This window comes from Pantherophis guttatus, chromosome 2 (genome assembly GCF_059756535.1).
Source record: "Pantherophis guttatus breed Tessera chromosome 2, ASM5975653v1, whole genome shotgun sequence".
Classification (NCBI taxonomy): domain Eukaryota; kingdom Metazoa; phylum Chordata; class Lepidosauria; order Squamata; family Colubridae; genus Pantherophis; species Pantherophis guttatus.
Window position 1 is genome coordinate 134,571,130 of NC_142064.1, and position 72,089 is coordinate 134,643,218.

General features: G+C 44.2%; 1 protein-coding gene across 1 annotated transcript; it reads left to right on the forward strand.

Moving 5' to 3' along the window:
* The first annotated feature begins 4,780 nt into the window (after positions 1-4,780).
* Positions 4,781-55,949, forward strand: MARCHF9 (membrane associated ring-CH-type finger 9). Its single transcript, XM_034412202.3, has 4 exons — positions 4,781-6,659; positions 41,752-41,907; positions 44,051-44,243; positions 54,952-55,949. The coding sequence occupies exons 1-4, from the start codon at positions 6,270-6,272 to the stop codon at positions 55,278-55,280; spliced, it is 1,068 nt and encodes a 355-aa protein (XP_034268093.1). The 5' UTR covers positions 4,781-6,269; the 3' UTR covers positions 55,281-55,949.
* The last annotated feature ends 16,140 nt before the right edge of the window (positions 55,950-72,089 follow it).

Consider the following 72,089-nt stretch of genomic DNA (forward strand, 5'->3'; position numbering starts at 1 on the left):
GGAGTCCCTATTGACTTTGCTTGTCAGGAGGTCGTGAAAGGGGATCACACGACCCCGGGACACTGTAACTGTCATAAATATGAGTCAGTTGCCAAGCATCTGAATTTTGATCACATGACCACAGGGAATGCTATAATGATTGTAAGTGTGAAAAACTACCATAAGTCACTTCGGTCACTAAACAAACTGTTGTAAGTCGAGGACAACCTGTACACTAAAAGCAACCCAAGGACCAGTTCATGAGTGCAGGCCCCAAAGCCCCAAACTGGTACACTGCAAGAAGAGGCACATAATTCAAGGGTTGCTCATCTGGACCCGGCTGAATTAGCCAACTATCGTCCAGTCTCCAACCTTCGTTTTGTGGCGAAGGTTGTTGAGAGCACGGTGGCACGACAACTTCCCCGGCACCTGGATGAAGCTATCTATCTGGACCCGTACCAGTCGGGCTTCAGGCAGGGGTACAGCACAGAAACGGCATTGGTCGCGTTGGTGGATGATCTCTGGAGGGCTCGGGACAGGGGTTGCTCCTCTGTCCTAGTCCTATTAGACTTCTCAGCGGCTTTTGATACCATCGACCATGGTATCATGCTGCAGCGGTTGAGGGGGTTAGGAATAGGGGACACCGTTCTGCGGTGGTTCTCCTCCTTCCTCTCCGACCGCTCGCAGTTTGTGTTGGCAGGGGGACAGAGGTCAACCTCGAGGCATCTCGCATGGGGAGTGCCGCAAGGGTCGGTCCTCTCGCCTCTCCTGTTCAACATTTATGTGAAGCCGCTGGGTGAGATCATCCGTGGTTTTGGGGTGAAGTGTCATCTGTACGCTGACGATACTCAGCTGTACATCTCCACCCCAGACCACCCCAACGATGCCCTTGATGTGATGTCCCGCTGCCTGGAGGCCGTGCGGGCCTGGATGGGGAGGAACAGGCTCAGACTCAACCCCTCCAAGACTGAGTGGCTGTGGCTTCCGGCGCCCCGATATAGTCAGCAGGTGCCATCGCTGACTATTGGGGGTGAATCCTTGCCCCCCACAGAGAGGGCTCGCAATCTGGGTGTCCTCCTGGACGCACGGCTGTCTTTAGAAGAGCACATGACAGCCGTGGCCAGGGGGGCCTTTTATCAGGTTCGCCTGATTCGCCAGTTGCAGCCCTTTCTGGATCGGGACGCCTTGCGCACGGTCACTCACGCCCTTGTCACCTCCCGGTTGGACTATTGCAATGCTCTCTACATGGGGCTCCCCTTGAAGAGCACTCGGAGGCTCCAACTGGTCCAGAATGCGGCCGCGCGGGTGGTTATGGGTGCAACTCGTTGCGCCCACGTGACACCCCTCCTGCGCGAGCTGCACTGGCTCCCAGTGGTCTTCCGGGTGCGATTCAAGGTGTTGGTTACCACCTTTAAAGCGCTCCATGGCATAGGACCCGGGTACCTTCGAGACCGACTTCTGCCACCAATAGCCTCCCACCGACCAGTTCGCTCCCACAGAGAGGGTCTCCTCAGGGTGCCGTCGGCCAAGTTATGTCGGCTGGCGACACCCAGGGGGAGGGCCTTCTCTGTGGGAGCCCCAGCCCTGTGGAATGAACTGCCCCCCGAAGTACGTAAGATCTCCGACCTCCGGGTGTTTCGCTGCGCTCTGAAGACCCTGTTGTTCCGCCAGGCAGGGCTATTAACATAACGTTTTAAATTGGGGTATTTTAAATTTCTGGGATTTTAATTGGAGCCTAATTATTTAATGATTTTAAATTTTAAATTGTTGTTTTGTTTCTGTGTTTTTAAATAGGCTGTACACCGCCCTGAGTCCTTCGGGAGAAGGGCGGTATAGAAATAAAATTATTTATTTATTTATTTATTATTTATCTCTCCCACCCCATGAGAGACATGGGGACCTGCTCTTAGGAGACATCTCACTCCAGCTCAATTTGGGTAGGGAAGAGTACTTATTATTTCTCATGTGCTGAGATTTAGACATGAACATAATACTGAAATATGGCTATTATTAAGTCAATGCAATTGTAAAGAGGGAACTCCAGAAGATCTTAGTTAAATTCCTTATTATCCAAAGGGCATAGTTGTTCTGACCCAGCCTTAGCAGAAGCAAGAAACAGACTCCTTGTCACGAAAAACCCCTCTTTATTTACCTCTTGTGAATTAATTGCATTCACCCACCGAAAAGTCCTTCAAGGAGTTAACTGCAGTAACAGACCTTATCAGTTCCTTGTGATAATTTCAAGGCCATGAGCTCCTAGCCAAAAGGCTTCAAATTAAGTTCTGGCAAGCAGTCTTTGTGGCACAATGAGCAAAATCTTCAGAAATACGAACTGTTGTCTCCTATGACAACCACTCCCCTTTTTTCCTATTTATTCCCCAGTCAGGGAGGCGCCATTCAGCATCCACGTATGCTTTGCTTCCCGAGTTGACTCTTTGTCCTCTGTTGTTCATCTCTCCTAACTGCTCTGCGCATACGTGCATCTGGAACAGGCCCCAGTTGTTCTTCCTCCTCACTCATATCAGCCTCCAAAGGCAGCTGCCTCTCCGATGGCTGGGAAATGTCAGATGGCCCTGGCTCTATCTCTGCGTCTGACGCAGAGCATCCATCAGAGCCTTCCCTAGACTCCAGAACTGGCCCAAGTTCCTCCCCAAGCTCATCATCATCAGAGTCTGCTGCTGGCTCCACTGGCAGGCCACAACAGTAGTATTATACAGTATAACAGTTGAATTTAGTTGCTGGTTTGGAAGAGGAAAGAGATTCCATCCTCATTCACATACCAAAGTTTATCGAGTGACTTTGGGACAACCTCTCTCTGGCGATTACTTCACGTGATTGTTGTTTTAAGAATAAGGTAAAGGTTCCCCTTGCACATATGTGCTTAGTCGTTCGTGACTCTAGGGGGCGGTGCTCATCTCCGTTTCAAAGCCGAAGAGCCAGCGCTGTCCGAAGACGTCTCCGTGGTCATGTGGCAGCATGACTAAACGCCAAAGGCACACGGAACGCTGTTACCTTCCCACTAAAGGTGGTCCCTATTTTTCTACTTGCATTTTTTATGTGCTTTCGAACTGCTAGGTTGGCAGAAGCTGGGACAAGTAACAGGAGCTCACCCCGTTATGTGGCACTAGGGATTCGAACTGCTGAACTGCCGACCTTTCAGTTGACATTATTTAAGAATACAATAAGAGAAAATTGTGTGTGCCTTATGAATTGCTTACAATTTACCAGTAATTTCCCATTCCCTTTACTTTTGGAGAAAATTATCCTTATTTTTACATTCTTCCTAGTGGTTACAAGCTTCTGGTATTTTTTAATGACCTCATCTTATGTCAACTCTATAACCATTGTCCATAGTCAAACTATCTGGCTTCCTTTCCATCTTTCCTATTTGCCACTGTGTTTAGGCCTCCTTCCCAGAACATATGGTGCAACCTTGTCATTTTCCTTCAAACTTTTTCAAAACTCAGCTTTACCAAAAAGATTTTTAGGTATGGGGTCTCCTGCATGAGCAGGGGGTTGGACTAGGCCCCTTCCAGCTCTATTCTGATTGATTGGTTTTATTCCTTATAATCCTCATTTCCAGACCTAAGTATATTCAACAGTATGTGTTCATGTTCATTTTTCTGCCTGCAGCCTTTCTTTTGTCAAAATTTTGGTCGTAAGATTCTTCAGGGAAGGGAAATTATTTTTACTCCATTCTTCTCTTGCTTTCTGCTTACCTATTAACATTAATAGCACTTTGGCGCTAGGAATAAAGCAATGCTTCGCTTTGTCTTTTGTTCACCCTTCTTGTTACTTAATTGTAGTGTGAAATAAGTTCATCTGCAATCAACCCCCTTTTTTTTCTCCTCATCCACCCCCACCTCTGTGCCTTCTGCCAGGTTGGTGACTATGTTAAAAACAGCCTCCCCCAAATTTCATTACCAGCCTACTTTATCCAACTGCTCTTTAAACCTCTCTTTTTACCCCAGACTTAGCGATAACCTGCCTCCTTTCAGATGTTGTGCTGCTGCAACTTCTATTAAAACAGTTGTGTTAAGGGATTATAGGAGATAAAGTCCAAAACATTGGGAGAGCACCAAATATATAATCTATTCCTTCCCTAATCCTTTCTCAAGTTTCTTCGCTGAACCGCTTTCCCTGTCCCTGTTTTATCCATTACGCATATCTTGCGGGTACTTGGGCAGGGATAATTTTTATTCCGAATAATGGAAAGTCGACTGGGCTTAAATCCTATTTAACTATTTAGACAAGATTGTTATCTGTCCATCCATCCATGTATCAAAGTAACATTTTTACTTCAAGGCTCAGAAGGCAAATTAACCATAAATACAACCTAGGGAAAAAACCATTGCTTTATCTGCCCATGTTCCTTTGTTCTTCAACATCCTACCTGACCCAGAGCCTCACATGTGAACAATAGCACTCGAGCAAGCTGAGGTCACCAAACTTCTGGGTCAGGACAGAGATGTTCTTCCTAAGGGAGAGACGGTTTTAGCCTGCTGAGTTAGGGAATGATTTTCGGAGAAGAGGCGACACTTTCACGGTCGTTTAGCGAGGACCACTGTCAAATTCTTGCAATGAAATGAACGTGCCTGGATAGGGCTGTGAGGCGATTGAAAAAATCGGGTTCTCCCCCCCCCCCCCCCCTCAGATCTGCTTTCTCAACCGTCTCCACCTAGGCATCTCTAGAAAGGGGAGACGGAGGATGTTTCTCAGGGCACTTTTCGCATTTCCCGGGGACTCTTCCCCTCTTCCACGTGGTTGAGGTCGGCCGACAGTCGAGTGGCGCAGCGGTTACGCATCAGCCCCCTCGGTTTTCGTCCGACGCCGGCGCGCCTCCGAGGCCCCACGCAAAAGCCCCGCATCCACCCGCTTCGCGCTCTCGCTCTCCTCCCGAAATGTTTTATTTAACATGCTGTACCGGAAGGAGAAGCCATCTTCCCTCTCCTCAGCCCTGAGCCGCCGCCACCGCTGCCATTCGGGCTGTCGTGCGCCCCAGCCCCCGGATCTCGGGGGCGGTGGGAGGAGAGGCGTGGGGAATCGGCTGGCAACCCCGGACGGCTGGGGGGCGCCCTGAGACAGAAGCCTAGTGCCCGCCGGGGCCGGCTACATAAAGAGCCGAGGGGAAGAGGGCTCTGTCTGCACCTCAGACGCTTGCCGGAGCCTCCCTTTCCCTGCGCACGCACGCACGGTCCCCGATCCCGGCAGGAGAGGGTGGAAGCGGCCGCCTGCCGGCGCAGGGAGAAGACCACCACCAGCCCGAGCGCGCAGGGATGCGGCTCCTCCAGCCCGGCGGCGCGGCTGCAGTTGAGGCTGCAGCAGGGAGCGGAGCTACCGGTAGCGCTGCAGACAAAAGAACGGCCTGCGCCTGCTGCTGCCCAGCCAGCTCCCGAGGGGAGGAGGAGGAGAAGAAGAGAGGGCCCTGTCGCTGGGGCTGCAGGTCCTGAAGCGGAGGAGCCGCCTCCCCGCCGCTCTGGCGGCCGGCACTAAAGGGAAGCTCGGGAAGAAGAGCCGCAGCCCGCCGTTGCAGCGCGTCTGCTGAATCCTCCTCTTCCCCCTCCTCCTCCCTTCCTCCCTCCCTCTCCGGATCCTCCGCGTAGCCGACTGCAGGCCCTGACCGCCGGAAAGCTCTCCCTTGGCTCGCCTCGCTTTACAATGGCCCGAGGAAATCCGGACGCCGGCCTCCCGCGGAGGGTCCTGGAGGGACTTTTGCAGCGCGCCGAATCCTAGCGGAGAGCAAACCCCCCTCCCCCCCCCACCCAGCTTCGGAAAGAGGGGGAGCGCGGCTTCTGTCCCAGTCTAGCAGTCCTCCCGCAACACCTGGACCTCGCGCCGGGACGACTGCCCAACTCCCCCCACCCCTCACCCCTTTCCCGCCCCGATCGCCCACCCCGGCGGGACCCGGAGTTGTAGAATTCCGACCTCTCGATTTAACCCTTCGCCGTCCGCGCCCAAAGCCCTTTCTCTCCGTCATAGCGGGCTGCAACCTCCCCCTCCCCATTTCCTCCTGCCCTTCATCCATCTCTGCCCCCCTCCCTCCCCGACACCTGTAAACGCGCAGCTTTTGCCTTTCCCATTCGCGACGAGATGTGGGCTGCGAGTCTCGCTCCTCCCGTCCCCCCGTCTTCCACCTGCCGGGCGCTTTCCCGATCTTCTCCGTCCCCCGATGCTAGGCAGGAGGGGCACAGCTAGACGGCGGCGTCCCGCACCCCACCTCTCCGTGGCTCTCTTCCCCCCTCCCCATCCCGAAAGGTACACGCTGCTGCCGCCGTCGAAAAAAAAGGTAAATGATGTTCAAGTACCGGATCCGCATGTTTTTCAACGAGCTGAAGCTGCTGGTGTTGATGCGGCGGGGCCGCCCGGAGCCCGAGCCTGGAGCTGGGGGAAGCCGGGGAGCGCTGGGCGGCAGTGGCTGCGGATGGCCGCCCTTCGCCGATTGCTCGGTCCAGCAGGACGATGAAGCGGAGTATTACGGCGGGGGAGGCGCCGAGACCCGGCCCCGGAGCCTGGCTTTGGAGGAGAAGGACCCTCGCCTTCAGCCTCCGGGGCACCAGCCGGGGCATCAACCCACCGCGGGTGGGGCCGGAGGAGCTTTGGACTCAGTATCGCTCAGCAGCAGCTTGGATAGTGGGATGAGGACCCCGCAGTGCCGGATTTGCTTCCAGGGACCAGAGCAGGTCAGTGGGATGAAAGAAATGTGGGGGGGGGGAGGGAGCTTGTCCTGGGTTTTGAGGTGTGGCTGAGCCCCAGAGAGGGGGAAAAAAAACCCCCTCGTGCCTGGGTCAAGTTGGAGCCTGATGGCAGGATGCCAGACTAGATGGATGTTAGGGGAGGATCTGCCGGGAGGATGGGCTGGACCATTGGACAACTTCCTCCCCAATTTTCCCTAGTGCCTGCATCCTGTCGGGGACTCCTGTGGGTTCATGGTTTCAAATGTCCTGGGGGGCCAGAGGGTAGAAACACCGAGGCCAAGATAGTGGCAGGATTGTATCAGACATCCAGTGCAGCAAGAGCCATAAAGTTATCAAGATGTCAATGAAGTTAGTCACTTTAAAATATATATATATATATATATATATATATATATATATATATATATATATATATATATATATATATATATATATATATACTGAGATCGAGTGGCTTGGATGCCTCTGTCTCCTGGTGTCAAGGTGGAGACCACATCATCTCCTGCAACCTGGTTTCCAGGATGCCAAAGATTTGAGATCCGTTTGGGGACACGAGCTGAGCGATAGCTTCCAAGGCTTGTTTCAAGATTTGTTTTATTTTTGTTTCTGGAGAAGCTCCCAGGGTGCCATGGGATGAAACTAATGGCAGTACATGCAAAAGTGATAACAGTTCTTAATCCCTGGGAAATTACAGTGGCTTCCCTCTGTTCCTGCCAGCTCTCCAATCCCACATGTGGGTTTGCTTGCCATTTATTTCCAAGGAACTCTAAAACCTTTTGGGGGAAGCTGTAGCTGTATTAGATGACCTCATTATGGATATGGGGACAGTCTGGGTATCGACCCAGGACACTTAATCTAGGTAGAGAATCACAGGAGAAGCATGCCATCTCTTGAGATGCTTTTCATTAGCGTTTCAGGACGTGGAAGCTGCTCTGAGACTGCAAAGAAGACCCTGGGTTTACCAAAGGTGTATTGTGCTATTTAAGATGCTTGGAAATCCAACATTCCTGAGCTGCCAGGATTGGAAAGCCATCCACTGGGACCTGAGAGCAACTGTGGTGCTCCCTGTGAATTCCTTTTCCTTGCCTGGTGTGGAGCCTTTTATGTTTGCACATGCTGACAGGGTGCCTTTAGGATTTCTCCTCCCCTAGCCAACTGCCTTTAAGAGTGCAGAGTGATGAGGTTTATGCACTACTAAGACAAAGAAGGAGACTTTTTCTTTGAAGAGTGCCTGTGCAGCAACATCAGTTGTAGTGGCTCCCTGCGGGGATGGGGAAGGCTATTCTAAAAAAGACTGGGCAGTAATTAGCTGCTGAAAGGAGGCTGGGTGGAGAATTTGGAGTGGGGGGTTCCAGTGGATAAAAAGCAGGAGGAGGCTTAAACGCTGAACCTGGCAAAAGGCCTCTGAGTTGTGTGTCAATGGGAAGAAGACCACACCTCCAGGAGTTGTCTGGTTGGCTCAGAGAAATGCCACCTATTGATCCCTGTCGCCACCTCTTGCAGCAAAGCTGTGTTTTCCTGCAAGAAGCAGGCTGTTCCAAGCATGCCAGTGATGGTCACCTAAGGCTTAAAGCTTTGAAATGCACAGAAAAGACAACAGTTTGCAAAAAAAAAAAAAGCTGGGTGCCTCCGGCTTCCTTGCCTCAGAGATACTTGTGGGAGAGACAATGGGAGGAAGATCATTCGAAAGCGTCTAAGTGTCCCACTTTAGAGAAGTGAGGATCTATGAAATCGATACTGATAGTACTGTGTAGGGAGAATAAACTGAAGATGGGCATTGCTTACCTTTACAATTCATATGTTGGGCTGCTTCAGCCTTCCCTTATATGGGGACTCATTTAAACATAGATTGTGGAGTAGATATTAACAGTGTACGTTGGAATTCATAATTAATCATTTTATTAGAGTTTAGGCAGCCACAATAGTTAATACTAGCTAATTCTCCATTGGTGTGGTCCTGGACAAAAGTATTCTAGTGAGAAAACATTGTTACTGTCCCATTTGGCATAGGGAGAACATTGGTCTATGGAGGGTGTTTTTTGGGGGAAAGGGGAAAGGGCAAGGAGAGTGGCTTTATTTCCTTTATTTAATAAATATGTCCCAGTCCCGATTCCCTCTGGATGCATTGGACTTCAGCTGTTCCCCTAATTCTTAAACAGTGTGGGTTTAAAGTCATGTTGGTTGGGAAGTATGAAAGTTGAAATCCAACGCATCAAAAAGGTTATTAGGCTGGCGAAAGTTGTCATACGGCAAGATGAGTGGGAAGGACACCATTTATGTGAAACAGCCCTGAGAAATGCAAAAGCAGTAGTAACCATGCAGGTTATACCCGGTTACGGAGTTAGATGGTACCTGCACTTTCTTTTCTTGATGAGTTAATCTGAAGTGATCGGATAGGTTAGTCTTGCTGAGCATTGCCTATTCTAGCTAGTATTTGCTCTCCAGGTTCTTCAGCAAGAAAGAGTTGCTCCTCTAGTCCTTTTAACTAGGGATGCCAGGAATTGATTCCTTCCTCCTGCAGAACATGTGCTTTTACTACTGGGAAAAGACCCCTTTCAGAAAGGTCAGCCAAAGTGTTAAAAGAGTTGGGTGTACCAGGGGAGAAAGTGCTGAAGTCAGGCAGGTGACCATTTGATCATCCGTTCTGCAGAGTGGCAGTTCAGCTGGTCTGATGGAGATGGATGGTTCCCCCCCCCCTTTTTTTTAGCGGAGACGAAGAGGTAGAGAGAAACCGGGTGTCAGTCAAGCATGCAAGGAAAAGCTCTTTTCAGATCATGCCCTGTGCATGCTGTCATTACGCCAGGATTCAGTCTGAGGAAGGAGAGGCTATTGTGTGGAAGGTAGCATTGATTGGAAGGCTGCTTGCATCCTTCCACGTATTGAATGAATGGAAAGCTATGAGATCTCTGTGAAAAAGCCAGGCGACTGAGCTGGCATGATTGTAGGGTGTGGCTGATTTATTTATTTTTTTTGTTATTGTTTGTTTGAGTGACTACACATGTCGGCGTGAAAAAAATAACCCCACTCTGATTATCTTTTCACAAATTGGATGGAGGGAAATAAACCAATGTGTGTCCATGCACTTTTGTGTGCCTGTTGCTCGAGATAAAAAGCTTTTGATGAGCCCATGCAAACCAGGACCACGTTTTGACGTGCTTCAAAGAATGTGGGTAAAACTGGGTTCGCACAATGAGGCATGCGTGTTCCTTGGCGTCTCCCTTCCTGTGTCTTTGGAATTGAGGAATATTTGAGCATTTGCACAACTGTCTTCGAGCTCACGTGGCTGCACGCTGTGCTTATATAGGGTGTACAAGGTTACAAGTACAGGGTATACAAGTATTGTACTGGTGTTTCCTCCACCTCAAGCTTCTTGGTGTGTTGTGTATTGCCTCAAACCAGCAAGTCTATGTGTCTATGTAGCCAGCTTCTCATTTCTAAGCAGTTATGTGTTTTCCTGAGACCCAACTTGGAGTAGGAGGAGAGGCATAGGAACCTTTTGCTTTCTGATGAGTATATGTGTATATTGTACCACATGCGCGTGTCCACCTGTGCATGTATGTGTTCTTATTTCTATATGGCCATTCATATGCATGTAAATGTAATCTTTGCAAGCTAGAGCACTCCAGATGTACTAACTATAACTCCCATCACATACCCAGCAGGACAAAGCCTGCGATGCCTAGGAGATAGTGAGTGCCTAGGCCAGGGATCTCCAACCTTGGTAACTTTAAGCCTGGCGGACTTCAACTCCCAGAATTCCCCAGCCAGCTTTGCAAATCTGGCTGGGGAATTCTGGGAGTTGAAGTCCGCCAGGCTTAAAGTTACCAAGGTTGGAGACCCCTGGCCAAGGAGATAGTGAGTGCCGCACTTCAACACAAGTGGATGTCCCCACCATGGAGGACCCTGGGATAGATGATGTAAGTGAGTTCTCTATCTCTTAGCCTGCCTTAATTAACTCTTTAATTTGAGTCAGAATTAGCCCCAGACTTTTTTTTTTTTTTAATTCTGCCAAGCTTCAACTGTGCAGCATGCAAAATAATGAGACAGGGCAAGCATATTAGACGCTGAAACATAATAGGCATCAAGTGCCACTTCTCTCTCTCCCCCTCACATCCCCTGCACCAAAAATGCTTGTTAATAAAGGGTTAGAGTCCAGCTGAAGTGGCTTCACATGGCGAAACAAGAGCATCCTTGCGTAGCTTCCCTTGATTCCAAGAGGGCTTGGGCAGAGCACCTCCCTGAGGGGTTATGCTGCATAGATCAAATCGATTCAGTTCCTTCACACATACACACACCCATTTACATGGCCTAAGTGCCTTGACTCTTGAAAACACTCCTGGATTCAATTGTGCTTCTGTCATACATGTATTTGGAGCACATAAAATGACTTCTGGTGCCTCGCAATAGGTTTATCTGCCTTGATTCCTTTATGATATGGTTGAAACTTATTCCCAAATATAAAATAGTGCAGGCGACAAATATTACATTCACCTGTTTATAAAATGTATACATTCATCTATGCACCTGGACAGGGAACCACGATTGGCTGCAAGCTCTCTCTGTGTTGGCGCGCGTTCGACGGCAGACCTGAGTTTGTTTCTGCATAATGTATGAAGTATCCCTCTGCTTAGCAAAAAAAAAAAAAAGATAAATTAAAGCTTGAAAGTCCTACTAGGAGCAATAGCTATGCCTGCCATTGATTCAGGAGTGTTGCCTAAAATTTTTTGGCTTCATGGGAGGTGGTCTGAAAGTGGAAGATATTCCTGGAATTATTAAAAAGTCATGTGGAAGTTGAGCACCGCTCCAAAAAAGAAAAGAAAAGAAAAAAAGGAGAGGAGAGGAGAGGAGAGGAGAGGAGAGGAGAGGAAAGGAAAGGAAAGGAAAGGAAAGGAAAGGAAAGGAAAGGAAAGAAGGAAAGAAGGAGAAAACAAAACAAAATACATCTTTTATTATTTATTTATTTATTAATTCAATTTGTATGCCGCCCCTCTCCTAAGACTCAGGGCAGCTCACAATGCATTTAGAATCATTATAAAAAACATTTAAAAATTAAAAACATTAAAAAACATTAAAACATTCACACCATTCATGGCCGGATCTCGCCGGATCGCAAGATCTTAAAGTTCTTGGGGCATTTTATTATTATTATCATTATCTAGTATTTGGAACAGTTTAGGGAAGAAACTATTGTAGTTCAGCTCGCGCCAATTTCCGCTCCTGGCATGTCTAATTAAAAGGATCAAGCAGCAGATGATGGGAAAAGCTGCCTTCCAGCTGAGATCCTGGAAAAGTTCATTCCCTCAAAGGGAGCAATACTGGATTAAGCAAACAGATTGTTTCACCATGTTGATAGCAGCTGTTTCGGTCCTGATCATCAGAAAATCCCTGCCACACCCACTTCCAACCACAAAATCTATTGTTCCTCTCTCTGCTATAAAATGACTCGATCTTTTCATTTTCATAATTTCTCCTCACCTAAATATAAGTTAGTGATAACAGAAATGCTGGATTTCGGCTCTTCTGTTCTCTGGCAGAGGCCGAAACTGTAATCCATTGTTTGTGGTAAACCTGATGCAATCCAGAGATTCACTCATACCTGAGTGAATATTAATATTGTAAAAGGAGCTAGGCTTACCCAAAGTCAGGGGTAGGGGGCTGTGCATGTTCCATAATACCCAAAGATCTGACAGGTCTATTTTTTTTTTTCAAATGCTTGATTTTTTTTTTCCCTGAAGAAAATACTCCCATTTCATAAGTTTAACAACAACAACTGTTACTACTATTACAGTGCTGAGCGAGATTAGTCATTTCTAAATCTAATTATGTTTTTGTCAAGTGATTAGCTTTCTTAAATATGTGAGATCAACATAAATGTCATCCGTCAGAAACTTTTCCAATGCAAATTGGATGTTTTCAGGTGTAAACTGCCTGGTGCAAACTAACCTAGCCACCATAGGAAAAAATTACGATTTGAAAATTTTCAGAAAATCCACATCACAATTACAAATGTATGGAATTTTTTCCCCCCATTCTACTTTTCATTGTTAGTCTGCTTTCAGCATTGTCACTCAGTGCACCCATGCATATAAACACATGTCAGTGTTCTGAATTATGGCTGTAGATTAAAAATACAAATTTGGGGCGCTGGTAATGAATTATAGGAATAGAGAATCTTACCACATTATTTATTTGTGCTGTTCCGTGCTTCTCCAAAAAGTAATTCATACACGATTCTAAATCTGCTTACCTTTTTATGTGCTTATTAGATGGCTCTTGGAAACAGGACATAAATGTATACATTTACGGGACTGAAATCCAATTATTTCTATTCTAGTGCTTTAACTGGGCCCTGCTGAGGCCACAAGGAGAAGATTCTCTACCCAAATGTGTAATCACCAACCAATACCCCCAAGGAAACATTGTTTCCAGGTCAGAAACTCAAGTACACATCTTGATTTGGCCATCATTAGATGACCTTAAGCCAGTGGCTATTAGTCAGCTGAATGCACCTCTAGTTGATTCAAGAGCTGCATCAACTTTACATAGCACACACTGTGGGATACACTCTGAAAAATATCCATTTTCATTGTTTTAAGGGTAACAGGGGCGTCCTAAGCCTTTGTAAAGCTTGTAAAGAGCATATTGCTTTTTAATGTACATCCCAGTGCCCCCCCCCTAAATGAAGGAAAAGACAAATGTTGGCTTGACTCATTTTGGAGAGCTCTGAGGCAGCTGAAGAGAGGTTAGTAGGTTATAACTGGCCAAATGTATAATAACCAACCAATACCTCCAGGGAAACATTGTTCCCCAGTCAGAAAACTCATGTGCAAATCTTGATTTGGCCATCAAGCTCATTAGAAGACCATAAGCCAGTGGCTATTTTTTAGTCAGGTGAGTGGACCTTCAGTCAGCTCAAGAGCTCGGACACTGTGGGACACAATCTGAAAATATCAGTTTTCAGGGGAACACAGTTACTCTAAGCCTCTGTAAAGCTTATGAAGTGTATACAGGTAGTCCTCGAGTTAAGAACAGTCCATTTAGTGACCGTTCAAAGTTACAAAGGCACTTTAAAAAGTGACTTATCACCATTTTTCACACTTACAACCTTTGTAGCATCCCCATGGTCGCAAGATGCTTGATCACTGACTCACATTTATGATGGTTGAAGTGTCCTGAAGTCATGTCGTCATCCCCTTTTTGTGATTTTCTGTCATGCAAAGTCAGTGGGGAAACCAGATTCACTTAACAATGGTGTTACTAATTTAACAGCTGCAGTGGTTCATTTAACAAATGTAGCAAGAAAAGTCATAAAGTGGGGCACAATTCACTTAATAAGTTTCTCACTCAACATAAATTTTGGGTTCAATTGTGGTCATAAGTTGAGGACCACCTGTATTGCCTTTTAATGTGTACACCCCAGTGCCCACCATTTTTTTTAAAAAAAGGAATTTTTTGCTTTACTCCCTTTGAAGAGCTATGGATCTGCTGAAAGGATGTTGGTAGGTTATACATGCAGGTCACGGTGTTTGACCTTTAGCTTAATATATTTTAGAGTTTGTTACTGAGGTAGAATGGATAGGAGTAGATCTGTATACACCAGACTGAGCTTCTTATTTATTTATTGCTTATTTAAAATGTTTTTATCTCTTTTTTGGCCATGAGCCCTCCCATCCCAACATTAGTGCATGATTAACAGAGATGACTATAAAACAGCAACTTGAAGGAGAGTACAATAGCCAACAGAATGAGATAAAACCAGCCAAATCTCAAATAATAAAAACAATAACACAGAATGTTAATCTATAAGTCATGATTTGCAAACCACAATAGTTAGAATTGTACAATAATACCAAGCCAAAATCAAACAAACCACATTATGGCTTAGGGCAATGTGTGAAGCCCATCTGTTTGAATCAAACATTCAAGCACATTCAGAACCATAAAGGCAACAAAGGATGATCAACAGAGCTTTCCTAGTGAGGGAGATTTGTAATCTAGGATGGCACTATTGAACTGGATTTCTGAAAGTCCATTCAGAAGAAGGTGAATGGACTTCAGGGATTGTAGATGTAAACCATCTGAAATCATGTAACAGAAATCAACCAACTTTGCACAACCTGGTGCCTTCCTAATGTGTGGTAACCAAGGAAGAGGACTATCCAATTTTACTTCCTGACTCATCAGACCTACATACACAAGCAACTCTAGCTGAGCAAGACAGCAGGATTTCCCATTAAAGGGCATCTTCAGGAGTTTCCTCTATAATGTAAACAGGCCAAATGTAGCTGTCGAATGAAAACGTAAACTGAGAGAAAGGGCTCCAAGAACAATACGTCATCTTCTTGGTTTTCAGAAATATATTTTCAGGACTTTGCAGGGTCATCCCTTTTGGATAGGTTGGGATGATGCAGAGAGGATCAACATTTCTAAGTGGACCAAATGACTGAGGTTTACAGTCAACAGATATGCCTAGTCGCATTGTCTGGGTGGTGAATTGTAGGAGTTACAGTCCTTCGCACTTTGAATTGGGAAAAGACTGCTTTGCTTGATGGCTTGATTTATAAAATGCCTAGCCTACTTTTTCATTGCTAAAATCAAACTCAAAGCCCATCCAGTGGTAATTAGAAAATGCAATCAACTTCCCTAAGATGCAGCAATGAGGTCAATTAACTTAGATGATCTTTTTGTTTGGCTTGGTAGGGATGAGGCACATTCCATACGCGTATGTTGCACCATGATTAATGACCCCATAATTAAACATACCTTGCTTATGCAGGAAGTTTGCATATATTACAGTTTGCAAAGGGCAGCCCTCTCTTGCAGAGTTTGGCTCAAATCTGATTTAAGAATAAGGACCATTACAACTTTATGGCACTTCATTTAGTGATGTCCAACATTATAATGGCACTGAAAAAAAGTGACTCATGACCGATTTCGCACTTATGACCATCACAGCATGCTCACAGTTACATGATCATGATCCAAGTGCTTGGCAGCCAGCTTGCATTTACAATGGTCTCCCGTGGTTACATGGTGTTGTGGCCCGTCAGCGGCCTGTGCGGATTGTAGCTGATTCTAACAGCGAGGAGGCTGGTGTGGTGCTGCGCCAGCAGCCTGTGCAGCTGGCACCCGAGTCAGACAATGAGGAGGCTGGAGAAGATGTGGTGCCAGAGGCAGGGATTCAGCCAGGGCCTTCAGAACCTCCAGAAGCTCCTTTAAATGAAGAGGACGAAGAGGAGGAGCCTCTTCTTAATGCACGGGCACGCAGAGCTGCCAAAAGGCAGGAGTGGCTCCTCAGGAGGAGGTCTCCTCAAGAGTAAGGCTTGGGGCTAATTGGCCACTCCCTTAGCCTATTTAAGGAAGGACGACAACTGAGGCAATTTGCAGGGAACAACTTTGTTCACTCTCCTTCGCGTCCGGATTTTAGTTCTCTTATCAGTGTCCTGCAAATTGCTTCTGGGCTTTCTGCCAATCATAGTAAGATTACGATTATTTATTTTTTGGATTCTTGTAGGCTGTTAAGAAAGTTAATTTTTTTTTTTTTTAATTTGATTTATATGCCGCCCTTCTCCGGAGACTCAGGGCGGCTTACAATGCGTTAAGCAATAGCCTTCATCCTTTTGTATATTTATACAAAGTCAGCTTATTGCCCCCACAAACTGGGTCCTCATTTTACCTACCTTAGAAAGGATGGAAGGCTGAGTCAACCTTGAGCCTGGTGAGATTCGAACTTACAGTAATTGCAGACAGCTGGTGTTAATCACAATGCTATCAGTCTGCTGAGCCACCAGGCCCGTGCCTTTTGTTTGAAAAAGACTGATTTAATTTAGTAAACTACAGTTTGTACAGACTTTGTGTGTGCTGCATTCTTTGGGGTCCGTAGCTGGGGCAGAACACATGGCCACCATTTGCAACCATCCCAGCTGCCTTCTGACTAGCAAAGTCAATGGGAAAGTCAGGAGGGTAGATTGCAAATTGCAATCGTGATGTCTCCTTTAACGAGTGTGGTGATTCGCTTAATGACTGTGGCAAAAAAAAGGTTGTGAAATTGGGTGGGGTCACGTGATGTAAAATGTTGTGGTCTCACTTATAGTTGTTATAAGTCAAGGACTACCTATAGAAGGGACTGTAGAGCAGCCTAATGTTGCCTTTCAACCTTCAGCACCTGGACAGCTCCTACACAGACTCCACTCTTGTATGCGGTTTTAATTTAAACCAGTTTCCCAATCATGACAACTTCTTCTTTTCTTTATTAAATGTACTGTATATCCTGCTTTTCATTCGGGAGCTCAGGTTGGTCCTCAAACTGAATCTCTGCACTCATAGTCCAACACCTTAGTCACCACAACACATTGGTTTTCTTCCAGATTTGTGGGCTTCCAATTCCAAAATTCCAGCAATCAGCAGGGCCATTGTTGAGACTTTTGAGAGTTGAAGCTCATGCATCTGAAAGTTATCAAGGTTGGGAAACATTTATTTAAGTCATACCTTCTAAATCGGCATTTGCAGATGCAAATTAATATAAAGGGGTCTACATGTAAACTTGTATCCTATTTCGTCTTTTTTGATGTTGCGCCTTTTAGCTTTCAGACAGAGGCATCGTATCTTTGTATACCAGAAACAGTGGAATTTTTGGAAAAATCCCCAGCTGGCTGCCATTAAGTGCAGAATAGTATATGATTGACCTGGCTCTGATTTAGGAAAGCAATTATTTAATTTTTAACTAAGGGGTTGTAAACCTTTTTCCAATCTGCTCTGGCCATTCTCCTAGTCCCCATGGCTGACCAAAAGCAGATCCCAAAAGGGGTCTTTTTTTAAAAAAGGTTGCTTGTTAGCAATAAGCCTATGGGTTTTGCACATGAAGCAGATGGATCACAGCTGATTTCCCTCTCCATAAAGGTTCTTGGGAGGAGTGAGTGGGAGTGTCTCCACTGGGACAAAACATATGGTTGAAATTTTTAATGAATTTCAGAAGAAACTGATCTTGGGCTTTGCTGTTTGATTAGCTAGTTAGTCTTTTCTCAGAATCACTTCAATACTTTCACCTGAAACATTTGAAATGGAAATGACTAGTAAAGGTAATAGTGCTTCACAGCCAGGTAGTTAAGCTCAGGTTTATTGGATACATAAATGTGAGGTTGTGTTATCATTTAAGAACATATAAAAATAACTTTCATGTGGTGCAACGTGCTTTCCCTCCACCTAATGGATGAATCTTCATTCCTGCTTCTGAATGGTGGTTGTTGCTGTGACAGGTAAATCCTTGATTTATGACCACAGTTTAGCCCCAAATTTCTGTTGCTAAGTGAGAGACATTTGTTAAGTGAGTTTTGACAACTTGGCTTGCCACAGTCACTAAGTGAATCCCTGTAGTTGATCAGTTAATAACTCGGTTGTTAAGTGAATCTGGCTTTCCCCATTGACTTTGCTTGTCCAGGTGGTCGCAAAAGGGGATCACATGACCGTGGGACACTGCAACCGCCATAAATATAAATCAGTGTCTAGCAGCTGAATTTTGATCATGTGACCATGGGAATAACACAACAATCGTAAGTGTGAGAAATAGTCATAAAGTCACTTTTTCAGTATCATTGTAACTTTGAACATTTGCTAAAAGAACTGTTGTAAGTGTAGGAAGTTAGCACCCACCCCTCTCCTAGAAGAATGAAATATTCTAGGAAATATTAAAAAGGCAGAATATTATACCTCCCTAGATGAGAAATGGAGAAACATGTTTTTTAGGTAGGAAGCAGACTCACTCTTAATAGCCCCCACACTCTCAATAGCCCACTAGCAGATGTCAATAGCCCAATAGCAGATGTCAGCACTTAAGGGATAAAGAGATAGCTAGGTCTATTCATAAGCAAATGCCCTCACCCGAGATCCAAACAAAGTGTGCTTTTTTGCCCAGGATCTCAAAACCATGTGGTCCTGTCCACCATTAAACCATCTTTTCAAGCACTTTCCATGTTTCCAATGTCTTTCTCCCCACTTGGAACTGAACCCAGATGGACATTTCTTCCAACATAAATCAAGGATTATCTGTATTTTAGTCTATGATGGCCTAGTTCCAACAAGGTACCTAAACTCTCCTTCGCCACCTCTGGAGCCTGTGATTTGAGCCTCTCCTGTTTCAGGTGGCATAGCCATGTGCCCAGTGAGAGGTCTTTCCTTGAGCGAATTTGCTGTTAGCGCCAGAGGCTTCCAAGAGAATGGAGTCTAGCGAAGGAATGAGTCATTTGGAGAGGCAGGGTGCACACTGAAATGTCACTTTAATTGTAGGGCTGACTTATCCTACTGGCTTCTGGTAATGGTTGAGACATTTCCCAGCTGATGCAGAGATGTCCGTGATGAAGCTTTGGCTAACCGATTGATAAGAAGGACTTAAAATCAGTCGAGATTTATATGCTTTGTGCCAGGATTCAACCTGTGTAAGAAGGGGAGTCCTCTGAACGCATGCATAATGCCTCATATCCCCCTTTCTAGCATGATGGGTTGCCTGATGGCAGCTCAGTGGAGCTAAACTGGCTGATAAATGGCTCATTAGATGATATAAGTTTCTTGTCTAACTCACAGGAGTGGTTCCCATTGTAGTGCTTTTGGACAGATCTTTCTGAAAAAAATTGGATCCAAATATCTCTACTGAAACCTACTGAATCAACTCCCTTTCCACATTTAAGATAATATAACCTTTATTGTCACTTTTTTCTGTGAACACACTGGCACACATTAAAAAATGAAATTCTCTCAAAAGAATATGTATATGTACTGGTATATGTATATGCTTATGCATATGATTATATGTATACTGTATGTGGTCCTCGACTTATGACCACAATTGAGCCCCACATTTTTGTTACTAAGTGAGACATTTGTTAAGTGACTTTTGCCCCATTTTACGACCTTTCTTGCCACAGTTGCTAAATGAATCACTGCAGTTGATAAGTTAGTAACCTGATTGTTAAGTGAAACTGGCTTCCCCATCGACTTTGCTTCCCAGAAGGTCACAAAAGTTGGTCCCATGACCTTGGGATACAGCAAGGGTCATAAGTGTGAACCAATTGTCAAGCATCTGAATTTTGATCACATGATCATGGGGATCCTGGAAAGGTTGTAACTGAAAAATGGTCATGTCACATTTTTCAGTGCTTTTGTAAGTTTGAACAGTCACTAAATGAACTGTTGTAAGTCGAGAACTACCTGCATATGTATGTACATATGAACCTATAACCATGGCTATAGTCATACATGCACACACACACACATGGAATCTGAGGACTTTTGGCACCTTTGATCTACTCATAAATGTGTGTGTGTGTGTATATACCATGTTTCTCCAAAAAGAAGGCCGGGTCTTATTTTCTTTTAACCTTCAAAAAAACGGCTAGGCCGTCTTTTTGGAGGGTTCTAATTATTAACTCACCTCACAGTGGTGGCACCGACCACCCTGTCCAGCAGGAGCCTGCTGCTGGCCCATGTCTTCTGCGGCTGCTTGCCGCCACTCGCACGCATCGACCCGGCCTCTGTTTTGCCTTCAGATGCCTTCCAGAAAGCCCTCTGCAGCCGATAATAGAGCTCTGGATCGATCCGGAGCTCTTTTATCAGCTGCAGATGCCTTCCGACTGGCATCTGAAGGCGAAACGGAGGCCGGATCGATGCATGCGAGTGGCGGCAAGCAGCCGTAGAAGAAGGTGAGGCAGGAGTGTACGAGGCCTGGTAAATAGGGCAGCTCCACCCACCCATCCCCACCCTAGCTTATTTTTTAACCAGTGTGCCTTGCCCCACCCCCTGCACCCTGTGGTGGATGGGGTCTTTACAGGGCCAGATTTTCCTATAGGCTAACTAGGCTTCAGCCTAGGGCCTCAAGATCAAGAGGGGCCTACATTCAAATTGTTAGCAAAATTAAAATTACACTTTCACTATAGGTGAAAGGGCCTCATAAGTGGAATAGCCTAGGGCCTCTTTTCATCTAAATCCGGCTCTGGGTCTTTATTAGGGCTAATTTTGTGGGTGGGGCTTAATTTGATTGCATGCACTCAAAAACGTGATAGGGCTTCTTTTCAAGGTGGATCGCCTTTTTGGAGAAACACGGTATGTGTGTGTGTGTGTGTATAACATATATAACACACACACACACACACATATATATATATATAACATGTCTGTGTGTGTGTGTGTGTGTGTGTGTGTGTGTGTGTGTGTGTGTATCACACACATTTATGAGCAGATCCAAGATGCCAAAAGTCCTCAGATTCCTCCTATCTAGAAAATGGTTCCAACTCTTCACCTTTCTTGGTCCAGCTATGCCAGTGCCACCCGTTTTCATGTCATAGGCATTAAACCTGACATCTGAGCGTGTAAGTTCCTTGGCTAACATCACAGGACTTAAATAAGAATCTGAGCATGTAAGTTGCTTGGCTAACTCCCAGGAGGATGTCAGTTTCCTCGATCTCAGGGCAGGTTCAGGTCAGCCAAACTAAGCCAGAAAGGAGAAGTAGGGCAAAAGCATGGATCTAGCAAAGAGAGTAGCAAATTGGCTTGAAAAACCACGGGAACACTGTTGCTATATGCTGAAAAGGCAGAACAAAAAGAGAATAAAGGGGGGGAAATGTTAGGAAGCATAATCTGAATCAGAATACAATAGAGGAGAACGGTTAAAGCAAAACTGCAGGAGCAAGGAAAAAAAATAAAAGAGAGATAGAAAATCTTTTGTAGGTCGAGAACTAAATTTCCAGGGAGACGGAAATCTCTGGGGGACATAAATCAGGAAATCAGTGATGGGTGAATCTGAAGCCTAAAGTGGATGAAGCCAGAATTGGCAATAACTCATTGATTCTCTTTCTTTTCCCTTTCTCTCTCTCCCCCGTCATCTTCATAATCTTTCTCTTTCTCTGCTCTCCTTTATTGCCTTTTCCCCTTTTTCTCCAGGCTTTCTCTGTGATGAGTGCTTTAGGCCTTTGCAAATTATGTTGTGGATTGTAAGATCTTTGTTTTCACCTATCATCCACGTGCAATTTTCATTGTGACTTTAAATGAATTTATTTACGTGTCAAGCACTGAAATTTCCAGCTCTTGTGATCCTGCTTTTAACTTGTTCTGAAATTTTGGGGTTGTTGGGTCACTAAGTTAAGGCTGCCTAGAAACTTATTGTCATCAAGGGCACATTGGCCACGATTATGTCAGTGTCAATATTAATTTCTCACCTTTCTACAGTATTTCTCCTAAACATGGAGTTTTCTAATTACACTAATTGTTGTATCCCCCTTTTCTCACAAGACTGAAATCAGTAAAAGATCGAACATGGAAATTTTCTGAAACCCACACCAATTAGTAGCTCCAAAACATATTGAATTGCAGCTGCTGCTGCTGCCACTCCGTGGAATTAATGAGTGAACAGTATAACCTTTCTGCATTCCAAGGTAACTGTGTTTTGAACGATATGCAGGGTGAACTTTGCAGCATTTTTCCCAGCTATAAATTAATTACAACATCTGTTCAGATAGCTGAGTTGAGCTTTGGCACTTCAATCTTACTTTCCATGAGCCACCTATGGGTGACTTTGGGATCAAATGTATCATATAAGGAGATCATAACATATGTTGTTATTTATTTCTTGATTGTCTTCTCATTAAAAAAAAAGGTGCAGAAAAAAAAGGGTTTTCAAGAAGTCTAATCCAGTTTGGTTTCTCCACAGACTACAGGTCCTCAGTTTATAACTATTCATGTAGCGATTATTCATAGTTACAGAGCCACTGAAAAAAAAGTGCTCATGACTGATACTCGCGCTTATGATCATTGCAGTGTCCTCATGGTCACATGATCACTTGGTAACAGACATGCTTTTATAGCAATAGGACTAGCACTTAGACTTATATACCGCTTCACAGTGTTTTACAGCCCTCTCTAAGCGGTTTACAGAGTCAGCATATTGCCCTTAACAATCTGGGACTCATTTGACCAACCTCAGAAGGATGGAAGGCTGAGTCAATCTTGAGCTGGTCAGGATCAAACCAGGGGTGAAATCCAGCAGGTTCTGACAGGTTCTGGAGAACTGGTAGCGGAAATTTTGAGCAGTTCGGAGAACTGGCAAATACCACCTCTGGCTGGCCCCAGAGTGGGGTGGAAATGGAGATTTTACAATATCCTTCCCTTGGAGTGGGAGGGAATGGAGATTTTGCAATATCCTTCCCCTGGAGTGAGGAGGGAATGGAGATTTTGCACTATCCTTCCCCTGCCACACCCAAGGCACGCCCACCAAGCCACACCATGCCCACCAAGCCACATCCACAGATACAGTAGTAAAAAAATTTGGATTTCACCACTGGATCAAACTCCTGGCAGTTGGCAGAATTAGCCTGCAATACTGCATTTTAACCACTGAGCCACCACGGCTCTTATGATTGCAGCATCCCAGGGTCATGTGATCATCATCTGGGATCTTCCCAGCAGGCTTCTGACAAGCAAAGTTAATGGGAGAAGCCAGCTTCATTTAATGCCCATGTGATTCACTTAACAATAATTCACTTAATGGCCTCAGTAAGAAAAAAAAAGATTGTAAAAATCTGGCATGACTCATTTAACGACTGCATTGCTTAGTGATAGAAGTTCTGGTCCAAATTGTGGTTGTAATTTGAGGACCATCTGTAGTGAAGCTAGGGCATTTGGGTTTTCACTTACTTAGGCAAATGGCATATCTTGTCCATGTATTTTGTTTCCATTGTATGGTTTATGATTCCAGCTGACTTTGAATTTGGTCCCACAGAACAACACTGTAGGGTCAGGGAAACAATATGACTACAGGCACTGAGTGACAGCTTGCTTTACCACCATTTAACATGCATTTAATGCCGAACAGCTTGCTAGGAACTATACTGAGCTTTGAAGTGACAGCTCTTTGCTTAAGGTGCTAACTATCATGAAGTTATATGTGCACCACTTCTCAAATCCTCAGTGGGGTCTATCGGGACCTGCTGTTGCATGGTCTGAAACGGTGACCTGATTCTGAAATTGTCATTGCATTTTGTTGATTTCCCTGATTCTGAAGCAGTCACTGTGTGATAGTTGCTGAGAAATATACAAGAAGAAAAATATTCAAGCATCAAAGGCCTTCGGCATCAGGCTAATCTTCCATCCATTGTACCGCCATGTTATAACACAAGATTATTATAATGTAAAGAAGAAGACAACAACAACAACTGCAAAACTGCAGAAGAAGAAGAAGAAGAAGAAGAAGAAGAAGAAGAAGATGATCAGATTGCTGATTTTTATGTTGACTGCATGAAATTTCATTCTTACATCCTGCATGCAATTCCTTCCCACCTGTGGCTACCAAGCAAGTACTGAAATGCAAGGCTGCAATATTGCTTTACTGCAGTGGTCACTATATTTTAGTCAATACAGGTAGTCCTACGATTACAACCATTTGTTCAGATTTATGATTATTCAGATTTACGATGAGGCTGAATAGGAGGCCTTAGGGCAGAGGTCAGCAACCTGCAGCTCTGGAGCCGCGTGTGGCTCTTTCACCCCTCTGCTGTGGCTCCCAGTCACTCAAAATTTGCATCACAACCGCCAATGTGCGATACCCGCCAGCACGCGATTTATTGAGCTTTTCAACCCCCGGTAGGCCAACCATGGATAAATCCAAGAAAAGAAAAGTTTCAGAAGAAAACAAACATTTAATTCAACTACATATGCTAGTTTTGTGGCCACTCAAGAAATAGTCAGACACGGGAAAGGTTTTGTGGCTCCTGGAGTTTTCTTTTCTGTGGGAAACGGGTTCAAATGGCTCTTTGAATGTTTAAGGTTGCAGACCCCTGCCTCAGGATCAGTCCTTAGATTTCCAGCCATCATAGCATCCCCTCAGCCACATGATTGTAATCCATACACTCGGTACCCAGCTCACTATTACAACATCACGGCAAGCATAGTCACATGATTATGATTTCTGATGTTCCCTGTGGCTTCCCCTAAGCAAAGTCAATGGGGAAGCCAGCAGGAAGCCATAAGTAGCCATCACATGAGATCCTCAGTTAACAATTTCATTTAACAAGGGTAACTAGAACTTCTGGAATTGCCATCAGTAAACAACCCAGTCCTGTGACACCCTACTTTATGACTGTTGTCAGTTATCGATAGAGTTCCTAGTCCCAGCTGCCATCACAATCCAAGGATTATCTGTATGGTGGAAGGCTAGGTTGCAGTCATAAGATCTGTGACTTGGCAACATACTAAGGAGGACCAAAGTTAGTAAGAACATGTCTACATGCGGATGTCAGTCTTGCATATATACTGATGGGAGCTGTAACATTGAACATATTTTTTTTTCATGTGGTTATTTATTGACAGAATATATAACTGTGGTTTAAGGCCAACCACATTGCTATTTTTTTTTTACTAGCAGCTGTGTTTCACAATAACATGAGAACAAAATCGGTGTAACATAGAACAGCAATAAGAGGTTGCTAACAGGAAGAGACTGATTGGAATTTGTTGATAGATTTCAGGTCAGTGTTGGCAAACCTTTGTGATACCGAGTGCTGAATTGGGAGTGCACGCACAGGCGCGGGGGAGCACTGGAAACTGGAAGAGCAGCTCCTTGGCGCGCATGTATGGGAGCACTGGAAACCGGAAAAGCAGTTCCCCGGGATGCATGTGCGCGCCAGGAACTTGAGCTTCCAATTTCCGGTGTGCACGTGTGTGCCAGTCACCTGGTCTTTCTGTTTCTGGCATGCATGCATGAGAGGACCAGCCAACCAGCGCGCTTGTACACGCCCAAAACTGGAACTCAGCTTCCTGGCATGCACATGTGCACCAGGGAATTGCTCTTCCAGTTTCCGATGCTCCCGCACGCACGAAGACCAGCTGTGCACCGGAACTCAGAAGAGCAACAGGTGACGGCTGGCATGCCCGGAGAGATGGATCTGTGTGCCACTTGCAGCATACATGCCATAGGTTCACCATCACAGTTCTAGGTGATTGGCACTGGATTGGTTAAGTTTTTGGTAATTTATTCTCTATAGCAGTAGCAATTTAGAACCATTTTTCTTCCTAAAAGTGAATGTTGGGGAGGAAAGAGAATGCTTATGGAAAAGCTAGGAATGGCATTTTTTTAAAAAAAGATAGATTAACTTGATTCATAATTTTGGCCTAAGTTTGCATGTAGAGTCATGATCCCTGTTTCTTAGCTGTCTGCCAATATATTGTAGATGGGGAATCTCGAGGTTCTATTAAAGCATAAAACAGTTCTTGTAAGCCTCAGATCTGCCCACCTTCAGTTTAGGAGATAGAAATTTGGGCCATTGTTGGAAAAGCCACGGTGTGAAAGCGCCGCTTAGCCACCTGTTTTGCTGCAGACGTTCATTATCATCATCATGAGTGTATTGTGGTCGTACTGTGTACCATACTGGAGAATTGAGAGAATGGCGCAAACGGAACATTCCCCTTTTAAAACTCTCTAGGCAGAACGAATTTTTGTTTGTTTGTTGGCTTACCTGCAAAATGAGTGAATTGTCTCAACAGATATGCATGCCATAAAAATTTCAGAAATTAAAGAAGGAACAGAGCAGGGTTTTCCGTGATTAGGCTGTAGGATGTGTAGATCTTTGCTAATACTTTGGTTCTTGGTTGCTTTGTGAGAGAATCAGGAAAAACAGGTGTACAAAACACTGCGCCTCTAAATCCCTAAATAAAGAGGTTGATCTCCCCTACCCCACTTTCTGACACCCATAAGCAAAACAGCAAACTATCTTGCCCCGGGTCAGACTCCTGGCCATGTCAACTGGTATTAATGGAACTAAAGTAGTCTGGAGTAGCCTCGGTGGAACCTGATATCTTCTGTGTACAAAACAGGTGCTTGATCCAAAGAGCCACCGTGGCGCAGTGGTTAGAGTGCAGTATTGCAGGCTGCTTCTGCTGACTGCCAGCTGCCTGCAATTTGACAGTTAGAATCTCACCAGACTCAAGTTTGACTCCGCCTTCCATCCTTCCAAGGTGGGTAAAATGAGGACCTAAATTCTTGGGGGCAATATGCTGACTCTGTAAACCGCATAGAGAGGGCTGTAAAGCACTGTGAAGCGATATATAAGTCTGCTATTGATCAGTAAGCAGTGTCTGATCCTCAATTGCAATCCACTGAGGGTGTGAATGCGCCACTAATTACAGGAGGGCCTGGTAGCAAAAGTCTTGCTGAAGTAGTTGTTGGGGGGATCCTAATGGGTTATTCAATTTGACAGGCTGAATTCCCTTTTGGTGTAAAAGGAGTAGTGAGTTTGAGTGGCCTGGAAATGGACAGGCAGTACACAACAATACAACTTGCAGATTGTGGGGCCGGTGGATTCTCCTGCGGCTGCTCCTCACTGGCAGATAGGCAAGCAAATGACAACAAATTCACTCACTTGCTTTTCCTTCTTCAATTAATCCCAACCCCTGGCACTGACAAGCAGACTTGGGCAGCATCCTTGTAAATAATCTTGCTGTTCACTTGCCTGCTTTCTCCCTCCGGTGATGATGAGGAGAGTGTTGGTGCCACTGAAGGCATGCTACTTGGGGCATGTTGCCAAGAACTAAAAAAAAAATATGGGATTCTCCATATCAACCGATATGAACCCTCAGAATCTGCCCGCTTCTTTTGCCAGTGAATAAGTCAGAGCTTTTGGCTCACAGGCTGAGACTCTGAGTCAAGGTTTTGCCTCCAGCTTGAAAATTCCCACCATCCCAACTTGCTGTGGACAGCAGGATTCCAGTGCCTTTCTACTTTCTGGACCGAAAACCACCCATATTGGTTTCAAAGAGAGAGTCAGAGCCATGATCACTGGTTTGGGAGCTTGCTAAAAGAGCTGCGGGGTTATTACTAGTTCAAAGCCTTGAACTCACTTTGGGGTGATGGAAGAGCCTCTGCAATCTCATCTCACCTTCAGATTTAGGGGAGAAGAACACCAGATTACTTGGAACGGTTGCTGAAACTGACAAAGGTCTTTGCTTTACTTTAAGCCAAACCAGGGCCTATTGTGAGCCTGGGCATGGATTTTGGAGCACGATCTAGATCGGGATGTCAAACTCAAGGGCCGTGGGACAGATGTGGCCCGTGGGGTGCTTAGATCCAGCCTGCGGGGCCACCCAGCAAACAGCAAAGGACCGGCCCATGGTGCCTCTGCCAGGGGCTCCCCTGAGCTCCATTTTCACTGACAGAGGGCTGCAGGAGGCCATCGCAGCCAAAAATGGGGCCCGGGGTTGCCACACGTAGCCCCGCGGCCTCCGTTTTTACTGGCAGAGGGCTAGCAAAACAAACTAAAAGCAAAAAAAAAAGGAGAAATGTTTCCCCTTTTGCATTTGAGCATCCAAGAAGGGACAGGAAAGGAGAAAGGGAAAGAGGAAAGACAAAGAAATAAAAGGAAAGAGGGGAAGAGAGCAAGGAAGGAAAGATAAGGAAAGAGAGGAAGGAAGAAGAAAGGAGAAGGGAAAGGGAAGGAAAAATAAAAGGAAAGAAGGAAGGAAGGAAGGAAGGAAGGAGGGAAGGAAGGAAGGAAGGAAGGAAGGAAGGAAGGAAGGAAGGAGATTATAATGAGAGGGAGGGAGGGTCTGAGGGAAGTCCTGCCTTAGCACTTGGCCACCACAGGTGCCCCTGACACGAGTTATTGAGCTGGCCTCACCCACCCTGGCATTGCCCACCACTCCCCCCCCCCGAAGTTGAACACAACCCTGATGTGGCCCTCAATGAAATCGAGTTTGACACCCCTGATTTAGATAGAGGCCATCCTCTAGTGTTTTCTGGGGAGTCCTTGGTGCTCTCCAAGCTTGGTTGTTGTTTTTTTGTGGGGGTAGGGGTGGAGATTTTTCATTATCCAACTGGGTAATACCTTCAGTGCAGTGGTGGGATTCAACCAGTTCGCACTACTTTGGGAGAACCGGTTGTTAACTTTCTGAACAGTTTGACAAACTGGTTGTTGGAAGAAATCATTAGGGCAGAGAACCGGTTGTTAAATTACTTGAATCCCACCACTGTTTCAGTGCTACCCTGTTTCCCCGAAAACAAGACCCAACCAGAAAATAAGGCGTAGCATGATTTTTCAGGATGCTTGTAATATAAGCACTACCCCCAAAATAAGCCCCAGTTAAGATTGTCAGCAGATGGAGGCGTTTAGTACTGTATTTCCCCCAAAATAAGACCTAACCGGAAAATAAGCCATAATGCGTCTTTTGAAGCAAAAATTAATATAAGACCCAGTCTTATTTTGGAGGAAACACGGTAGAAGGTTTGCTCTCTGTGTTTAATGGCTTGCCCTGTCAGTGTTGATGGGAGTGTTTTTTTTTCTGAGAACAGACCACACTGCCTTTCAACACTGAAGATGTTACCTAGTTGGGAAATGAAACATCTGCAAGAAAACCACCAAACTCAGAAAACATCAAAGACTCCACAGTTCAACCCTGAGCTACAAATATTCTCTTCTAGTATTTTCACTTGCCTTTGATACCTGCAATTCTGGCCTAACAAGTGATTTTTCAACTGAGAAGAGGATTTGACTACATGTATCAGCATCCTTCAAGTCAACATGGCATCTGTGATGGTGTCTTGGTATTAAACTGACCTCAGCACATTGTCCATGCTTTATTTTTACCCAATGTGGCCTTTCCACGTTTGAGGAGCTAAAGGTCCTCGGTTGAACATAGAAGTCCCTGGATATGCCATAGATTAGTATACCCTTAGTACCTAGGTATGATAACATACAGAAGCAGAGATGGACAGCTGAACTAAGCAGGGCAACAAGAATACTCGCATCCTGTGAGTCTCTGACATATTTCTAGATCTCTTCTATTTTCAGCAGCCCTGAGTCCCCCCCACCCCCCAGTAAATGTATGTGTGTGCGTTTGTGACAGAAAAGCAGAGCAGACACATCAGGATGAGGGTGAACAAGGCAACAGCAAAAGGAATTAGCTGGCTGTGAAATTGCCGATTACAATATCCCTCCATGCCGATAGAACGCTCCTGGCACGAATTGGCAAATATATCCTGGGCACAAGTTGCTAGTGAGAAGTATCATCCACTGGCATACGTGTTTCCTATGAAGGTGGCAGTGGTTTTGAGCTTCTATCTCTCTCGTAAGCCCATGTTGGGGGCAGGTAAATTCCAGCTGGCATTTAGCAGACGGAGGAGGCTGATGGCCCATCTCTGCCCGTGAGCACTGAGAAGCTGAAACTAAGGGGGAGTGTGGAAGACTGGTGGAAATTGGTAGTAACAGCAATTGGAGTAATTTTCCCTGTAGTGTAAAATGGATCCCATTATACCACCAGAGCCTACGAGTATGTCATAAATAGCTAAGCAAAGTGGTTATCACCACACAGTGATTCCGCAGCTTAAAATGGGCTCAGTGAACAATTGATGTAATCGTCATACAGATATAAATGCACAAAAGGCATCCTTTGCCATTTACTCATCGGCAGCTACTGACGATGATGTTTGAGAGAACCAAGACGTATTTCCACGAAGGGGTTACCAAAAATCATTTTAGGGAAAGCCACTTTCTTTCCTGGTGAAAATCTGGACAGGCTGCTGGGAGCCAAGGCGCTCTTGCATTTGTGGCTTGGTCATGAGTGGACAGCAGTGGTCTTGAGTGGCTCATGGCCTTTTCCATGGAACTGAAAAATAAGCCCACTGCAGGCGACTGAATTTGGCTTGCCTATTTTAAACTGCAGTCTATTGGAAAGCGAGATTGGGGTGGGGGGGGATGGAAGTGCGAGTTTGGCTTGTAGAGTTGGAGAAAACTTTGGCAGCCGAGCCTGATGTTTCATGGGGATAGCGATGCATAATACCTGCTTCTTTTTGCAAAATACCTGTTTCTCAGCTTATATCAGGGGTGTCAAAACTGGATTTCTTCGAGGGCCGGATCAGCATTGTAGTTCTCTGTGGGCTGTCCGGGGGGAGGGGGAAGGGGGACGGACGCCTCCTGCAGCACAGTGCTTTGGCTGGCAGAATGCTCCAGGAGGCCGTCCAGGCTGAAAATGGGGTGCGGGTGGGGGGCCGCGTGCAGCCCTCCCGCACCCCGTTTTGGCTGCTAGAGGCACTGCGGGCCGGTCCTTTGCTATATCCAGGCTGGAAATCTGGTGAGAACCCAAAACATTACAGGCAGTTGACGTACGACTACAATGGAGCCCAACATTTATGTTGCTAAGTGAGACATTTGTTAAGTAAGATTTGCCCCATTTTATGACTTTCCTTGCCACGTTTGTTAAGTGAATCACTGTGGTTGTTAAATCAGTAACAATGGCTTCCTCATTGACTTGATTTTTCAGATGGTCAGAAAAGATAATCACATGAACCCGGTGTCAGGGTTCCAAGTAACACCCCCAACAAAAGAAGACTCCGAGGCCAGAAGTTCCTCAAAGTTCCATTTTATTAGAGAGGTCATATTGGCACATCTGGGAAAACCCGAGTCTGAAAGCTTCCAGGTTTTCCCCACCCAAAAGAAAGTCCAAGTCCCTGCCCAGCACCCATATGTCCATCACATGGTCCAATTGTTTTACCATCCTAACTGGAGATGCCTCCCAGTCACACCACTCCAGGTGCAGGGCATGATGTCCTTGACTCCCAGAGAAAAGAATGTTATTATGGCTAAATATCTCCACCACTGTATGCAATCCCCCCTTCCAGTTTCCCACAGCACTAAGTGTGGCAGCCTTGAAGATCCAAAGAAAAAGATGGCCTCCAGGGCTGACACTCAGGACATCGCAACCGTCATGAATATGAACCGGTTGTCAAGCATCCGGATGGAAATCACATGACCATGGGGATGCTGCGACAGCCATAAATGTGAAACATGGTCACATGTCACTTTTTTTCAGTGCCGTTGTAACTTTGAACAGTCACTAAATGATCTGTTTTAAGTTGAGGACTATTTCTATTACTTGCCTTTTTTGGCCCCTGTCCGCTTACATTTCTTTTGTAACTATAGGCAAATACGCATAATTATGTCCAGGCAATGGTGGGTTCCTCCCGGTTCGGCCCGGTTCGGTCGAGCCGGTAGCGGTGACGATATGATGTCACCGAACCGGTTCTCTTTGTCCGGGAGCTGGGCCCTCCCGCCTGCCCTGTGTTATTCCTACCTTTTATTTCTTCTTTTTTAGCCCAGCTGATAGGTCGGCAGAGTGGATTGCCGTACCTCAGCTGGGCAGATTCCTAACGTGCTTGCGTGGAGCACAAGTTCGGCGCGCATGCGAGTGAAGTGAACATGCGTGTGGCGATCACGCATGAAGCACGTGCATGAAGAGAACCGGTAGTAAAGCTGGTTAGAACCCACCACTGTGTCCAGGTAAAGATAAATCCATGTTAACATAGTTTTGAGCCCTATTACACAAAAATGTTCATCTCTGGTAGGAGAGAGCTTTAATTATATCCCAATTAAAGAAAACGATCACCAAACTTGAATATATGAAAGGCAGGATTAGAGTTCAAATGTAGCCCCTGTGCAATGCCTTTGCAACAGCACATACCAACCTTCAATCCTTGAGAACAGCTCCCATATGCCTATTTTAGGCTTAGACTTAGAATAACTTTATTGTCACTTTGTATCACTATTATCAGATTTGGGTTGCCTTATGCTAATCTATCACTGTCACAAGAATTTGATTTAGGTTGCCAAATTCTAGATAACCAAAATTTCTTTGTCTGATTGCTGCCATTTAGTGACCATTTGCAGTTTTGGTTACAGAAATATAAAGTAACGGAGTTGGAAGGGACCTTGGAGGTTTTCTAGTCCAACCCAGGAGTGAAATCCAGCAGGTTCTGACAGGTGCTGGAGAATCGGTAGCGGAAATTTGAGTAGTTCGGAGAACCGGCAAATACCACCTCTGGCTGGCCCCAAGTGGGGTGGGAATGGGGATTTTGCAGTATCCTTCCCCTGGAATGGGATGGGAATGGAGATTTTGCAGTATCCTTCCCTTGCCATGCCCACCAAGCCACGCCCACTAAGCCACACCCACAGAACCGGTAGTAAAAAAAAATTGGATTTCACCACTAGTCCAACCCCCTGGTATAGGTAGGAAACCTTAAACCATTTCAGACAAATGGTTGCCCAATCTCTTCTTAAAAACAGTGTTGGACCATTCACAACTTCTAGAAGCAAGTCGTTCCACTGATTAACTGTTCTTATTGTCAGGAAATTTCTCCTTAGTTCTAGGTTGCTTCTCTCCTTGATTAGTTTCCATCCATTGATTCTTGTCCTGCCTTCAGGTGCTTTGGAGAATGTAGGTCTTCTTTTTTGCATGTCCTTGGATAGAGGAACACTGCTATCATGCCATCTCCAGTCCTTCTTTTCATTAAACTAAACATACCCAGTTCCCACAACTGTTCTTCATATTTATTTATTATTATTTATTTATTAATTTTATTTCTATACCGCCCTTCTCCCGAAGGACTCAGGGCGGTGTACAGCCTGATTAAAAGCACAAAGACAGACAAAATTTAAAAATAATTAAAATTATTAAATAATTGGCTCAATTATAAAAACCCCAAATTTAAAATCCCATATCTAAAACCAATTAAAATCTTTACATTGATAGCCCGGCCTGGCAGAACAAAAAGGTTTTGAGGGCACAGCGAAATACACGGAGGTCGGAGATCTTACGCATTTCTGGGGGGAGTTCATTCCAAAGAGCAGGGGCTCCCACAGAGAAGGCCCTCCCCCTGGGTGTCGCCAGCCAACATAATTTGGCCGATGGTACCCTGAGGAGACCCTCTCTGTGGGAGCGGACTGGCCGGTGGGAGGCTACTGGTGGCAGAAGACGGTCTCGAAGGTACCCAGGTCCAATGCCATGGAGTGCTTTAAAGGTGGTAACCAACACCTTGAATCGCACCCGGAAGACCACTGGGAGCCAGTGCAGCTTGCGCAGGAGGGGTGTCACGTGGGCACAACGAGTTGCGCCCATAACCACCCGTGTGGCCACATTCTGGACCAGTTGGAGCCTCCGGGTGCTTTTCAAGGGGAGCCCCATGTAGAGATCATTACAGTAGTCCAGTCGGGAGGTGACAAGGGCGTGAGTGACTGTGCGCAAGGCGTCGCGATCCAGAAAGGGCTGCAACTGGCGAATCAGGCGAATTAAGCGAACCTGATAAAAAGCACATATGTTTTTGTGCTTGTAAAGGATGCCATATTATGAAGAAGTATAGTCTCCCTGAATGTCTATGGAGATTCTCAGTCATCCAGGTCATGGCTATCCCAAAGGTGCTTTCTGAAGAGGCAACTGGACTTTGTGGTTTTCCTTTGAAGATATTTCACTTCTCATCCAAGAAGTGGATGAGCTCTTCTCCAGAGCTGAAGAAGCTTCTTGGATGAGAAGTGCAACGTCTTCGAAGAAAAACCACAAAGTCCAGTTGCCTTTTGAAAAAGCACCTTTGGGACGTTTATTCTCCCTGCTTTCCTGTTTTCTACAGGGAGGCATTTTCTATGGATAGAAGTTCAACACCTGAGGTGGAACCAAGGGATTCAGAACAGATTTTCATCCCTTGAACGGGGGAGGAAAAAAAACAACCTCTACACACTTCTAATAGTAACACTCCTTTACATGAACACTGCCGGCACCATCAGCGCAACTGAAATGTATGAAGCTGAGACACAAGTTAATCATCTTAGTAACAGTCTGTGCCTTGGGCTGGCTGGCTGGCTCTGAATTTGGGAGTTTGCAGTTCTGACACATCTACAAGGTGCCAGGTGGGAAAGGCTCTCTTTGATGTTTCCTTGGGGAAACAAAAAGTGTGAAAAAAACAAATAGGGGCAAACTTGTTTGCAAACATACATTCATTAGGAAGCCACAGAGATATCTGCAGCTGCTTGTCAGGTATATTTTTAGGAACAAACTGGAGTTTTACTGCTTAGGAATGTGTGAAAAGGCTCTGTGTCTCTAGGATTTGTATCAGAGGCTTTTAATGGTTTTGAGTGTTAAGAGGCAGGAGGGGAATGCCGAGAGGTTGTGGGGGGTTTTGTCAATCGGATTCTGCAACCAACCCTGACATGAGCTGAATAATTATGAAAATTGCACTGTAACATTTGACTTTCCCATTTAATTAAATTTGATTTTATTACATGCAGATTGCCCTCAGCCTCAAGAGAAGTAGTTAAGACTTATTTAGATGACAATAGCTGTACTCATATGATTCAGCTGTACAATCATGGTGGCAGGTGCTGGGGGAAGAAAGCCTCATGCCCCTCTCAAGTCGGGCCCCATGGTTGGGTGGAGTGAAGCCATAGTTGCTGGGTAACAAGTGGGAACAGCCTGTTGGAAGGGAGGATTGTGCATAGGCCACGTGACTCTGAACTTCAGGCTACTTCTAGTTATGCTGAGATTCAGCTATTCTGCAAGGTAAGTACAATGCTACCTTATCCTTCCGACGTTCCAATCAACTCTGAACTGTGCATTCAAAAATGTGCATGATTAAGATTCCATGTCAATGTTGGCGAACCTTTACGGCACCGAGTGCCAAAACGGGAGCGCGCCTGCGTGCTCAGGGGAGCACCGGAAACCGGAAGAGCAGCTTCCTAGTGCACACACACGGGAGTGCCAAAAACTGGAAGAGCAGTTCCCTGGTGCGCATGTGCACGCCGGGAAGCTAAGCTTCTGGTTTCCTGCATGCGCATGCATGCTGGTCACCTGGTCTTCTGGTTTCTGGCACACATGCACGTGCGAAGACCAGCTGACTGGCGCACATGCGGACACTAGAAACCAGAAGCTCAGTTTCCCAGCGTGCGCCAGGGAGCTGCTCTTCTGGTTTCCCGTGCTCTGGTGCAGAACCCAAAAGAGCAATGGGCAACGGCTGGCGTGCCTGGAGAGATGGCTTTGTGTGCCACTTCCGGCACATGTGCCATAGGTTCTCCATCACGGTTCTATGTGATCTAGAGCCTTCCTTATTCCAAGTTCCAGATCAGATACATAACATATACCAGGATTTATGCAGCATCCTTGAAAGCCTGGCCCTCCTTATTTCATGGACAGTAGGAACAGGGCTAATGGTTGCTGGGCTACAGGAGTGACTTACTGATGGCTTTCTTTGAGTTCATTCTGAACAATTGTAAATTAGGAAGGCATAATTAGTGGTGGTTTGCCCCTGGTTCGGACTGGTTTGCAAGAACCAGTAGTAAAACCGGCGGGAGGCCCTGCCCACTGCCCTAGATGTCATCATTGGTGATCTGCGCATGCGCAGAAGCAAGGCGCACATGATCCCATTGAGAACTGGTAGTAAAGGTAAGTAGAACCCACCCCTGGGCACGATCCTTTAGTATATTCTGGTAGTGACCAAACAATTAAATTGGTCAAGAATAAAGAACAAAAATTAGTTTATACACCTGCCAAACTCATTTAAACGTGACTTTGGCCAGCATACATCTTATCAAAACCAAAAAAAAATTTCAATTACTGTACAATTAAAAGTGCAACAATAGTTAAGAGACGCAGGATCTCCTATCATCCTGGTCTCATACCATGGGGGATAGGGAGAAGAACCAAGTTTGTAATGTCTTTCAAAAATGAGCAAGGTCAAGACCACCTGTATTTTGGTGGGTAGGGAGACGTAATTCCAAGGGGAAGGAGTTGGCAGATGATCAGAGAAAGGCAGTCTCACAAATAATCCAGTCTTGTATCATGTAGAGCTTTGTAGGGGTCAGCAATCGAAGGCAAAATAACTGAGGAAATAAATATCACACATAATGCTAGACCTTTATTGATTTAGGCTACAGTAACAGAATCTTGAAGGCCTAATGGGTTTTCTCCTTCGTTCCCTCTTATACTAGAGCCAAGATGGCAAACCTATGGCACGCGTGCCACAGGTGGCACACGTAGCCATATCAGTGGGCATGCCAGCTGAGCTCTGGCGTGCCTGCACGAGCCAGCCAGCTGATTTTCGGGCCTTCTGGGCCCACCAGAAGTAGGGAAACAGGCTGTTTCCTGCCTCCGGAGGGCCTGGGGGCGTGGGGAAGGCCTGTTTTTCTTTCTCACCTGGCTCCAGATCCTCTCTATGCATCTGGGGAGGGCGAAAACAGCCTTCCCCACTTCCTCGGAGGCCGTCTGGAGGCCTGGAACGGCTCATTTCCCAACTCCCGGTGGGACCGGAAGTGACTTTTTTGCTGTCCCTAGCCTCCAGAGCCTCTCTAGGAGTCAGAAATGGGCCATTTCAGGCCTCCGGAGGGCCTCCGAGGGAGTGGGGAAGGCTGTTTTCGCCCTCCCCAGATGCATAGAGAGGATCTGGAGCCAGGTGAGAAAGAAAAACGGGCCTACCTGGCCATCGCGTGCCAGGAGCAGGGGAAAGGGGGGGGGGTTGTGCGCACACGTGCATGGCGGGGTCCATAGAATTATGGGTGTGGGCACGTGCACGCGTGAACCTCCCACACCTCCCCCTTCCTGGCACCCAATGGCAAAAAGGTTAGCCATCACTGTACTAGAGTGTTGATATGAGGGCTGTCTTGAGGGGTTTTCTTCCCCATGCCTTCTTGTATTTCTAAGCTAAATTCATGTTTGCCTAACATTTGTTGCCTGCGTATTTTTTTCAAAACCGTCTCTGTACAATAGCAACAGCACTTAGACTCATATACCGCTTTACAGCCCTCTCTAAGCGGTTTCACAGAGTCAGCGTATTGCCCCCAAGAACAATCTGGGTCCTCATTTTACCAACCTCGGAAGGTGGGAAGGCTGAGTCAATTTTGAGCCGGTGAGAATCAAACTGCTGGCAGCTGGCAGTCAGCAGAAGTAGCCTGCAGTACTGCATTCTAACAACTGCGCCACCTCTACAATAGGCAATATTCAAAGTCATCTGGAAACTTACCTGGAGCCAGTGCAGCTCATGAAGTAGTCGTATTGCATAGCTGTACTGAGGTTGATTGCTTTTTCAAGCTGGTTCCTTCCAAATGTGTTCACTCCCATAATTCTCTGTTATCCCGCTAGGAAGGGACCAAGGTACCGGTTTGGTTTGGTATGGAATGGATTCAGACAAAAGCAGGCATGTTCACAGGGTGGGCTAAGAATCCCAATTTATATTCATAAATGTTTTTAAATTTATAAATGTATGTCTGCTTTGTATTTCCCATCCAAGACAGGTCAAGTTGAAACTTTCCTACGGTTGCTTAGAGCGGTTCCCTGCAACATTTTCTTTTTTCTTGGAAAGTATGACATCTCTGTGCTTTGTCAGCACGTGATTATGACATTTTATTTGTAAAAGGTATATTCATGTGTACCACGTATTGCTGTATTTTTGTAGACTTTTGAAACTGCCTACAATTTAAAAGTAAAATAAAGTAAGAATCATGATAAAGTGTGAGGATCCTGATAAAATTCAATGGAACTATATCCACTGAAAAAAGCCAATGAAATCCACTAAAAAAAAAAAGACTAGTGTCAGTTAATCCAGAGGTACAATTTTGGGTCTTCCTGAAAGCCCTGTGAAAGATTGTAAGGAACTGGCTAAAATTCAGAGGCAAACTGGTGCATTCAATTTGGAAAGCGCTATTGTGGAGGAAGTTTAGAGTGCCAGTACAGTATAGTGTGAAGGTTAGTGTATTGGAAGAGACCAAGGAAATTCATTGTCCAAGTCCATTCTGTCAGCTATAGAAGCTGATGTAGCAGCTTGGAGCCAGATTCTCTCTCTCCAATCAACACTTTTCACAGAGTGATTGCTGTGGGGAATACACTTGGAGGACAAAGGCCTATGGATGCCATTTTGAGCTGCCAGATTAAAAAATGGGATAGTAATCAACACTTAGAGGCACACAGAAAATAGGACCACACCTGATCGTTTTTAATATACAAGGAGAAATAAGAAAGAGAAAAAACAGGGTTGTGTGTAAACCAAAATGGAGACTCATCTAATCTAGTGTCTTGTTCCTAACCAAATCCCAATCAGACACTACAAACTGCAATAGCAGGATTCTGCTTCTCATGCTTTGCAACCACTAGTACTGAGAAGTTTTGAAAATGCAGATAATATGTAACCATCTTTCTAATAGCCACCAATAGCCATCATCCTTCTTGAGTAACAGAAGGAGGTATTCTTGAGGCCACCAGCACCTAGGCTAGTAACATGCATGACTATAGGCCCGTGATGGCAAGCCTATGGCACACATGCCAGAGGTGGCACGCAGCGCCCTCTCTGATGGCACATGAGCCGTTGCCCCGTTAAGCTCTGCTATGCATGCACGCGTCTCCCACCAGCCAGCTGGTCTTTGGGTCGCATGTGAGGGGGCGGGGTGTGTGTGGGAGCTGGGGCGCATGCGCGGGGGCCGCACATGCATTGCATTTTGGGGGTTTCAGCGTGCACATGCACATTCACAGGCACACACACTTTGGGCACTTGATCCAGAAAAGGTTAGCCATCACTGCTATAGGCATACTAGACTGTGTACAGCCACACTGCTTTGAAGAGTTGCCAACTCCAGATCTTGGTTAACGAAATGATGTACTGCGATGTCTTTGTTACAACACCTAAAAGTGGGGTGCCACTTTGATGGCAGAATGGCTTCCAAGGGGTGCTTAAAACCCCAATATCTGAGTGAATCTGTACATGTGTCAGTGGGGAAGATATCTCACACGTCCTATTACATTGCAAATACTACAGGGACATCAGATCAACATATCTTCTCCCTCTATTAGAAAAATTTCTAGGGAGATCAGACAATTTCTACGTGAACCATTTCCTTCAGAATTCAAATCCAGAGCCACCACTCGTGTAGTAGCAAAATGTTGTGCTGCAGCAATGATAATAAGGGGAGGGGGGGGGAAACACCTAAAGAACTAAAAGATCCTTATTCGTATTACCACTTTGCTTAGTTATTTTTCCAATAATTTTTAGAAAATGGATTTATTTTAATGTTTAACTTTTGTGCTGGTCTGGGACCGTAATAGAGATGGATTCTGATTCAAAGGGATGCTTCATTGAAGGTCCATTCAAAGCCAAGACCCCTGAGGCTTCTCATAGGTTTAGCATCATGGCATTGTGTGCATCATGAGAAGCCAGAGTTAGTCCTTAGTGTAGACAAGTGGCAGAACTACAGTCTTGTACTGTTACAAGATATGTATGACTGCATATGAAATTCATATTCTACCTAGGAACCAATTAGTCTTCACCTGTGCTGTGACTATACTGTACTGTGTGCCTGAAACAGGAATTGCTCTTCTGACCTGAAGCTTTTAACTCCTCACCCTGTTGACAAATGGAAATATATACACACACACACACCCCACTTCTGTTTCCTTTAACAAGTCCTTTAACTGCTGTTGTATCTCTCTGTGTGTTCATACATTGGGAGATATTTTTCAGCAGGAGGCTGGTACAGAATGCAGTGTGGGCAGAGGTCCATTACTTCTGTTTTTCTTTCAAAGTAAAAATGCCCAGCATCTTAAGGAAATAAGTATGTGGGTGTGTATGTGTGAGCATCAGTGGTGGGTTTCAAAAATTTTTTTACTACCGGTTCTGTGGGTGTGGCTTGGTCAGCATGGTGTGGCTTGGTGGGCGTGGCTTGGTGGGCAAGGCAGGGGAAGGATACTGTAAAATCTCCATTCACACCCCACTCCGGGGGAAGGTTACTGCAAAATCCCCATTTCCTCCGGATCAGCTGGGACTCAGGAGGCAGAGAATAGATGGGGGCGGGGCCAGTCAGAATTTTTACTACCGGTTCTCTTAACTACTCAAAATTTCCGCTACCAGTTCTCGAGAACTGGTCAGAACCTGCTGAAACCCACCTCTGGTGCGCATGTGTCTGATTTTTGCTTTACAAACGGGTGACCCCGGTCAGTGTCTTCTGGTCTTTTGTACTTGGTCTCCCCCTTTGTTGCTATGCTCAGAGTAATGGGATTCATAAGGTGACTAGTCGTATCTGAAACAGGATGTGAGAGAACTCTTGCTGACCCCTTGTTTTGCCTGTCCTCCATTTGACAGGAACCTACAGCAATTTCCTTTCCGAGGCTCATATCCATAACACATCATTAATACTTCCTGCAAGCGGGTCTGAAATATTGATGCTAATTGCTCTTCTGGTTTGCCTAGCAGCACATTAAGCAGGTAGAACTAACAAGCCACTTTTTAAAATAATGAAACAGGGCTAATGGACAGCCAGCCTGGAGATGGGCCTTATTATCCAGAATTCTCTGAGTAGGCTTTGAGTTTGCTCAGATTGGGTGTTCTTGGCATGATGGGAGATCAACCAATCAGAATAGAGCTGGAAGGGACCCTGGAGGTCTTCTAGACCAACCCCCTGCTCAAGCAGGAGACCCTATACCATTTCAGATAGGTAGTTGTCCAGTCTCTTCTTAAAAACCTCCAGAGATGAAGCACCCACAACTCCTAAAGGCAAACTGTTCCACTGGTTAATTGTTCTCACTGTTAGGATTTTCTCCTTAATTACAAGTTGCTTCTATCCTTGATTAATTTCGATCCATTGTTGGTTACCCTGCCCTTTGGTGCTTTGGAAAATAAGTTGACCCCCTCTTCTTTGTGGCACTATTGTTGTTGTTGCTGTTGTTGTTGTTGTTGTTATCTCTTTTATTAATTAAACATGAAACTCTTGTCAACTGAACATTTAAAAATGTATCACAAATATCATTGACTGGCGCTAATGGTTGATATGGGTTTTTGTTGTTGTTGTTGTTATTATTAGATATTATCCAAGATATAGAAGGTTAGGACAGGGGTCGGCAACCTTAAACACTCAAAGAGCCACAAAGATCCTAACCAGAATCTCAATTCTGGAGCCGACCGGAAATCCGGTTCCCCCACCATAAAGTCTCCTCCTAGCACGGTGTCCTTTTTCCTCTACCTGTCCTAACCGAAAGCCTTATCAATTGTAGAGCCAACTGGTAACAAGGAGCCGCACCAGAGTAATGAAAGAGCCACAGGCGGCTTCAGAGCCGCGGGATGCCGACCCCTATATAGTATAGTTTTGCAGATGTCGCCAGATGCCAATACCCATTATCCCCAGCTAGCCTGGATCATTATTGGGGATGCTGGGACTTAGGAGTCCAACCAGAGACCATAGAGTCTGTTCCTCTGCTGTAAGCAGTAAAGGATCCCCTGTTTTAATGTGATTCTTCCAACTCTCTTTTCTTGCAGGGGGAGCTGCTCAGCCCCTGTCGCTGTGATGGTTCCGTCCGCTGCACCCACCAGCCTTGCTTGATTCGCTGGATCAGTGAGAGGGGCTCCTGGAGCTGTGAGCTGTGCTACTTCAAGTACCAGGTCTTAGCCATTAGCACAAAGAATCCGTTGCAGGTAAGCCTTGCCTGGCGACTCAGTTTTAGGAATAGTGGCCGGAAGGGGAAATAGAGGAGTCAAGAGCAGAGGATGGTAGATGTGGTGCCTCTGGCCCATGTGCTTTACATAATCTTCCTCCTCCTCCTCCTCCTCCTCTCACACATGCACACTCACACACGTACACATACACGCATATACATGGTTACCCTCACATTCAGTTATTATTCCATCTGTCCCCCTCTGAGATATGGGGTAGACGAGAAGGTTCCCCAGAAATGTCTGTGTTCTTGGATGCACATCTCCCTTCCCTCTTGTCTTTTTTGTTCCTCCATCCATATGCTAGCCTTAGCAGCCCCAAATGCTGCTGAAGGAACTGCCCAGAGGGAGCAGGTTCTGCTCTGAAGCTGTCATTCACTCCAAATATATCAGCAGAGGCAGTCAGGTGACCTCCACCAGGAGTGTCATGCTGGAAGGGATCTTGGCAGATCAAGATATATCTGCCCGCATTCCCTTGTCCTCTTCTGCAAGTACAACATAATCTGGCACGCAACATTTAGGCTTGGAAAAGTCTCATACATAACCTTTATTTTATTTTTTTGTCACAATGTAACATAACCGTCTCTTTCAACTTTGGGTGCTCAGTCCTCTCTCTGCATAGGCTCTTGCCTGGTGAATTCCAGCTCCATCCATGTAAGGGATGAATCATGGAGAGGGAAGACTGTACCAAGTGACAGGTGAAAAAGTCGCGTGATGGTGACTCTGCCAGTGACAAAAGAAATGAATTGGTCCTGAGTCATGCACAGGCGGACAGTTTTGCTTGGCAACGTCAATCCTTGTCCTTAACTCCAGGACAAGCTGTTCAGAGGGAAGCTGCTTCCTCTCTCCCTAACTTGCTCCTTCCTCATGGAAGGAACTGTAAAATTTTATATATATATATTAAAATATATAAATATATATATATATATATATTTATATATGCAAAGAATATAGGAGTTTCAGCAGCGGGTTCTAGCGCTGAAAGTGGACTAGAGGAGACTGACCGACAACTTACCTTGCAAATACGATGTATTGATTTATTTATGTATTTTGTGTGGCTGCCTAACTCACCACAGTGATTCTGAACAACTAACGCCGTGATGGCGAACCTATGGCACATGTGCCCAAAGTGGCACACGAAGCTATGTCGCCCAACACGTGTGGCCTTGCCTGTTTGTCTTCCAGGTTTCTGGCATGCATGCACATGTGACAATCAGCTGTCCTTTGCATGCCCGGCAGTGCCAAAAACTGATGTGTGCATGAGCACTGGCCAGCTGATTGTAGGGTGTGCATGCGCGCCAGAACCTGGAAGTTTGGCTTTTCTAGAGCATGGTCTCTTCGCACGCGCGGCAGTGCCAAAAACCAGCCTACGCATGCACGCCGGCCAGCTGATAGTTGGGCTTGCATGCTTGGCTTTTCTGGAGCACTGTGCTGATGAGTGCAGGTGCGTGCGATGTTTCTGTACAACATCGGACGCACCCGACACTGAGTGCTGAAGAGGTTCACCATCACTGAACTAACGGAACGTGAAAAACTAAACAAACAATACGTGCAAACCCAGATCCATGACACTTAAATCTAATTGTGTCATACCCCCTCTCCCCCCGCCCCCCATGACAAAAACCACAACATCTCATGGACACAGACTAACCTTCCAAATGAGCCAATGAGCCAAACACACACCTTTTGGGATGGGTAAGAGTGAAACTTGTGTGACTTCCTTATCAACTGTACGCAGATGCATGCTCTCCCTTTTTATGCAAAGAAACCACTTTTTAACTTGACAGGGGGTTGAGCTATGACAGGGAAGGATAAAGAATTGGTGGCTCTAGAGATGTGGCTGAATGTCTTTGTTAGTCCCAGGTGATGGATGCTGGAATGGTGCTTCAGCAATCTCTGCCTCTCCCACCTTACTACAGAGAGAAGAAACCGTGAATAGAACTTGCATCTAGGATAGGAGAGAAAGTAACATTAGATTTACTCTGCTAATCCCAAAGGTGACTTGTATCACCTCTGTGATGAAGGGGGATCTTCACATTTGGACTTCTCGGTCCTGTTGGGTAGGCACATCCATCAACTCCACAAGAGTAATCACCCAAGACCAACCTTGTTTTCTTCTTTACAGTGGCAGGCAATTTCCCTGACGGTGATTGAAAAGGTGCAAATTGCAGCCATCATCCTGGGTTCCCTCTTCCTCATTGCCAGCATCTCCTGGCTGATTTGGTCGTCACTCAGTCCCTCGGCCAAGTGGCAGCGGCAGGACCTGCTCTTCCAGATCTGCTATGGGATGTATGGTTTTATGGATATCGTCTGCATAGGTGAGAACTTCCTTTTCCCAAGCTTTCTTTTGTCGCTTGAAAAATGACCATGTTCCCTTCTTACAAACAGAGGATGCCACAGGCAGACAGAGGCAATTTCTCATGTTTCTCTGGTTCTCCTATGAAAATCAAAGCAAAGAACTACCAGGGTAGATTTCAGGAGATTTGTATCGTGGTCATTAATGAAATCCAGAGATTCCCTGGAGTGTCTTCCAGGAATAGTCTTAAGGGTATAGACTGAGACATGCTGGATGAAACTAGGACAGGGCAGTGACAGACATGTTTTTATTGCAGTCTGCTTGAATTTGACTTTGCAAGAATTTGCTGCCATGCCTTATCATGTTTTTGTTTTCATTCTCTTTTTTGCTCTTTTAAATTACTTTGTGGTTCTGTTTCTGATTCAGAGGGCTAAAATCTCTAGTTCATCTCCAGAATATATACCTGTAGCTATAACTCAAATACAAGCTCTTGATATAGAGATAATTATATCTGAGTAATTCTAGAAGAGACACAGATTGAACCAAAAGAACAGATCTTCATTGGTTAGTTCCAAGATCCTTTCCCATTCTCAAAAATAAGCCAAACATACTAATGTGCGTTATTTTCATAATTTAGATACTGTACAATGTAGAATTTAGCTGTTTTTCATACCAAATTTACACCGCACCTAAAGTCAACTCTAAAATTTAAATTCACTAGACAGCACCTGCCCTCTAACATGTGAAGATATGATACAGGTAGTGATTTTTTGGGGGTGAACATTTGCTCACTGAAATAAGGGATTTAAATTGCTAAGCTTTCGCATTGTGTCCAAAGCCACTGAGTTTTATTTTAGGGCTTACACATAAATTCTGAAGTTGCTTTTGCTCTTTCTAGGATCATGATCAGCTTTGCTTAGAATAAGGAGTGCCTTTTAGTTTCACAAATACATTCCCGACTTCCAGAGAAAGCTGAAGAACTTGGGTGCTTAGGAGAAACTCAATTTTTAAAAATATTTTTTTTAAAAATAGCCAGCTGGGTGTCAGCACCTAGACAATCTTAACAGATACCAAACGAAGAGAATATCGATAGCTCAGGCTTTAAATGTGGAGTTCTTGGTGGTCTATGAGCTTCGTTGTTTTCTACTTTGTTTCATTACCAAAGTAGGTAACGTCATCATTCTTTGGTCATGAACCATCTGCAAGAAAACAGTCAAGCTCAGAGAGCACCAAGGACTCCCATAATCTTAGCAGATCTCAAAAAATCAAGTGGGGTTGAATTTGGCTAGTGCTTGGCTGGATGACTACCAGGAAATCTCTGAATTATAGGCTAAACCAGTGGTGAAATGTAAAATTTGTTATTACTGGTTCTATGGGCGTGGCTTGGTGGTGGGGTAATGTGACTGGGTGGGCGTGGCCAACTTTTTTTTTTTAACTTTTTTAAAGCATTTTTTACAACCTATTTGGCCGAATAGGTTGTAAAAAAAATGCTTTTAAAAGTAAAAAAAAAAAAAAAGGCTCTGACGATCACAGCTGTGGCGCGCGATCGTCAGAGCCTTTTATTACCTTTTAAAAGCAGGAAGACACCCGGGCGGATGGGTTCTCTGAACTACCTGCCACAATCGCTACCGGATCGCCCGATCCAGTCCAAACCGGGAACATTTCACCCCTGGGCTAAACTGTAAAAATTAAAAACAAAAATACTTGAAAAAGGCAAGAGACAAATATTGTTGTCAAAGAAACTATAAGGGTATATCTATGAATTCACCAAAGTTCAGCTTGAGTAAGGAGACTTTATCTTTCATAGGAATATTTAAGGAATACATCTGACAGTAATTAAAGGAGCCCAGCATTGTTTAGGCTTCAGGGTGAAGCAGTGGGGGCTGAAAAAAAAAGAAGAAGGAAAGATGCTGCTACTTTAAAGGACCCAGAGGACCGTTAAAGCAGTGACATATATTATTTTTAGGGTAAGCGATAGCCTGCAAAAGACTCGGCTCTTTTAAAGGGTATCAGAGGGAAGCTGTGCTTGTGAGCGGTCAGAAGCATTTCTTCTTGTGACACATGCATCGTCCTAATATTAACTGCATGACGCTATACGTCATGCAGCTTAGTCATAGCCCTAGAATTTGCAAAATATTTCTGTTGAGTCCTTCAGAGCTGAACACATGGCCCATCCCTGGAGAAACCGTCTGTCATCTAGGTTGGCATGTCATCATTGTTTAGTTTACAAATCACCCCGCCTTCTCCGCTACCCACTCTCATCCATGGGACAACCTTCTGGTTCCATCTTCCCCCTCACTTCTGCTTTACCCTTACGTGCCAAATACTCCATCATAACCAGAATAAGTGATCCAATCCCCTCCCTTGAAATCCCTAGCAGTTTGAAAGGCTATAATTCCCATTCCAGTACTTTGCAGCAGGCAAAATGAGTAGCATTATGGTGGAGGGAAGTGGTGGCTTGAATATTTCAAGACCACATGGGCAGAGTGAGCAGTTCAGAACTGTAGGAATCCAGACCACTGTTGGATGGTAGCAAAAAAAAAAAAAAAATACTCAAAACTCTCTTGGACCACCATGTAATGGTCAGTTATAGGTGTTACCCTGCTTTGGTAACTCTATATGGGCTGGGAAGGAATTGGGAATTCCTGAATGGTAATGTGACTGTACAATATCACATGGTCACAGGGCCATGCCAGATAGTGATAGAGAAGGGAAGACACCTTTCTTCAAATACCTGGTTCTCCAGAATATTTACTGGGCTTCTTACATACTAAACAAAGCTTTAACTGAATTTCTTATGAACTCTTAATAATAACCTGCAAGCAAGAATTGGTGGGACCACAAAATAGATAAAGTAATATAAAATGAAGAAGGTAAAGTGCTCTGGCACTTTAGAATTCCAACAGCACCTGCCACATAACACCCCAGACTGAACAATTGTTGATAAGAAAGACAAAAAAAGTTTGGCTAATGGTCATGGAAGTACCTGGAGACAGCAAAATAGAAGAGAAAGAACTAGAGAAAATTGCAAACTACAAGGACCTGCAAATAGAAGCAGAACTGCTATGGCAAAAAGAAGCAAAGATAGTGTCGATAGTGATAGGCACCTTGGGTGAATCCCAAAAAATCTGGAGCACCACTTAAACACCATCAGCATTGGCAAAAATCATCAATTGCAAAAGGCAGCTTTGCTTCGAAGGGTTTATTCCCTGTGACAATACCTTTAACACTATAAAACAACATGTGCATATCCCAGATCCTTGGGAAGGGTCAGTAGGCAGACAAAAATGCCAAATCAATTGTGCAACTAATAATAACAATAATTAACTTGAAGATTAAATATATAATATAATCATAATTATTATTCCGTAGATGAAATGGAATAACTGCTTCCTTTTGGGTTTTAAACCCAAAGAAATAAATGTGGTGCATCAGGATTTTTAAAAAAGTTATTGATGAGTCTTGCCATATTATTATTATACTATTACAGTAAACCTCAATTTAATAACCTAACAAGGTAAAAGGAGTATCCATTAAACCAAAGTGTCCATTACATCCAAATAAGAATTTAGACAAGGGTATGTTTTGTATTTTGTGCATTGTGTAAAATGGCATTGGATCCACAAGAAAGAATTTTGGTGTTTTGCATCCAAAATCTTCTAAACAGAGATCTATTAAATAGAGCAGGGGTCTCCAACCTTGGCAACTTTAAGCCTGGAGGACTTCAACTCCCAGAATTCCCTAATCAGTTGGCTGGGGAATTCTGGGAGTTGAAGTTCACCAGGTTTAAAGTTGCCAAATTTGGAGACCCCTGAAATAGAGGACCTTCTTTACCATCGTCAAATGACATTGTCATAATCCAGCCCAAATCTTTTCATTATTTAAATTATTATTCCATTGAATAACATTTGTAATACATACTTTCACATAAGAGTCATTGGTTTCTATTGAAAAAAAATACCTTCCCGAGATATTTCCATAAACAGCAGTGACTTCCAAAAGCATTTATTGTGGATTACAAATATGATTTAATTGCATTAATTGGCTATGCTTTAAGATTTGTATTAATTTTAAGGGGTAGATTCCTTAAAAGGATATTTTTTTAAAGGCGTGCCTAACAATGGAAAAAAGCTGACCCTAGTGCTTTAATGAATGACAAAAAAAAGTGCTTCCTTTTTTTCCCCTGAGGTCTGAATCATTTTTGAAGCATATTCAGCCTTAGTAATTTGTCCTCGGTGCACCCTGTGCTGTAGTTGCTGGTGGGTTTCTCATCAGATGACTGGATATTTTTCCCTTAGCACTACACACCCTCGATTGGAAAGAAACCTGTTTTAAATTAGAAGCTGGTGACATTCACTAAAGAGACCGAGCCAGGTCTATGGCACTGATGGATGAGCTCTGTTGAGATGGGCAGGATAACAGGCAGACTCTTGTGGGTAGGAGCCAGGTGCTGTCACTGAGAAGTGAATGAATGACTTTTCTGTTTCCCCCTTGATTTGACTGAATTACCTGTATTGCATGGTAATGACCCTCCTTGGGAGATGGCAGCAGTGCACTCAAGTGAATGCCACTGGGCGTTACCTCTTTGGTACATATTTATATTTGATTGGTGTACTAGGAGTTTGTGAACAGACCGAGAGGGAAAGACTTGTATTTCTTTCACAAAATTCTTTTTTTTTAATTAAAAAAATACAGATACCTGTGATCACACAAACATAAATTAATTTCACTTGTTGAAATACATATAAGCCCTATTTTGACATCTCATCTAGTGAATGGTTCTTGGAAAAATTCTGATTAAACATTCTGATCATCCCATTTATTTAAAGAGAGTTGAGAGAGAGTTTTGTTTATTCTTAAACACAGTATCCAGAAACAAAATCTTTATACTGTCTTCAATGACAAATGGTTCACAAAATGTGTGTTTCCCATCAATATTTCAACTTGAAGAATTAATTTGATGCCAATTCCCTATGCATGTAAAATAGAGATTTCTAACTGAAAACTGTAAATGTTCATTATTTTTTCAATAATTTGTGCTAATAAGCATAGACAGGGTGAGTTTATCTAAGGCAGGGGTGGGGAACAATGGCCTTTTTATGACTTGTGGACTTCAACTTCCAGAATTCCCGAGCCAGCCTCAGGAATTCTGGGAGTTGAAGTCCACAAGTCACAAAAGGGCCACCTTTCCCCACCCCTGATCTAAGGCTTGGTGGCAGTTTTCCAAATCAAAGGTTTTGTAACAGAATAGTTATCTCTTCACCATCATTAGGACTAGTAACAAATAAAAGGATTGTATTATGCCAGTCTATGTGGATAAATTTTTATGTTCAATTTCTTCTTATTCTATATTAAGGGCTACATGTGGCTTACAAGAATTTTTTAAAACATAATTTATTTATTTACATATTTTATAGCCATTATATGCTGCTCCAGTCATAACATTTTATTATACATTTTTAAACAATAGACAAAATACTAAAAAAGTACACCCCTAAACACAACATAATAAAAACAGTGGGCAAAACTAACAAGAATACTTTTTACAAAACTAGTGCTAAATAAACAAAATAGAGAAAAGGAAAAATTATGAACAATCTAAGTATATCACCTATACATCAATATTAAACAATATACAGGTAGTCCTCAACTTATGGCCACAATTGAGCCCAAAGTTTCTGTTGCTAAGTGAGACATTTGTTAAGTGAGTTTTACCCCATTTTACAACTTTTCTTGCCACAGTTGCTAAGTGAATCACTGCAGTTGTTAAGCTAATAACATGGCTGTTAAGTGAATTTGGCTTCCCCAATGACTTTGCTTATCAGAAGGTTGCAAAAGGTGGCCCCCGCTGGGAGACTGCAATAGTTATAAATATAAGTCATTGACGAGTGTCTGAATTTTGATCACATGACCATGGGGAGGCTGCAACAGTCGTGTGAAAATGGTCATAAGTCAGGGGTGGGCAACTGTGGCCCTTTTACAACCTGTGGACTTCAACTCCCAGAATTCCTGAGACAGCTTGGCTGTCTCAGGAATTCTGGGAGTTGAAGTCCACAGGTTGTAAAAGGGCCACAGTTGCCCACCCCTGTCGTAAATCATTGTTTTCAGTTCTGTTGTAACTTCAAGCAATCACTAAATGAACCATTATCTGTATTAGTTTTCAAATTTAAAAGAGAATAAGAATCTGTCATAAATATGAGGACATCTGTGTCAAAGAAAAAGGTATTATGTCATTTTTAATTAGTAGAAAAAATCTGGATAAGTCCCCTTAATGTCTGGAATAATGATAATAATAATAATAACAACAATGACAAAGACACTGACAATAATGTTAGTATTATTTTCCAATTTCTTAAAATAATTTTCTTAATTCCATGTGCCCATGTCGCCAAAGCTGCTCAAAATCAGTCTAATTCCACATTTCTGAAACATAATCCAATATTAACATTATTGTCTTTAACATTAAATGATTTCCTCATAAATTGATTGTCACATATTAACCTATTGTTCCAAAAAGATGCCAGCTCAAAAGAAAATACGATACAAGTCAGTGATCTCTTCCATAAAGTTAAATATTCATGAGCGTCAATGTCAGCAATCCAGTCTACAACCCAACAGGGCCCAAACATCTCCGGCTCTTTTCAGTCTCAGAATTGAAAAGTCCATTTTACTATACATTGACCCAAGTAATTGCCAAGGCCTTAATGGAAATAAATCAGAAAGTTTCCAATGAGATCCACAAAGGATGACAGCCTACTAAATTTCCATTCTACATAGACATGGCTGATATGATAAAAGCTCAGTGATATTTTTGAAATCACCAGCATTAAAATATAACCTCAGTTGTTGTTGTTGTTGTTTTTTTTAATTAGATTTATATGCCGCCCTTCTCCGAAGACTCAGGGCGGCTTACAATGTGCTCAGCAATAGCCTTCATTCTTTTGTATATTTATACAAAGCCAGCTTATTGCCCCCACAACTGGGTCCTCATTTCACCTACCTTAGAAAGGATGGAAGGCTGAGTCAACCTTGAGCCTTGGCGAGATTCGAACCCTGCAGTAATTGCAGGTAGCTGGTCTTAATCTTAATAACCAGCTTAATAACAGGGTGCCTTAAACCCTTGTACTACCAAGTTTGAGAAGGGAAATCCTTGGCAGCCTGTTTTGCATATAAATGTGCTCAATAATTTGTCTATCTGAACAAAATACTCGGATGAGGGTTTTTTGTGTTTTTTTTTTTAATTTGATTTATATGCCGCCCTTCTCCGGAGACTCAGGGCGGCTTACAATGTGCTAAGCAATAGCCTTCATCCTTTTGTATATTTATACAAAGTCAGCTTATTGCCCCCACAACTGGGTCCTCAATTTACCTATCTTAGAAAGGATGGAAGGCTGAGTCAACCTTGAGCCTGGCGAGATTCAAACCTGCAGTAATTGCAGGCAGCTGGTCTTAATAACAGGGTGCTTTAGACCACTGAACTACCAAGGCTCTTTTTTTTGGTTTTTGTTTTTGTTTTTATGTTCAGTTTCTTCCTGTTCTTTATTAAGAGGTATGTACAGTTTTAAAAATTCTATTTTTATATCCAGTCCTGAAGACTCAACCCCCTAAGGCTGTGTAAGTACAGGTAGTCCTTGACGTACGACCACAATTGAGCCTAACATTTCTGTTGTTAAGTGAGACATTTGTTAAGTGAGATTTTTCACCATTTTACCACTTTTCTTGCCACAGTTGTTAAGTGAATCATGGCAGTTGTTCAGTTAGTAACCCTGTTGTTAAGTGAATCTGGCTTCCCCCCTGACTTTGCTTGTCAGAAGATTGCAAAAGGGGATCACATGACCCCTGGACCAGTGGTGGGTTGCTCCCGGTTCGGCCCCGTTTGGGTGAACCGGTTCGGCTCCGTTCGGCGATCGCACGCAAAGCGCGTGCACGAAGAGAACCGGTGGTAACACCGGTTGGAACCCACCACTGCCTGGGACTCTGCAAGCATCATAAATATGAGTCAGTTGCCAAGCATCTGAATTTTGATCATGTGGCCATGAGGATGCTGCAAAGGTTGTAATTATGAAAAACGGTCATCAGTCACTTTGAATGGTCACTAAATGAACTGTTGTACATCGAGGACCGCCTGTAGGAACTTGCCGAAGGCCAACTCAATTTTTGTAGTTGAGCAAGAGATTTAAATCTTGTTTTACAGAAATGGAGATTTAGATTCTCTCTAAATGATCCAGTGAGGAGAAGGTTAATTTGAATTTGTTTCTTGGGGGTGGGGGGGGGAAATGGAACGAAAGTTCTCATACCAATTATGAATATTTTCCTTTAGAATGATGAATAAAATATACATTCCACTCTTTTCCTGCCCACAAGTTACATCTAGGACTAGGCAACCAGAAGACTTTGTTTACCCAGGATCATTAAAATTTTATGCTAAGGACCTGCGATCATTGCAGGATGCTCCAGCTTGTGCTGCAGTTTTCACCGGAGAAAAGCAAGAATTCCCTACCATTTTTCTCTGAGTGCCTACCGCATTCGTTGTGGTAGAGGTCAGTGGGACAGAGCGGAGCCAGCAGCAGCCCTGCCCCCTCAGAAGATCAGATCTTAAAGTTGGAAGGAACTCTGCTTCTTGTCCCTGTTAAAATAGCAGAGAAGGTCAAGGCACTAAAAGGAATGAAAACACATACTTCTTTACTGAACCTTTGGAATATGGAATTCATCAAACCGTATTGTAGCTACGATAATATATATTTTAGACGAGAAGCCAAGTTAGTCTTCTGCAAAAACAACAATGAAGCACTGGTAGCACTTCGATGCTGGTGCCTTGTCCATATTCACGTAGTCCTTGTTTAATGCCCACAGTTGGGAACCAGCAACTTGATTGTTAATCAAAGTGATCACTAAGTGAATCGTCACGATTTTACGGCTTTACTTCAGCTCTCCTTTGCTTTACAGACCTGTAAATACAAGGATTAGTTGCGAAGTTAGTCCTTGTCGCTGTTGTAACTTCGACAGGCCAATGCGTGAGGCAGTCACTAAGCAAGGACTCCCTGTAGTTCATTAGATGGATTGTAATCTATAAAAGCATATGTGTGATCATAAATATGTTAGTCTTTAAAAAAATAAAATTAAATACATCAGGTGACTTAAACAGACATTGTTCATGCAAACTACAGAAGTAGTTTGCAATTGTCTTCTGCATTTTTTTTTCCAACCTTCCAATTCAGCATTGATCTTTAAGGTCCCTCAAACCTTTTTGTTATTATTTTTTCTAGCCTATGTTAATAGTACTAGAATTCTTATTTATTAGAAGTTTTGTGGTGAAAGCTAAACACTATACACGTTTTTAAATTTAATGGATCCTTATATTCTTAAACTAGAGGAGTAACAATAACAGAGTTGGAAGGGACCTAGGAGCCAAAGATTAGGATTTTAGAGCATACCAAATCATGCATAATGTAATTTATGTTCAAAAAGTAACAAGGGGATTTTAAATCTACAGAGAATACTAAAGAAAAATACTTCAATTTCCCCCCCAAAAAAATTCTGTATCATTTTTCTTGGCTTCCGAAGGTATGAAAATCTTTAGATCTCTCATATCCTGAAACAGAGCTTTGTTCCTCTGTGAAAATTGAATGTACACAAGTACATAGCAGAAGATAAATGATCAGAGAGATATGGGTGTTTTGTGGCAGAGTGATGAATTTCAGTAAAGTTGGAGGTGGAAATAAAAAGAAGGACTGCCCAAGTGCATTCAACGCATCAGCCTGTTATCCCTGAGCTTTATTTCATTTATTCATTCATTTAATTAGGTAGTGTCAGAATGTACCCAGCACTATACAGAAAGTGAGGGGGGGGGAGGGAAACAGGATGATTTCCTGCTCTGAAGAGCTTAGTGTGAAGTTCAGGAAAATGGAGAGATGGAAACGGGGGGGAGGGGGGTATTCACTCTTTGGTGCAGATTCAGTTGGAAATAAAGCAAAGGAATAAGGGGAAAGGATAGCTTAGCAAATACTGTGATCTCAGCCAGTTTTGGCTTATTGGTTAAGCCAATCATGGCTTCATACAGTGTGTGAATCCAGATGGTGAGAGGTGGCCTGCAGGAACTAAGAAGATGGGCTGAAGTATTTAGGGAAATGATTTATCCTGCATGGCAACTGACTGAATATGCAAAATGGGTGATTGATTGATTGATTGATTGATTGATCGATCGTTGCATTTCTACCCCACCTTTCCTCAAGGATTGAAGGCAATGCACTTCCTTGATTTAATTTTTACAGTGATTCTGTGGGATGGACTGGCCTGAGAAGTAACGATGTAGCCCAAGCCACCCACTTCCTGGTCTTGGCCCAACCTTTTATTTTTTATTTTTTTTAAAAAATAATTTTTATTAAACATTTTTTTTAAAAAAAATAAAAAAAGAAATTTTTACAATTTTCTTCTTTTCAACATTTTCGCCTCAGTAAACATTTCTTACATATCCATTTTTCTCCCTTACTTCAATTTACCATTTATATATATGATTCTAATATTGATTTATATACATAAAGATAACAATAAAATAAAATAAAAGGCCCAACCTTTTAAACTGTTAGATGAAATATCCTCTTCCGCTGGCGGCTGAGTCTTTTGCGAATAAGGCAATGCCCTGTAATCTAAGCGTATTGGTTCAAGCCAGCCTTTCCTTCACCCACTTTGTCTGTGCAAGGATCACAGTTGTCCCTCGTCTCTTTCCACAGGCCTGATCACTCACGAAGGCTCCTCGGTGTATCGAATATTCAAGCGCTGGCAAGCAGTGAACCAGCAGTGGAAGGTGCTGAATTACGACAAAGCCAAGGACCTGGGGGAACCCCTCGGTGGGAGCACAAAGACAGGGGGGCGGAATTCACGGACGAATCCCTCCTCAGGGAGTGAGAGGACCTCCCAGCGGGGCCAGCGGGTTAGGACTATTTTGAACCATCACTGTGGTTATACAATTCTGCACATTCTCAGTCACCTGCGGCCTAATGAACATCGCGGGGGCTCCGGTTCCGGCCGCGAAGTGGTCATGAGGGTGACGACCGTATAATAACTGCTTAGGAAGCTTTTGTCAAGAGGGAGAGGCTCTGCAGATCCGATGGAAGGAAGACACCGATGCCCTTGCTTCCACACAAAGGCTCCGTTTTGAGCCCCTACGGGGTTGGTCACACATTGAATACTGTCTGATGAAGAAGGCACCCGGCTCTGTGGTGTTGCCGCAGACCCCACCCAAGCCTTCCTTGTAAGGGAGGAGCGCCTCAATGTGGTTTCCTCTTCCTGAACTCCCATCAATGTGAATTCTTTTCCTTTCCATCCAGGCCTGTGATAAAAGGAGAAATAACCCAGCCCTCCCCCCACCCTGGCGCAGCCCTCCTGACGCCACCTCCCTGGCTTCTCTTGTTATGATTAAACTCTTTGGAAGTTGGGTGGGCTTTTAATTTATTTTATTTATTTTATTTATTTTTTAAAAAATGGCCCCTTGCTGGATCCCTTTCTGGACAAGTCTTGGCGCCAACCCATCCAGAAATTTGGAAACATTTTTACCTCATCTTTCAAAGGAAAACCTGCCAGAAGAACCACGCCTTGCCACCCTCATCCTGTTGCTCTCTTTCTCTCTGACCAGGAGATGCCAACCAGAGAGGCTCTGAACTTTGACCATCCCCTCCCGAAAAAAATAAATTTGAAAAATGGTGCAATAAACATGTTTCTTAAAGCAAAATGGCATCTTGCAATAAGGTTGCTGCACGTTTCATCTTTAATTTACTGCATGAAAGTCTGTTTCTCCTGTTCTCCCTTCCCTCCCTTCCCTTTCTCTCCAATTATGGAAGGATAAAGGATTGTTTATATACAAATAGGTGTCTTCCATTTGCATTGTGCACTTTCCTTTTTAAAGTTCTATTCCAGAGAGGTGGACATGTGTGTGATAGATCCTGGGGGAGAAGGGGAAATATACACTTGGGGGAAGTCAGGCAGGAAGGTGGGTGGAAACCTCATTGTGTTTGGCCTTTGGGTCTGTTTTGAGAAGAAAGACCTTAAGTCTTGTTTAGGATTAAGCTACTTTGAATTGAATGGGGTTTGTTTCTGAGTGGACATTTATAGAATTGCTCTATACCTGTGATGGCGAACCTATGGCACGGGTGCCACAGGTGGCACGCGGAGCCATATCTGAGGGCACATGAGCGTTGCCCTAGCTCAGCTCCAGCACACATGTGCCCACTGGCCAGCTGATTTTCGGGCCTTCCCGGGCCCACTGGAAGTTGGGAAATAGGCTGCTTCCGGCCTACGGAAGGCCTCGGGGGGGGGGGGTTGAGGAAAGCCGTTTTTGTCTTCCCCAGGCTCCTAGAAAGCCTCTTAAGCCTGGGGAGAGTGAAAAATGGGCCCACTGTGCCATGGCGTGCCAAAAGCGGGGGGAGTGCGGAGGGAGTACGCGCACGTGTGTGGGAGGGCGGGGCACAGGTGGGCATTGAATTATGGGTATGGGCACGCATGCGCACGATTCCCCCGCTCTCCCTCCGCTTTTGGCATGCGACAGCAAAAAGGTTAGCCATCACTGCTCTATACAGTATATCCCAGTAATGGCAAACCTTTTCGGCACCGAGTACCCAAACTGGAATGTGTGTGCATGCATGTGCACGTGTGTGCACTGAAGCACCGGAAGCCGTTTTTGGCCCGGATAACGGCCTGGAAAACAGCCTGGTTTTTTGCCGTTTTCAGGCCGTTATTCAGGCTGTTTTCCAAGCCATTTTCCAGCTGTTTTTTTGTGTCATTTTCAGGCCATTTTCCAGGCCTGAAAAACAGCCTGAAAACAGCCCAGAAAAGGCCTGGAAACGGCCTGGAAAACAGCCCAAAAATGGCTTGGAAACAGCCCCCCAAAAACACCCTGTTTTTTGGCTGTTTTTCTGGCTGTTTTCTGGCGCCCCAGAGCCCACAAAGACCAGCTGGCCAGCACGCATATGTGCACCAGAAGCCAGAAGAGCAGCTGGCGATGGCGTGCATGTCCACAGAGAGGGCTCTGCGTGTCACCTCTGGCACATGTGCCATAGGTTCGCCATCACGGATATATCCCATTTATGCGACAGTTATGGCAATCGTTTCTTGCATTTAAGAGCTTGACCTCAACTGTAGTCCGATCCTGTGCTTGTTGATTTGGAAATAAGTGTAACTTTAAGTTCAGTGGCAATTTACTCTGGTGAATAAGCAGAGGATGGGGACATTGTCACTGGTATCCCCTTCTTGTCTTAGCTGAACATATTACAATTATGTTTTTTTCTAAATCTAAAAGGAAACATTATGACATTTTGAGACTTTCAGGCATATTTCCATAGTTGAGGTTTCTTCCCACCAAATTCTTCCCCAAAAGGATATTTCTGTTTTATGGTTTATTGTGTGAATGTAGGATTCACTCCTGAACTTGACCATCTAGACATCTTTAGTTTGATTTTTAAAGATGACTTTCCTGGTCTTCTGGTTACAGAGATAATATTTGTTACCTTAACATGGATATTCAAAGCAAGGATCTGTAATTGCCCTGGTTGACTAAAAGGCAGGATCTGGATTGCCAAGAGACATTCCCCAAACACGTTGTCTTTTAAAACAGTGTTATCAAATTCATAATAGATTACTTATACTTTTCATCTTCTAAAACTAGAGATATGATGTAAGAAATGTTGGAAGGCAAATGAGACTAAATTATATAGTTGAATTTTAGGCAAGAGAAATAGAAAAGAAGGTGCATCATGTGAAAAAATACAGGAAAAACTACGGTAAGGTTTATAGAAAGCACAAGATATTTCTTGATATATAGCAGGATATATAGATATATACATAATCAATCCAAATCAATCCACTGCATTGCTGAAGGCCTCTTCATTGAAGGTTATGAAGCATGATTATAATCTATTACCTGGCTCAGTTTGGACTGATAAATAGAGATCTTTCAGCTTTCTAGTCCAGGCTAAGGATGAATAACTGATCCTGAATCAGCCTATGGAAGGACTAGAAACTGGGTCTCCCTGCTGTTAGTCCAGCATGTTAACCTCTAAACTATATTAATGTTTAGTTCAGATGATATGGATATAAATATATATTAACTCAATTTAACTCTTAGCGGACTTTTCAACGATCATTTAAATAGCTATGCCAGGCAGATGTATTCCAGGCAAAATTAACAGCTATTTTGAATGTTTAATTTTCAGTTTCACTTAATTATATACCCGTTCAAGTAATTAATACAATCCCTTATAAATATCTGCGTAGCAGTGTCAATTAGAAGAAAAGGAAGTTTTACAGTGATGAAATCCACAGCAGGGGAAGTGAACAAAATGAATGGTGAGCCAGAAATTAAGAAATGACAATCACAACATTGCCACCAATACAAATCTCTGCAAAGTGGAAATGAGTGGTTATTGTCACTAGCATTTTTCCCCTCCTAAGATTGTAATGTAGCATCTAAAATGGATGAGGCTCCTGTTGGGCCAACATAGGCCAAATTATTTATTTATTAAATTTATGTGCTGCCTATCTTGTCCAAAGATGACTATGGGTTGCAGCATGGGTAACCATTCATCTTAATGCTTGGCTATCCTATGCTTATTAATCAATTTTTTCACAAAATCTGCAAGATGATCTGGAACTGTATTGCACTGTTCGGCAACAAATGCAAATGGCTGTTCATTGAAGAGCCGAGTCTATACAGCAGGGGTGTCAAACTCTATTTCACTGAGGGACACATCAGGATTGTGCTTGACCTCAGGGGGCCGGGTAGGCATGGCCAGCTCAATGTCACTCATGTCGGGGGCGCCTATGGTGGCCTGAGAGCTCTGCCATCAAAAACAGAGCTTGGCACAGCCACACCCGGCCCTCCTGAGCTCTGTTTCTCTGACAGAGGCACTGCAGGCCAGTCCTTTGCTGTTTCCAGGGTGGCCCCATGTGATCTGTCCCCGTCCCCACACACACACAAACACAGCCAGCCGAGGGTTAAGGAAACACTTTGGAACGCACCCAGGTCTTATCTCCCACTTGGCAGCGATAGACACACTGTCTGCCAAGTGACTTTATTTTCACAGTAAAACAGAAAGAGAAGTACTCAAGAGTCCAAATGTCCGACACTTTAAATCTTTCTCTCAGCAGTTCCGGACGAGGCTTTAGTGACTATCCAAAGTTTGCTTTGTTCGTCACAAGGATCCTTGACCACCACCCTCTATTATATAGTCTCTGGGGTGTGGTCCAGTGACTCAGTTCTAATCCCTAGCACGCCTCCTAAACTGCTGCAAACGTTTATCACGCCTTTGGAGGCGTGCGTCCAGGAATGATGTTTCTTCATCACTCTGATCCGAACCAGCTGTCTCGTCTCCCTCGGCCGGCATCTGAGACGATGCCAGAGGGGAGGGGCCTGGAGAGGGAGGCCTGGCTGACTCCTCTTCCTCATGCTTGGAGCTTTCTTCCTCCGATGGGACACGCTCAGAGGGCGGGGCCACAGCACCATGGGCCAGATCTAAGCACCCCGCGGACCAGATCCAGCCCTGGGGCCTTGAATTTGACACCTATATAGCCTCAGGCGGGAGTTTCCAGAGAATGGATGCTTTATAAAAATGTAGAGCAAGCCTCACATTCAACACTATGATACATAGCAATACTAATTTTAAATAGTACAATGATTTTATAAAGTGTTCCCTTGGGCTCAGGCCCCAGCGGGATTACTATTAATGCCTGTCCTGGAAACCCCTCTAACCAATCTGTGCCAATCCAATCGTTGAGATGAAAACAGCTCTGCTATTGCCAGGTCACAACGCTCTGTTACAGCAACATCCAGGAATGAAGGCACCACCTACACTTGATGGCCAGATACGATCACGGCAACATGGAAGGTGGATGGTGGAAGACTCCCAAGGCTCTTCTCAAATCCACCTTCGTGTTTCTACACCATCCAACGCTCCCTAGTCTTCCCTATTCTTGATTAATTGCAACAAAGTATACATTGCTGACTATGATTGTCCAGTCATAGTTTGATCTTCATCCATTTTCTACTAGTAAAACACTCACCGGATTAAGTTTCTAGTCCAGAGCCATAAAGAAGCAACAGTACCCCCACTTTTCCTTCAGGCAGCTTAAATAGCACCTTCTCTTCCCAGTTTTCTCATCATCTCAGACTGGATATTGACTTAAACATGGTTTCCTCAGTTCTAGTTCAAAACTATAATCACTATTCCCCCCCACTCCCCACTGCATGTCACCCTCATCTTACTGCCCTAACAAACGCAGCTATCTGGATGCTGCATCACAGGATAGGGATTTGGAAAGAGGAACCAGATCAATGAGACCAAATTACAGTTGTGACTTCACGGCGGGGCCTTCTTGCTGCTGGCGTTATATCTCTGTTAAAGGGTTCCTGAGATAGGTGAGGGGCTCGTCCTCCTCACTTACAATCATTGGAAAACTTTTTTTGAAGTTGATCAGTATGCCATGATAGAAGACGTAGCAAGGGCTGTAGAAATAAAAAACAAACAAACAAGAACTCTGTGCAGAAGTAGCATCGAGGGATCCTTGGTGCTCTCTGAGCTTGGTTGTTTTCTTGCAGATGTTTCGTTACCAAACTAGCATGGATGATGTTACCTAGTTTGGGTAGTGAAACATCTGTAAGAAACACAACCAAGCCCAGAGAGCACCAAGCACCCCTCATTTCAACTCTTGAGCTACAAATATTTTCCTTTAGAAGGATCATCCTTGGACAAAAGAGCTCCCACATAGTGCACATGACTGAAAGATGATGGTGCCAAGGGGGATTGGGTGGAGAGAAGAGGGGTGGGCAGTGAAGGTGGATCAGAGCTTTCACTCCATTCAAAGGGTCAATATTCCCACTAGAAATAGTTCCAACAGCCTGGAAATGCTGAAACAGTGTTTGAAGGAGAGGAAAGTCAGAGTAGAAGGGGAGGAAAAACCCAACCTGGCATTTCTCTTCTCCGCATACCAGTTACCTGGTTTGAACTTCACTTGTTTTCAATATTTTGAAAGGAGAGGCCATATGACACTGCTTCTGAGAGATGAGTGGGAAATGGTACTGGCTTTTATGCACAGGTAAGAACATCCTTTTGGTAATGCTTCTAGTAGTTGGGCATAGCTCCCTGAACTTGTCTATTATTTTGCCTAGTTCAGAACATTCAAATGAATTATGCCTCGGTCAAGATCTTGCATCCATGTTCTTCCCCAATGCAGGAAGTTATGTGGATTTTTGTTTTTGTTTTAGTCTCATACATCATGGGACTATGGCATTTTGCACACCTTTTAATTTCTAAGGCCTGAATGTTAGTTTAAATACCCCCAATACCCCCCTGCCTCAAACATGAATTTTTAATAATATCACAAATCCTTAATAAAAATGACAAATTGAACTCAAGGTATATAAAAAAAAAATATAAGAAACTTCTAGAGATATTTAAAATTCTCTTTTGGTAAATATATATATGGTATATTATTTGTGACTCTGTCCATGGTGCTGAAACTCCAGCTTATTTTATAGGCAGAAAGAGGCTGCCAAGCTCCTGAGCAAAATTCAAATATTTCTCCATGAATGATTATCTCACTGGGTATGATAATTGAGTGGAAAGATGCATCATTAATCATTCAGATTATAATATAAATGCTTTAAATGCTGGTATTGTGCAGGGTTTACTAGGTACCAATTGTGATTGGTTGCATTCAGATAAGAGCCTCCATGCAGTTGATCCTGAAATTTTACTGTTGAAGCCAGGTGTTCTTTGAATCCATTCACCTCATGCTTTTTAGCATTCCTAATTACTGAACAGATGAATTGCAATGAACAGAGGGATATCTACCTGAAAGGTGGCATATATTGAAAGAAGTAAATGCAAAAGAGTGCAATCCAGCTCTGTAAATGTGTTGTGAAATCCTTCTGTCTTTGAAGCATTTCACCTTTGTAAATCCTCTGGTCTTCTATTTTGCATTTTTACATATATTTATTGGTTCGATTTATATGCCACCCTTTTTCGGAGACTCAGGGCGGCTTACAATGCGTTAAGCAATAGCCTTCATACTTTTGTATATACCTGCTTAGTAGGGCTTTTGCCCCCCCCCCCGCGTTGTTCCTTTTTATACAAAGTCAGCTTATTGCCCCCACAAACCGGGTCCTCATTTTACCTACCTCGAAAGGATGGAAGGCTGAGTCAACCTTGAGTCTGGTGAGATTTGAACTTGCAGTAATTGCAGGCAGCTGGTGTTACTTAACAGTTCTTTAGTCTGCTGCGCCACCAAGGCTCTTCGATGGGAGTCTTGCTGGTTTCTAAAGGCTATGAATCAGGTCTTGGATACCTTAATATTGTGTATGCATACTTCCAATTGGTAGCATAAATTATACAGTGGATCGAATGATGTAAGTATCATTTGCTGGATAGTCCTTCATAATCCTAAGTGCACTTGCTTGAAAGTTAGCTTATTTCATAGGAAGTACCTTTAGGACTAGTAATGTGAAATATGACACTGTTTCTATTCTATAAATCTAACTGATAAACTTAGCAAAATGCAGTTTATTTATTTATATTTGGGGGGGACATTCGTCTCCCCAATATATGCTGATAATTGAAAACACAAATGAGTAAACTTGAAGAGATCTGCATTTCTAAACCAACCCCTACCCCTAACCCATATCATGAGGAAAAATATGCAATGTTCACCAACAATAGTAAAAGGCCCCATGCATCTGTATATATTCACAGAGGTGCACATTTCACAATTCTCCCTGTCAATTGCATTGTTTCCACATCTGTTCCCTGGCCATGTGACTAAACATAGCACATGTTCTGATGCGTGTGTCTTAAAGCATCTTTTAATACCGGCAAGTAGCATATTTTGGCAAATTTACTCCATGACTCATTCTTATATCAGTTTCTTAAAAGGGGAATGACATCATGTAATTAATACCCATACACAAACAAATCGAGATGTTCCAGTGATTTAGTTGGACTTCATTTACACAAATTCTAATGGGAAATAGAATGATCTCAATGAGTATTACCTGCTGGTGTTTACAATGAGAAGCAGCCATTCACTTACAGAAAGACTAAAGAGTTGGCAAAAAAGCACCACTCCTGCTGTGTAGACTGGCACCCGATAAAGGTCCTGGTAGGAAAATAAGAAGAAGGAAATGGACTTCACTTTGGCAAAAAAGTGACATTAATGAAATATCAGATTGGGTTCAACTCTGTTGCTAATAAACCCCAAGAAGAGGTGTGATGGTGAAGCTGAAGGAAAGAGTTTGCATGAACTGAAGAATCTTCTTGGATGAGAAGTGAAATGACTTCAAGCAAAAACAAAGGAAGTCCGGTTGCCTCTTGAAAAATTACCTTGGGGACAGATTGCATGTCTCATTCATGACAATAACATTCATTGGTTCAAAAGAGAAAGTGATTTTCTCAATATCCACATGCATAGTGGAGAAGAGAGTGTGTAAAGAGATGGAAGCTACCATTCATGCTATTTGAAGTGAAAGGATTCTAATCATCAAAGTGAAAAAATAATTTTGCATTGATCTATGTCTACATTTGACATAGGCATATAAGTTGCCATGAAGTTGAGTAGATTCAAATTAAATGAAGAGCTTTTCTCTAGACTCTAGAGCAGGGGTTGCCAATCTTTCGGACCTCAGGGACCACTAAATTCATAATTTTAAATCCCGCGGACCACTAATATGATTTTTTTAAAAAGATAAATAGTATTCAGTGCAATATAAAAAATGCAAATATTTTTTCTGCGGACAACCAAAATTTTCTCGCGGATCACCAGTTGGTGACCACTGCTCTAGAGTCAACTGAAGCTGCCAAAACTAACTTAAAAGTAGAAGTTCACACACACAAACACACACACACAAACCCTGAGAGTGCATTTTCCATAAAGTTTTAAACTGATAATTATTTCTCCTTCAAACAGTCTACAGGTAGTCCTTGATTTATGACCACAATTGAGCTCCAAATTTCTGTTGTTAAGTGAAATATTTGTTAAGTGAATTTTGCCCCATTTTACAACCTTTCTTGCCACAGTTGTTAAGTGAATCACTGTGGTTGTTAAGTGAATCTGGCTGAAAAATCAGAGGAACACCATTCTAGGGTATGCAAGCTAGAAGGCTTGTTTATGAAACAGAAACCTAATAAACTTTATAATTTTCAGCAAACATCAATAGATAACAAACAATTAGTAAATAATAAAAAATAAACATTAATTTTAAAATAATAAATAATAATGCCACACAATACCTCAACAATTGTTGGTTAAAAAAATGTGGCTTGGGGACATGTGATATCTGGATGCAGCAGAAGAGAAGAGAAGAGAAAGAATAGGAGAAAATCAGAAAGGTAAAATCCTGCAAATAGAAGAGGAACAACTGTGGCAAAAGAAAGTAAAGATAGTACCAATAACAATAAGTGCCTTGAGTGTGATCCCAAAATAATTGGAGCCCAGCTTTAGATAAGATAACTTTATTGTCATTTTTTTTACTGTGAGCGCACTGGCCCACATTAAAAATGAAATTCTATTGCCTGCTCTCAAGAGAAAGTATATATCTACCCAAACACTTACATAACACACATACACACGTTATATACATGCATATATACTTGCACCCATAGATAGATGGATAGATAGATAGATAGATAGATAGATAGATAGATAGATGGATGGATGGATGGATGGATGGATGGATGGATGGAGGGAGGGAGGGACGGATGGAGAGAGAGAGAGAGATGGATAGAGGGAATGAGGGATGGAGGGAGGGATGGATAGAGATAGATAGATAGATAGATAGATAGATAGATAGATAGATAGATAGATGATAGATAATTATTCACTGTCCATTTTGAATACATAGTGGAAAAAGGAAGCTTTAATGTCATCAGCATTGGCAAAATGCTCTCAATTGCAAAAGCTGCCCTTACTTGGAACAGTTCATATCCTGCAATTATACCTTTAACACTATAAAACAATAATATCTGCTTATCCCAGGTCCTTGAGGATGACTCAACAGATGGATAAAAATGCCAAATCCAATCTAAATATCTGGCTGACTGTGTGACCAACCTCAATAATAACAGAATCAAACTCTCCTTCCTGAACGTTTTCCCAGTTTTGAATTAATTTCTGCTTCCCCTCGGGAATAAAAACCATCACAATGGAATGCTTACTAAGTTATATCATTCAGGTCAATCAGGGACGCATACATATATTTGGGGAGAAGGGATTTCTGAGCTTTGCAAGGCGTTAATCTGAGAAACTCAGAACAGCAAGCAGAAAAATGCCAAGGAAAGTCATAATAAAGGCTTCAACAGTCCACCTGCCCCAATGCTTTGAATAGAATGTCCTTGATGAATTGATACCCTACTGTTTCCCCCACTTTTTTTTAAGGGAATTGCAAGTTTGCTGTCTATCTTGCTTGTTAAGAAACCTCCACCTTCAAGTGGAGGTCAGTTCTTGGGAACCTGAGGAATAGGTCCACATTTGTTACTTACATAGTTTTATACCATTGTGGAAGCGATTTGCCATTAGTTTCTTCTGGAATGTTTTTTGAGTTTCACTTTAGCCTAGAGTCCTGGGATTCCCTGGTAGTTTCCCATCTAAATAGCAACCAGGGCTGACTATGCTTAGCTTCCAACCCAGACAGACAGCTACTGCCACCTGCTGAGACATGTGCAGTTTTAAACAGAACGCTTCCCTCCTCCTCCTCTTTTCCATTTGGCCATCACAGAAAATAATTTAAGTTAATTAATCTAACCATCAATGTAAAAGTTGTAAAAATGCAATACAAATGCTTAGAAATTCACTGAAATTATGGCTGACTGCATATGGACAAGAGGACACAAAAGATGCAAAATAAATCCAATGAAAAATTTAAATTGCTCAAGGAACAGAATAGGAATACTTGAGAATACAAGCAAAGTGAAACCTTTAAGAAATCTAGTGATTAGAACAACAGGCATTTATTTTTGTGATATAATAAATGGGATTAACGTCCATAACTATCAAATATTTGCCACATAGCAAACTTTCTTCCAACAGCATATAATTTATTTTTTTGCAGAGGTGAGGGAAAGAAGTAACAGACATTGTTTTCCTAAGATGAAAATAGTGACAGCATAATCAAAATCGAGATCTTTTTAAAAAACAAAACAAAACGTATTACATTTATTACAGCCATCACTCCAATAAACCCTGGGCAGCTTACAACATTGTTAAAAGCATGAAACAAAATGGAATAACTCGACTAAAGGGCCATAACAATAAAAACATGATAGAAGCTCCTTAGAGACTTTACCTCAGGCATGGCAACAAATGAGCTAGAGTTTCTTTCTGAATGGAAAATGAACATGAATTTGTTAAATGCTTGTAATTCCGTAAAAATCTCTCCTGGTTGATTGATCCAAGTGCTAGAATAGGTGTCCTGTTTTCAAATTCCATCCAACTAAGAAACCTAGCTATTCATTCTGCTCATCACAATTTGGAAGAACAAATGTTTGATGTTTTCCAATAACCCTTAATGGCCTGCAGAATGAATGGGCACTATACTATTACCTTCCAATTTTCTTTATTCTTGTAGGAAGTTTGCACCCACCCCTTTCCTAGAAGAATTAAATATTTTAGGAAATACTAAAAAGGCAGAATATTATATTTCCCTGGTTGAGAAATGGAGAAACATGTTTTAAAGGCGAAGCAGCTCCCACCTTCCTGCCCCCCCACCCTTTGTCAATGGGCCAGAGGCAGAAACTCAATTCCCTCCCATCTTTGTCAATGGATTATCATCTGTAACACAATAGGACCCATCTAGCAACAGAAACTAACACAATAGGACCCATCTAGCAACAGAAACTCACCACATGGCACCTGGGAAGATTACATCAGCCAGCAAGGCTAGCTAAGACCCCCACCCCCTGGGAGTCTGACAACCAATCACAATACTCTTCCTGTGCCCCAGGAAGTTTGAAACCCAGAGAGGGCATAAAAACCCAGGGACTTGCAGCATCTGGACCCCTTTTTCTGCTCAGGAACTCGAACCATGTGATTCTGCCCACCATTAAACCATCTTTCCAAGCAGTCTCCATGTTTCCAGTGTCTTTTTCCCCACTTGGAGCTGAACCCAGAAGGATATTTCTTCTAACATTCTTTTAGGTTCTTCTCTCTCTTTTTTAAAAACTCTTTCAATGCAAGCAGTCAAATCCTTGTACCACAGAGTCAGCAGCTTCAATTCTCACCATCTAGGCCAGGGGTATTAAACTCGATTTCATTGAGCAATTTCACATCAGGATTCTGTTTGACCTTTGGGGGGGGGGCAGGTGGGTGTGGCTGGGGTGGGTGTGGCCAGTTTGACATCACTCGTGTCGGAGGCACACCTCCCAGGCTCTGGCTTGACAGCCTCCTGCAGTGCTCTGCCAGCGAAAACAGAGCTCGGGAGGGGTGTGAGTGCCGTTGAGCTGGCACAAGTGCCATCGAGATGTCAGAGGTACCATGGGCCAGTCCTTCACTGTTTCCAGGGCGGCCACGTGGGCCAGATCTAAGCACCCCATGGGCCGGATCCAGCCCGCGGGCCTTGAGTTTCATACCCCTGATCTAGGCCAAGCTCCTGCTCCATGAAGCAAACTCAGAAACCAGATTTTTCTCATTCCTAGGAAAGCCCTGCAGTTCCGAATGGGCGCTTGTATTCTACATGCCTTCCTTGAGGTTTGTTCTGCTGCTTGAATACAGTAACTGCCTTCTGATTGACTTTAGCCAAGCTTTTATTCTGCAGTGAAGACCAAAACCAGGAGAACAGTCTTTCCATCATCTGCTCCAAATTAAGTTAACAAGCCCACCCTTCCCAGTTTTCATGGAAATATTAGTTAAGAATTAATGAGGAAATGTCCATAAAAATCACTCAAAGGGCTGCATTCAGGCCTATCTCCTAGAAGTTACAGGTATGTGAGTTTTAACTTAAACTGTAACAGGCAGGAAAGGGAAGTGATTAGAATTTATTATTTTTTTTGGATTGGACTAGAGGAAACAGGCTGAACCTTAAGAAAAATATTCAGCTGAACTCCAAGATTACCTTTACAACTAATGAAGTTTGTGGCACAAAGATGGAAAAATATTGAAATAGCCACAACCGATGAATAGATTGTAAAGATGATGGAATGCGCGGAAATGGCAAAATTGATCTGTTTGATCAAGGATAAGATAAGCACTTTTATTAAAGACCGGAAACCTCTTATGAACTTCTGCTGAAAATGGAAAACAGCAAACTGGTGATTTATGGATTTGCTGATTAAAAGAGGTTGATTATGGGAAGAAGAGAGTAATTGTCGAGACCCCTCGACACCGTGGTCTGTAGCGGCACCAATGAACCCTGGCTGACAACCTGCAACCTCGAGGGGCTTGTGAAGGGGGTGGTTGGGTTTCACACTTACACCGGTGATGGGGGTGCTTATTAATCCTAGGCGGTCAGTCACGCAGCGGCCGGCATAGGTAGGAGATCCCTCTGATGCCCTTCAGTCGCTGCCGAGATGGGAGAAACGTTTCGCGCATGCGCTACAAGCGCTGAACCCGGAAGGGCGTGTATTAAAGCAGCGCGAATATTTAAAAGGCGTTGGGAAGCAGCCGCTCCCAACGCCGACTTTGTGCTTTCCGCATATGTTCCATTTGCTGTTGACGGAGCTGTTTGAGAGGAGTAAATTAAACTGCTAAAGCAAACGAGAGCTGTTGGTACGTTATTATCCCACTTCATCGCAGACACGCAACAGAGGTGTGACAGAAAGTCGGCGTTTTTGATATCCCGGTTTGACTGGCTAGTACCGTGTCAGGTATGGCAGAAGGTACGGTGGCCGGTGCACCGGGGCTGGAGGAGGAAGCGGTATTGGATTACCGTGGTGGAGGCAGTCCAGACTGCAGGGGAGTCGGAGCTGCCGGCGGTGCACCCCAAGGAGAAGTTACCACAACTGCAAGAGAGCATATCTACAGAAGCAGGACTGGCTGGTTCTAGTGAAGGAAAGTCCGTCCGGGGAGAATGGTGGCAGAGCCCCGCTCTCACCGGAACTAGGCAGTTAACACCCCAGTCAAGTGGACCATCATTCCAGGGGTGGCGAGAGAGACGCTGGATGGAGGAGGAGGAATGTGATTGGACTTATTCTACGGGAGTGGGGGCCTCCACTTTGGAAGTGCTGCGGGAGAAGTTTGGAGAAGCAAGCTTCAGGGACGCCTCGTCCTGGCAGCCATGGGCGCCGGGGCAGGATGCCTGGCAGGGGCTGGGGGAAACCCGGAGCACTACCGAGCCTCGTTTTCATCTAGCCAGCCTGAAGCTACGCATTGAGAAGGGGGTATATAGGTCTGGAAGACGGGACCCCCCTCCTGCTGGTTCGGCCTCGTTATCTTTGGGGGAGGCCTCGCGTGGGGTAGACCGGACAGCCCCACGCCGGCAGGGGCCACCACACCCTGTGGGCCCCTCAGGGCTATGTGATCGTGCTGGGCCACCGACAGGGGGGTTGGGGGTCGCTCAGGATGCTCGGCTGGCAGGGCCACCTCCCCTGTGGGTGCCTGGGCTGGATCAACAGCAGCAGCAACTCTGGGGCCCGCCCCCTATACAGGCAACTTTTGATGGTAGTGCGGACAGGGTGTTGTTATTCCTGAGTCAAATCCTGAGTTATCTGGACCTTTACGGCCACCTTTACCCATCACAGTGGGCTATCGTGGTTGCTATTACTACTGTCCTAACGGGTGAAGCAGCAGATTGGGTCGCTGATCTCCACAGCGATCATGCGAAAGAATTGGCGAACGTAGGGCTGTTTCTGGAGGCGTTACGAACCCGGTTCGAAGACCAGTCAAGAACACAACTATTGGAAGGAGAACTGGTAGCCCTGAAGCAGGGGGGTCAGCCTGCTAGACAATATGTGAAGGACTTCCGTACCGTAGCCGGTCGTTTACGAGCTTGGCCTGAACAGCTTTTAGTGCACCAGTTTCGGATGGGACTGGATAGAGAGCTAAGACAGGCCTGTGTTTACCGAGGCTTACCACCAAAGCTATCCGATTGGTTTAGTGCCGCTGTGGATCTGGACGTTGGCTTGAGAGAATTCCGCACACGGGGAGTGGCTAGGTATCCACTCCCTCCACGGCGTAGCATGGATAAACCTGTGAACCCACGAGGGGTGAGTTCATCCCCACCTCGTTCCCTGGCACCGGTCGGGAGAGGGATGATCCATTGTTTCAGGTGCAACCAGTTGGGACATCGAGCAGCTGATTGTCCCGCGCCGCCTGTACCGTCTGCCACATCCCAGGCTCCACCATCCGCTGGCAGGGGACGTGAGAGAGTCCGGTCCTCATCAGACTGGTCCAGAACAATGACACCGACGGCGTCTCGTGGTCCTCGAGCAGATCCTGAGACGCCTTCTGGTCACGAGGTGGGGCAGGCAGCTTCAGAAAGCAGCGGAGATGACGCTCCGGTAGACCCTATGGTGAGTGACCCGATCCGCCCCTTTGTGATTCCCATTGCGCTACGACATCCCCAGACCCTAAGGGTAATACAACAAAACGCTTTAATAGATTCGGGTTGCACCCGGTGTCTTATCCGAGAAGCAGTTGCTAGGGAACTGGGATTACGAACATTGAAATTACAAACCTCTATTAGATTTGAACAGATGGATGGTTCTCTTTTGGGTGGTAAACCAGCAACACAAGTGACCGAGCTAGTGCGGTTGGAAATAGGAGAACATTGGGAGAACATCCGATTTATAGTAGTGGATACCATGGTAGAACCTGTCATATTAGGTTTGGCATGGTTAGATAAATGGAGGCCTAAGATATGGTGGGAGGGGGGCTTTCGAAGGCTTAGATTAGGCATTGGCCCAGAACCAGAGCCAGAAAAGCAAGTAGACCAAATTGGGATACAGTGTGAGGGCGTAGATGCTTCCCTTCAAACAGGATATCCTGACATATATAAGGATCTAGCGGCTGTGTTCAATGAAGAGGAATGCGAGGTTTTACCCCCTCATAGAGCTACTGATTGTGCCATAGAATTAAAACCAGGTGTTAAATTACCCAAGCCATGAATGTACGCCATGACTAAAGCAGGGTTAGAGGAGCTTAGGTGCTACATCGATAAAAACCTGGCAAGGGGCTTCATCCAACCAAGCCGGTCACATATGGCCGCTCCTGTGTTGTTTCGAGAGAAGAAGGATGGGGGTTTGCGTTTGTGTGTAGACTTCCGGGAATTAAACGCTGTGTGCGTCGAACATTTGTACCCCTTACCTTTAATGAAGGATTTACTGGCCACCTTGTCGACTGGGAGGGTGTTCACGAAGCTAGATTTACGAGAAGCCTATTATCGGGTACAGATAAAGCCGGGCGATGAGTGGAAAACCACCTTCAATTGCCCGTTAGGAAGTTATAAGTTCCGAGTAATGCCATTCGGCCTACAGGGTGCCCCGGCTGTGTTTATGCAGGTGATAAACGAGGTATTACATGAGCATCTATATAGGGGCGTTCTCGTTTATCTGGATGATATCCTAATTTATACCAAAACAATGGATGAACACATAGCCCTGGTGAGACAAGTATTGTCCAAGTTACTTCGGGCCAAGCTTTTCGTAAAATTATCAAAGTGCGAGTTCCACTGCACAGAGTTGGATTACTTGGGATATCGCATCTCTGGGGCTGGGGTAGAAATGGACCCGAAGAAAGTAAATGCAGTGCTGGAATGGCAGGCGCCTACGACACAAAGACAATTACAGAGTTTTCTCGGTTTCGCTAACTTCTACCGACAGTTTATTCCTGCGTTTGCCCATATAGCCCTCCCACTAACCGAACTGTTACATACAAAGTCATTGGGTGTAAGGGTAAGGCC

Excerpts from the sequence above, each read along its gene's own strand:
- MARCHF9 (XM_034412202.3), top strand. The coding sequence starts at position 6,270 with ATGATGTTCAAGTACCGGATCCGCATGTTTTTCAACGAGCTGAAGCTG. Across the intron at positions 6,660-41,751 it reads GCTTCCAGGGACCAGAGCAG|GGGGAGCTGCTCAGCCCCTG; the intron begins GTCAGTGGGATG and ends CTTTTCTTGCAG. Across the intron at positions 44,244-54,951 it reads TATGGATATCGTCTGCATAG|GCCTGATCACTCACGAAGGC; the intron begins GTGAGAACTTCC and ends CTCTTTCCACAG.